This window comes from Myotis nattereri (assembly GCF_964212035.1).
Source record: "Myotis nattereri genome assembly, chromosome: 9".
Lineage (NCBI taxonomy): Eukaryota > Metazoa > Chordata > Mammalia > Chiroptera > Vespertilionidae > Myotis > Myotis nattereri.
The window spans coordinates 18,938,330-19,007,444 of NC_138084.1; the positions used below are offsets into that span (position 1 = coordinate 18,938,330).

Consider the following 69,115-nt stretch of genomic DNA (forward strand, 5'->3'; position numbering starts at 1 on the left):
AGGCTTAACAACGAGCCAAGACGCCAGACACCACGGAGTGCTTGTTGCATGATTCCATTTACGTAACGATCAAGGACACGGGAGCTAATGGATGGTCAGAACGGTGGCTCCTGGGGGTGGGGCGCAGAGGTGAACGAGGGAGGACCCCCTCCCCCCCACACCCCACACCCCCCGCCGGAGCTCTACTCTGTTCTATATCTGGATCCCAGCAGTGGTTACACAAATGCATCATACGCAGAACTCCACCAAGCTCTGCACTTAAAACCCATAGCCTGGACGCACTAGGTCAATAAAGACTTTTTAAAAGAATTATCCAGCGAGCCGCCCACCCCCACCCTGCCCCCGCCAGCTGGCCAAGCCCAGGGAAAAGCAAACCCTGGCTCTCCCCATCCTGGCCGGTGGGTAGGCGTGGGGGACACGGTTCCACCGCCTTTTCTGGCCCTTCCACCCCCCACTTCCTTCTCAGTTTCAGGATCCTGAAGTCAGTGCCAGAAGGGCCAGGCCCTTGGCAACTTATTCTGACTCCTCACTTTCTGGGGGAGGAAAGCAGGAAGCAGAGAGCTGCAGGGCCCTCCTGACCGCCCTGTGCAGCACATGGGCACCACTGAGGGGCCGGGTTCCTCAGACGCCCAGGGGGCAAAAGCCTCATGCTTAGTGAGGTCTTGTCCAATCAGTCCCGTCCAGAGAGGAGTTTCTGCAAAGCAGGAAGGTTTCCTACTTGATAAGTGTCTGCACTCCCCACCCCCCACCCCCCATCCCCCCAGCTGGGCAGGGCTCCCACAGAGCAGGGCAGAGGCGGGTGGGCAGGCCTGCGGTCACAGCACTCCCAGGAGTCCCGGAGCCTGGGGACAGGAGACGCTTTCACTTTCCATGGCCTCCCGAGGCCAGAGCAGGTGCCAGCACCTGGGAGTCCAACAGGTGAAGCCCCAGTCAAGCCTTTCCTGATTCGCGCGCCCCGCCCCACGGGCCCAGGCCCAGGCCCCCCTCTTCCACAGTCAACACCTGTTATGGCTGAATTGTGACCCCCCACAACCCCCCATTTCATATGTTGAAGTCCTCACCCCAATACATCAGACTGTGACTATATCTGGAGTAGGGTCTCCAAGAGGTAAGTACGTTAAAATGAGGTCACATGGGTGGGCCCTCATCCAACATGACCAGCGTCTTTATAAAGAGGCGGTTGGAGACTGGGCACAGACTTACGCAGAGGAAGGCCTGGGAAGACACAGGGGGAAGGGGGCCATAACCAGCCACAGAGAGAGGCCTCGCGGAAACACACCCTGCTGACACCTTGACCTTGGACTGCCGGCTGTTGTTTAAGGCCCAGCCTGTGGTATTTGTTGTGGCAGCAGGAGTAACCCCATCATCAGAACGTCACCCATTTTCACACCTGGCCTTGGCCCAGGCTGGCCCCTCACCGCACCTGGTGCCTTTCCCCCTACCCTCTGACGAGCTCTACCTCTGGCCTTGCTAACCGGGGATGATATTTCCCTTGAAGATCCCTGAGTGAGCTGATTGCTGTAACACTCTGACGCTGTGCCTGTGCTAATCTCTGTGATGCCACGTGTTGGCTTATGTCCTGCAGGGCCTCCCTCCCTCCCCAGACTTGGACCCAGAGGCTGCAAGTCTCTCCTGACTCATCTCCACGTCGCAGCATGAGCGACAGAGGGCCTGATAAACTGTCTGCTCCCGTGAATTCCATCGAGCAGTCTGCTGAGTGCCTCGGCTTAGCCCTGTCAGGGTCCCCGGCCCGCACACCCCCAGCTTCTCCTTCCGTGCCTCTGCCCTGCTCACTCCAGGAAAGCTAAGGAAGGCTTCAAGGTCCGAAGCATTAGCACTGCCTAAAAGACTGTGCATGCCAAGCAGAAGCCCGGGGAAGGCAACACATAAGCCGAAGGTGTGGGTAGTGAGTGATGGCTGCCAGGGGCTGAACTGGCTCCTTCTCGGGTTGGTGAGAGCTGCCCTGACCTGTCTGTGCATCTGAGGGAGGGGTGGGGGGGGTGTGCGTGTGTGTGTGTGTGTGTGTGTGTGTATGTGTGTGTGTGTGTGTTGGGACGGGCATACATGAGTGCATCTAGGGGTGGGAAGGACCCCACACTCACCTGTGTGTGTGTGCGCGCATGTGTGTGTGCGTGTGCATGTGTGTGTGTGTGTGTGTGTTGGGGCGGGGCATGCATGAGTGCATCTTGGGGTGGGAAGGACCCACACTCACCTGTGTGTGTGTGTGTACATGTGTGTGCGTGTGCGTGTGCGTGTGTGTGTTGAGACAGGCATACATGAGTGCATCTCGGGGTGGGAAGGACCCACACTCACCTGTGTGTATGTGTGTGCATGTGTGTGTGTTGGGGCGGGGCACGCATGAGTGCATCTAGGGGTGGAAGGACCCACACTCACCTGTGCAGGGCAGCGGGTGTAGAGGCCCTGGTACCCTGAAGGGAGCACAGTGTGTGGAGCTCAGACAGACTTGGGGCTTGAAGTGCAGCTCCTGTGCTGCCAGCCGATCACTGAGCCGGACACGGACGCCAGCGGGCCCGCATAGCTCCTGGCCTGCGGTGGGTGCCCTTGGCCCACGGATGCGTCCTCCTCTGCACAGCGGCCTTGCCCAGCGCTGAGCCTGCAGCACGGAAGGCATCCTCTCCAGGGCCAGGCTGGCAGGGGTTAATGAGAAAGGCTGGTTGTTCCTGAAAACAGAAGGCTGGTCGATAGGATAGCGCTACAGAGCCAGCATCGATCAGCCAGGGCAAAGGCCCTGCGGGGAGCCGCCAGCAGCTTCTCTGAAACGCCCAGAACAGAGCAATCCGGGAAGGCCCGGCCGACGGAAAGGCCCTGGGCGTGTCCGTCCGGGGGTCAACCTCCTCGGAGCACAGGGCTCCCTGCCCCACCCCAGGACGCCCGCGGATGCCACTCCAACCTCGGGTGTGAGAGCTGGAAGGCACCTGGGCTTCCTCCTCTCGGTGCTTCCTCTGAGGCCCGTGTTAGGAACTCGGCCTCTGTGAGCTGTGAGGGGAACATGTTCACGAGTCTGTGGCTGGGATTCAGCTTTTCTTTCTATTAGGAGCACAAGCATCAGCTACGGTGGAATGAGGAGTCCCTAAGGCAGTGATGGAGAACCTTTTGAGCTCGGCGTGTCAGCATTTTGAAAAATCCTAACTTAACTCTGGTGCCGTGTCACATATAGAAACTTTTTGATATTTGCAACCATAGTAAAACAAAGATTTATATTTTTGATATTTTTTTATATATTTAAATGCCATTTAACAAAGAAAAATCAACCAAAAAAATGAGTTCGCGTGTCACCTCTATCACGCGTGTCATAGGTTCGCCATCACTGCCCTAAGGCCTTGTCACTAAGAATAATGACCGGTGTCATCCTGTCTCATATGCAGGCATAGAATTCTCAAAACATGAACATGCCGACCTCAAAACGCCGTGGTGGCCAGACCTACACCGTATCTCGTTCAATGCGTTAATAAGTGAACACGTCACAGTGTGTGTGTGGGGGGGGGGAGTTCTATTTGACAAGTTATTCTACCCATCTGATTTTACCAGCCTGCCCAAAGGGTCCATGATACAAAAAGGATTAAACCTTCCTGTTCTGCTTCAGCACCCATGGCAGGTGGGGGCACTGCGGCCCAGAGCAGGCAGTGCTTTCCCTGGGTGGGGGGCTTGAGGGGGACGTGAAAAATAGCATTGTGAGCCCGGCCGGTGTGGCTCAATGGCTGAGCATCGAGCTATGAACCGGGAGATCACAGCTCAGTTCCCCATCAGGGCACATGCCCAGGTTGTGGGCTCAATACCCAGTAGGGGGCATGCAACCAGTCATGTGTCTCTCTCATTGATGTTTCTGCCCCTCTCCCTACCTCTCTCTAAAATCAATTAAACTGCATATTTTTTAAAATAGCGTAATAGTAACAATAACGATAACCCTCATTGACTGCCTACCCTGAGCCAAGCATCATTTTAAGTAATTTCACCTTCACAACAGCCCTAAGAAGAAAAGGTCACTGTCCTTATCGAACAGATAAGCTAAGGCACAGAGATGTACAGTAACTTACCCAAGGCCACACAGCTCATAAATGGAAGAGCTGATTCAAACCTCCGAGCCTACATGCTGAGCCTCCCCTCTCTCCGACTGCTCTTGACCAGTCCGGGGAAGCACGGGGAGTGCTGAGCTCTGGGATCACAGGCCGAGGTTTGAATTACGGCTCTGCTACTCGCAAGCCGTGTGACTGGGCGACGCTCTCCACTTCCACACAGCAGATTTCTCACCCACGTCACGGGGAGAGCAGCCGCATCTCCATCCTTGGTCTGCGTGGAAGACTGACACATGGGGAGCGCTCTGCACAGTGCCCGCATGGAGTGACTGCTCGATGAAACCACGGGGCAGACCTGCTGACAATGGTAATATGCGCCTGTGTGCCAAAACCTCCGGAAATTACAAAATTAAAAGTATCAAGGTTAATACCCAGATCCCAGTTCTCGGCAAGATCGATAGGTGCCAAGAATCAGCAAGCGCCCATGGAATTCTGCTCTCGTGGTCAGGGAGAGGGGGAAAGGCTGAAGCTGGAAGCAAATCTATGAAAATGCCAGTCAGCAACTTCCTTCCAAAGAGGACGGTGCGGAAGGGGAAAGAAGGAGTCAGCGTCCTTGGCCAGCTGCTCTGGGTTAAATGAACAGCGAGAAGGCATAGTGATAGCATGTACCTTTGATAAAAGAATGGCACTTTCCTTCTACCTCCTGAAAACCCATAACCCCTGTCTAATCACAAGAAAAGCATCACACTCACATTGAAGGACACTCTACAAAATACCAGATCAGTACTCCTCAAAACTGTCAAAGTCACCAAAAACAAGGAAAATGTCAGAGAAAATGTCAGCCTGGAGGAGCCGAAGGAGACATGATGACTAAATGTAACATGGAATCCTGAATGCGATCCTAGACAAGGGATGTTAGGTGAAAAAGTTGAACGAAGAAAGGTGTGACTGAAGTGTGGACTGTAATGAATATTAACGTGTGGCGCAGCCGGTGTGGCCCAGCTGCTGAGTGTAGACCTATGAACCAAGAAGCGACGGTTCGATTCCCGGTCAGGGCACATGCCTGGGTTGCAGGCTCCATCCCCAGTAGGGGGCGTGCAGGAGTAGCCGATCAATGATTCTCATCATTGGTGTTTCTTTCTCTCTCCCCCCTCCCCTTTCCTCTCTGAAATAAAGAAAAATATATTAAAAATACATATATTTAACATGTTAATATTGTGTCATGTGTTGTGACAATGTAGCATACTGTGTACGATCGTAACATTCATGGCTGTGGGCTTAGGGTAACGTTCCCAACTATTTTTACAACTTTTCTGTACATCTAAATCTCTTCTAAAATAAAAATAAAAAGTATTCTTTAAAAGAATGTTACAGTATATCTGAATGGTGGTTACAGGCAATTTCTTTTTTTTCTGTAAGAGAACATATATTGGGTAAATTACAGAGGTAGATGTGATTCCTAGAAGAAATGGGCTTAGGAAACAAGTTATGAAGGTAAAGGTAGGGCCCTTGGAGCTTGGGAGTGGGGAAGCCAATGGTAACACGGTGGGGGGGTGGCAGGTGGGAGGTGGGGGTTGGGGAGTGGAGGGAAAGGCACGGGTGTGCTCCCTGGAGGGACAGGTGGCAATTTCTTTTCTTACTTTTACTTCCCTGTGTTTTCTAAATGGTCTATGATGAATGTGTTTTGCTTTTGTCTCAGAAGAAATTTCAACAAACTTTGTTTTTAAAAAAAGAAATGCATGAATGGGGTGTCTGGCCCTTTGGAGACAGAGTGCTTATAAATAAAAGTGTAATTGGCGTCGTTCCTTGGGCAGCGGTTAAACCCAACTTTATCATTCTGCTCCCAGGAGGCTCCCGCCACCAGGGCCTGGCACTGTCCCAGGAGTGGGTGGTGTGCTCTGAACCTGCCAGCTCTCTTCCCGGTGGTGGTGCGGGGCTCTCCTGGCTGGCAGGGCAGGGGCGGGAGCCAGGGCAGCTGCTGCAGGGCCAAAGGGCTTGTCCCAGGTGAGGACTCACCGCTGACTCAGCCAGGCTGGAGGCAAATCAGCCCCTGGAAAATCCTGTTCCTCAGCTTCCAGGCCACTGTCGGCCTGCTTCGGCCAGTGGCCTAGGAGTCAAGAAAACCGAACATGGTCCTCTGTTCCCACCACACCAACAAAGGAAAGACCAGACCAGGCCAGACAGGGCCACTTGCTGTGTCCCAGGTAAGGTCGTTCACCATCATTTAGACTCAAAGGGTTCGTTAAAGCAAATAGTGGTGCCCCACCCCTCCCCACCCCCCATCTGCAGTTTCCCCTTCCATAGCAACGATGGTCTGAAAAGAATAAATGGAAAATTCCGTAAGTAAACAATTGATAAGCTTTCCATTGCACGCCATTCTGAGCAGCGTGGTGAAATCACGCACCGTCCTGCCTCATCTCAGGTGCCACGTGACTCACCCCTGCAGACAGTGTCTCCTCGGTCTGTGCTCCCCGCTCCCTCGTTAGTCACCGAGCCGCCATCCCGGTTGTCACGTGGACTGTCCCGGTAGCGCCTGTGCTCCAGTCACCCTGATTTACTTAATAATCAGCCCGGATGCAAGAGTGGTGATCTGGCAATTTGGGTTTGCCAGAGAGGCCATACTGCTTCCTTAAAGCGAAAGCACCAGCTGCCCGCACACAACTTGTATTACAGCATATTGTTACACTTGTTTTACTTTGTTGTTACTGTTGTTACTCTTACTGCGCCTCATTTGTGAATTGAACTTTTTCACAGGTATGTATGTATAGGAAAGAAACATAGCACATATACACAAGGTTTGGTACTACCTGTGGTTTCGGGCATTCACTGGGGTCTTGGAATGTATCCCCGGTGGGTAAGTGGGGACTACTGTACTCTCACTACTCTGAGAGCTGAGGCTCAGAGAGGGTCCCTGAGGGTCACTCCTACACCAGAGCCTGTCTCTAACGCTTTCAGGGACGCTTTCAGGGACGGGCTGTGAACTTGGCAGATGGCTGGACCACCATTGGGGAACAGGATGCTGGAGAGAGTGCCAACGGTGGGCAGCAAACCGTCAGACTTCCCACAACACCCCACCACTACCACCCAAATACCTAGGGCCACGGGCAAGGGCCAGCTTGCTATCAGGCTCAACCCACCCCAAACACCACTGCCAGCTTGGGATCGCAGGGAACGGGGGACTGCTCCCTGGGCTCCCCCGATCAGTTTCCACGGCTTCCTCCTTTATCCGGTACCCAGCTCACACCCGCACGGCCTCGGTGAGGGCATCAGAAGCAAGGAACAGGGGAGAGACCGTGGAGTCATTTCTAATTGTAATGGGATTGAGCATTGCCAACAGGAACCCGGGGAAGGGACCCCTCAGCTTTCTAACACGTAGGACAGGTCTGATTCCTTTATGAACAAGTTGAGTTGTCTCCCAAGTGGCCTGTGCACGTTTTCTAATCACTCTCCTGAGCTCGTTTAACTCTTCAGAGACGGCTTTCAGAGCCACCTCTGACCAAAATTGATTAGTTTGCTTGACTGCCCCCAGTACTCCCCAATACAGGCATCCAAGGGACTTTCCTGTTTCCAAATCCAAGTTCAGGTTCAAAAAACCAAAACCTGCCCCTCTGAGGTCACTCCCAAGAACCCAGGCAGTCTGAGAAATGGCTGCATGGTGAGAATCATACGACTTTCCCGGTTTGCTGGTATCCACCTGCTTTGTGTTGCTCTCCCCTCTCCCTGCCTCCCATTCCTCAGACAGAAGGAGAGTGGGACACCCCCACCCACTCACCAGATCCGGCTCTGCTTTCCCTGGAAGTGGGCCCGTCTCTTCTCCCTCCCAGCAGAGCCCAGGCGCTGGGACCAGCCCAGGCTCCATTTGCCCCACTAATGAGTCTTAAGTGTTTGGCTTGAGTTCCTGCCAGTGCTACGCCTACAGGGGAGGGTGGTGGGAGAGAGCAGAACAAAGCTCATGCCAGCTCAACTCTGCTGGGCCCTGGGAAGGCTGGCACAGGGGCTGCATGGCGGACCCACCGAGATGCAGTCAGGCACCCATTTGAAGCCCCCTGCCTCTTTACCCTCCACTTCAGAGGTTTTTCCAAAATGCAGGTTCCTGGCTCACCTACGGCATTGGAATTGTGGGGTGGGCCCAGGAATGTGCATTTTAATAAACACCCCAGTACTGTGATGCACAGTGAAGGGTAAGAACCCAGAATTACAGAGAGTTAGGCTTTGAGACAGTAGGATGCCGAGAGCCAGGCGCTTGGGTGGGGAAGGCCAGAATCGAAGACACATCCTAGAATGCATGGGCTGAAAGGCTAGAAGGACCCTTTATAGAAACCAACCCACTGGTGAGAAGGGTGAATTGTCACCAATATCCAGTTTTCTTTCTCTCTCTCTTTCTGGCCACAGAGTTAAACCACATTTTCCGTGACCCCTGTAATTAGCAGGGGTCATGAATTGAATTCTGGCCAGTGGAATGTGGGTCTCCTACAGCATGCTCTCTCCATCGGATGCTGTGCAGGACTCCAAGGCCTCTGCAGATATCTGACTGAGCCACAACAGGGAAGGAGTCTGGGCTCAGAATGACTTTAAGGCAGTGTCCCCCCCATCAATCTTCCTGGACTGAGCAGTTTATTTATGGAAAATAAACCTTTGTATGTTAAGCTACTGAGATTTGGGGGTTGTTTGAATCAGCAATCAGCCTTTTAGAACCAATACACCCATCTCAGGTACACCAAGCCCAGGCGTGCAAGGGTAGTGACACTCAATGGCAGAGTGAGCTCCTGGTGGGTCAGGGCTAGAACCAGCATTTCCCACCTACAGCCTTGGATAGGGTGACGGGGCACCATGACCACACACCACAACTGGGCAGCACCAATTCCAAAAAAACTTTATTGTTTCAGTGGCAAAATGTTATTGGTCTCTATGGGGCACCTGGCAGGGCAGAGGGAGACCTGGGGTGGGGCTGGGTTCCATCCATTACAAAATCAAAGGCTTTTATAAAAAATGTTATAAATTGGTATCAAAACAAAACCCAAGGGAGGCTGGAGAAGGAAGCAGAGAGGGAGGTGGGTACACGGAGGGAGGACCAGAACCTTGGACCACTAATGACGGAATCCAGGCCGGGAGGGAAGGTGTGGAGGGAAGTTGGGAAGGTGATACAAAGTGCATAAATGTGCCTCCCCAGACGCTCCTCAGACAGAGGCAGAGGGGGACAGAGGCTACAGCCTGGGACATGGGGGAGAAGGGGCTCCAGCCATCTCCTCGCCAGGGACCCCACAGGAACGGGCATTGCTTGAGACTGCCAGATGGGAAGGACCTGCACCGGGAGGGAAGAGAAGAGCTCATGGGAGCCGACTGTGGCGGGTAGAGGAGATGCTTCAGCTTCCTTCCCTGCCCATCGCGCTCTCCCCACACAGTCCTCCCCACACAGACTAGTTGTAAGGAAGGTCCCTGGTGAGTGCCCTGGGGCCCCAGACCAGAAGGGCTGCGGAGCACATCAGGACAGCCACAGGACCCGGGGACCATCGTTGGCCCAGGGAGGAAGGCTGGGACAGAAGCCCTCCTTGTCCATCCAAGGCCAGATGACAACACTTTGTTCTTTGGGCAAAGCTGAGGGGAAGCCAAGGGACCCCCCAAGTCTCTGGAACTTGGTTCCATCTGCCTGTTTTTAGCCTGGCAGAGAAAGGGGAATGGAGAGCAAAGGGGAACCTCCCACATCCTCCAGGGCATCCCCTGCTCACCCTTGAACCCCATTCCCTAACTCCAGCCAGGCCCGAGCCCAGGGACCTGCCCTCACCTCAGTGACTTCTCAGACCTTCTTCTTCTTCAGCTTCAGGGCTTGTAGCCAACTGGGCGATGAACCTTCTGACCTAGATGGCAGAAGGCAAAGGTCACAAAGCAACCGGAGGAAAGCTGAACAGAATGGGGAGAGGCAGGAATGAAAACCCCCACCCCAGTGAGAAGAGGCAGCCCAGGGCTGGCTGCAGACAGGAACTCTGCCACCCTCTTAATACAGTTAATTTGGGGCATGTCGACCTCCGCCCCGAGCTTTGGTTTTCCTCTACATAAAGTGAGGTTTCAGTCAATGCCCCGAGCTCAGGTCACCCACCCTGAGGATTTCTCTGGCTTCGGAGGTAAGGCGAGGGGCTTCCCCAGCCCTGGGACCTTGCAGGACTTGGAGCGCTGGAACGCAGACTCCTTCTGGCTCGACTTGCTGTCCACCAGCTCCCCCTCCTCAGCCGAGCGGTTCCGGGGGCGCAGCTTGGCCTGAGAGACAAGTCCAGTGCAGACAGATGTCAGTGGGACAGGCACGAGCACTGGGAGAAGGGCAGGCAGTCCCCACAGTCAGGCTCAAACCCCTCTGCAGTCCTTTTACCAGATGGGTGGGAAGTCACTTGACAAACTTCCCTGAGCTGAGCTCTGCCTTCCACAGCAGCCCCCCAAAGAGATATGTTGAGTTCTAGCGAACTCAGCTGGACAAAGCCAGTGGTGACGTCCAGCTTTTGCTCTTTGTTCCCTCCGCCTGCAAGGCCTCCCAGCAACTCCTATGCAAGCCAAAGCTAAAAGCGAGTGCTACAGGAGGCCTTCCCAATCTACCCTCCTACCCCCCAGCACCCCACTGTTACGAAATAACTTCCCTCTTTGAACAGGCCCAGCCCTTATCTGCACCTACCTATGACCCCTAAATTTCTCCATTCACCAGAACTATGGACATGGCTGTGTCCCCCACTACCCCATGAGGTTCTGGGACATGGAACAGCCTTGTTCCTCCTTCCATCACACTGAACAAAGAGCGAGCGCAGGGTCAGGCAGGGCCCTCCATGGAGAGCAGAATGAGAAGAGGAATGGGCAAGAGATGGGGGAACGAACAGACGATGGAGAGAAGGAAGGCTGGGTTCAAGGGGCCAGCGGCTGGATGTGTTTGCTGAGTAACTGAATGGTACCTTCAGGGCTGACGGGCTCAGGCCAGGAAAGAGGTTGACTTTCAGCCCCTTGGTGCCCAAGGACATCCGTGTCCTGCGGTTCTGAGGCTCCTCCACCACCTCCTCGTCTGAAGACGGCACCCGAGAAGCTCGTGGCTCTGCAAGGGCCCAAGGAGGGCTCAGCAGAGAGCAACCCCAGGCCCCCACCCCCCGGCTCACCCCCACATCAACACAGACATCAAAGAACTCACTGGCCCTACCCGTAGAGTCCTGGAACAGGCGTGCATCCGAGTCTGCCGCCTCCGACAGGCCCAGGGTACCGCCGGGCCGGATGGCCGGGGCCCGGTGCCCACGCTTGCGCCCCAGGCTGGCACGGCTTCGATACACGGCACTGTCGAGGATCTCGGTGTCCTGCTTGAGACAACGGCAACACCACTGCCATCGCCATCCCATGGTCCTGTCCCATCCCACGTGAACCCTTCAAAGCAGCCGCTGTGAGCAGATCCCTGTTCATGTGATTCATCCCCACCCTTCACCCCCCCACCCACTCTGCCTCCTGGATTGAGACGGCTCAGGGCTCTGAGCAGCTGGAGGAGCCCTAGGGACCAGGCTCTGGCTCCACACACACACACATACCCCCGCCCCCAATAGCCCATCCACTGCCCTGGGCTCAGCCTCCACTGACCTCGATGAAGGAGAAGTCCTGACTGGGAGAGCTGGGGGGAGGGCCTTGGGAGGGTCGCCGAGGGGGGTACATCGGACCCTGCTCGCCCAGCCCGGCCCCTGCAGGGCTCCAGGTGCCGTCCACCTCTTCTGTCCGGCTGGCTTCACCATCAGGCTGGGGCCTCCAGGAGGGCAGACGGTCCCTGAGGGGCTCCAGGGGCTCCCCTCGATCGGCACCTGCCGTGGTTTCTTCCTCTTCCAACAGGGTCCTCAGGCCTGAAGCAGAAGCTGCCGACTCCCTCCGGGCCGCTGCCTTGGAGCTGCTGACGGCCAGCATCTCCTCCAGCAGGCCCTGGGAGGCGGAGGGCGGAGAGCGGGCCAGGCAGCCGCTGCTGGGGCTGCAAAGGAGCCGGACCAGAGAACAAGGTCACTGTGCGGCCACATCTCCCTCCCACAGGTTCTGTCTCCCCTCTCCTGCCCGAAGGGCACGGTCAAGACCACACACAACACAGCACAGAAGGGATGAGCGGGCCAGTCTGGCCGGTTCAGATCCTGGGTCCTCCATTTAAGAGACTCTGCGCGAGTCCCCTCCCCTACAAAAGCTTCTGACTTTACATTGCTGTCGGGGGGATGAAACGAGAACCTGAAGCACAAGCCCGCCGCCTGGCACTCAGCGTGTGCGGATGAGCAGCAGCTATTGCTACTACTGCCTTCCACGTGGTCGGAGCTGCTTCAGTGTCCCGCCCAGGGGCGCCTGCTTGGGCACACACTTGCCTGGGGATGAGCCGCGCAGCCTCTTCAGTGCCCCTGCCCATGTCACCTCTCCCTGTGCCCGTCTCACAGAACATGCCAGGCCCTGCAGGCTGCTGTGTATCTGGACACGCTGTTCCCTCGCCCGCCACAGGGAAAGCTTCCCCCACGGCCCCTCCACTCACTCTCCCTGCAGCTTAATTCCTCCGCCGAGGCTGGCCTGCCCCCCTCCCCGAGCCGCCACCCTTCCTCGGCCCTGCAAGCCCAGGGCTCCACCTGGGCCAGCCCCTGCCTCAGAGGCTGAGGCTTTGTCCCCACTGCCAGTCTGTGAGCAACGCAAGGGCAAGGATGAGGCCGCTTTTGCCTTTGTTCCCTCCGCCCCTGGCCCAGCCTAGGCAGGAGCAGAACTAAGCAAATATTTGCTGAGTGCAGCAGCTTGCATCTCAATGCAGCTTAGGTGTCTTCTGCCTGCTGCTCCCTCAAAACACAACACAAGCACATATGCACAGCACACGTGCACTCTCACCACCTCACACAAGAGCTCGTGTGTTGTCCAGCTGCCAACCCACACACGCAGACACCCCGACCCATTCGCAGCACACCTCAGGCAGGATGGTGTGCACGTCGTCTGTCACTCCTGCCAGCAGAGCCACACCAACATGCACACACACACACCATGCACACGCACACACTCACACCATGCACACGCACACACTCACACCATGCACACTCACACCGTGCACACACTCACACCATGCACACGCACACTCACACCGTGCACACTCACATGCACACGCACACTCACACCATGCACACGCACGCACTCACACCATGCACACACACTCACACCATGCACACGCACACACTCACACCATGCACACTCACACACACCATGCACACGCATGCGCACACACCATGCACACACGCGCGCACACCATGCACACGCACACTCTCACACCATGCACAGGCATGGCAAAGGCTGGTGGGAGCCAGGTCTTGAGCTCCCCATGGACTGGAGGGGTGGAGAGTGAGGCAGGCGGTTCAGTACCAAGACCGAAGCGGGAGGGCTGGAAAGGATGTGTGTCAGTCTGTCCTTCCACAAGCTGCTGACAGATGGAAACGGAAGCAGTCTGGCGGGGAGGGAGGCGGAGGAGGCTGCAGCAGAAGTGCGGCAGCCTGGATGCGGCCAAAGCCAGCTCACCCTGCTGCTTCAAATCAGTAGGCTGGGCAGGAGGGGTGGCAACAGCACCCCGCCCAGCCTGAAGAGGCCCTGACCCAAGCTCTCCGGGGGGGCAGAGAGCAGGCTAAGGAAGAGCCGAGGGGACGTGAAACAGTGACAGTGAATGGAAAGATCCATATGCAGCCCTGGCTGGTGTGGCTCAGTTGGTTGGGCGTCGTCCTGTGCGCTGAAAGGTTGCTAGTTCAAGTCCCGGTCAGGGCATACGCCTCGGTTGCGGGCTCAATCCCCGGAAGGCAGCCAATAGATGTTTTGCTCTCACATTGCTGTTTCTCTCCTTCTCCCTTCCTCTCTCTCTCTAAAAACCAATCATTTTTTTTAAAAGGAAGACCCACATCCAGAGCGAGACCTGGCCCCACACCAGGCGGGCAGAGGGCAGCCCTGGGGGAGGCCATGGGAGGGGGGGCAGGAATGCTGGGGAATGCAGTGTGACCATCCCCCTGGCCTGTCTAAACCCCAGAGAAGGCGTGTGGCTGGCACAAGGACCTGCTCCTCATCTCCAGAGAAGCTTCCTCCCTCTTGAGCACCCAGAGACCTCTAACCTGAGCCCCTTCCTGGCAGGCAATGGAGACAGGCTGTGCTGAGCACAGCCACTCTAGGGCATATTTGGGTTCCATCCCCTACTGTGCCTGTGGCCTTGGCAGTGTTACCGACCTGATCTGAGCCTCAGTGTCTTCGTCTGTAAAATGGGGATAACAGAAGTACCTAGACTTTTCTGGGTTTGTTGGCAGAAATGTGTGTCCAGCACATAGCTAACATTTGATACATTTTTAGGATAAGCATCATCATCCTCAACACAGGTTCCTGGCCTCAGGACTTGGCTCATCTTATAACCTCTCTACCAGCGGTTCTCAACCTATGGGTCGCAACCCCTTTGGCGGTCGAATGACCCTTTCACAGGGGTCGCCTAAGACCATCGGAAAACACATATATAATTACATATTGTTTTTGTGATTAATCACTATGCTTTAATTATGTTCAATTTGTAACAATGAAAATACATCCTCATATCAGATATTTACATTACGATTCATAACAGCAGCAAAATTACAGTTATGAAGTAGCAACAAAAATAATTTTGTGGTTGGGGGTCACCACAACATGAGGAGCTGTATTAAAGGGTCGCGGCATTAGGAAGGTTGAGAGCCACTGCTCTATACCCTTTGCCCCATCGGGGTGCTGAGTCTCCTGAGGGCTGGACCCACCTGCACTCCAGGTGCACACCTGGGAATGGTATGTAGTAGATCTGCAAAAAGCGGCTTCCCAGTGTTCTAGGCTCCAAGACTCTGAGAAGGTCAGGGCTTGAGCTGGAATGATGTGTCTAAAGGGGAAGCAGCTGGTCTTGACCCAGAGACAGGAAGAGCATGCAGAGAGATGACCCCAAGGCTGGGGCCCAAGGGAACATGAAAGAGCCCACGGTCACAGGCTAAGGGTCCTTGTGCCAGCCACACTACCTCCCTGGGCCTCAGCTTACCCACCCATGAATGAGTGATCTCTGAGGGTTCTCTCAGATTCTAAGAAGAGCCCCAAATGACTGCAAGTTTCTACAGGCTCATCTTATACCCTCTATACCAGCCGTGGGCAAACTACGGCCCGCAGGCCGGATCCGGCCCATTTGAAATGAATAAAACTATTGAAAAAAAAGACTGTACCCTTTTATGTAATGATGTTTACTTTGAATTTATATTAGTTCACACAAACACTCCATCCATGCTTTTGTTCCAGCCCTCCGGTCCAGTTTAAGAACCCACTGTGGCCCTCGAGTCAAAAAGTTTGCCCACCCCTGCTCTATACCCTTTGCCCCATTGGGATGCTGAGTCTCCTGAGAGCTGGACCCACCCGCACTCCAGGTGCAAACCCAGGCATGGTATGGAGTACGTAGATCTGCAAAAAGAGCACCTGAGACTACAGGTTTCTACGGGCTCAGGGGGAGGGGCAGGAGATGACCAGGAGGCCAGAGAGGGGAGGGGGCAATGCAGCAGCTCTCGAGGGACCCAGGAGCGCCACTCCCCCAGGACAAGGTGGCCCTGGACACAGAGGAAGGGCCAAGCAGTCTCCCCACCCCCACCCTCACCCCCACGCCGGTCTTCTCATGTCACAGTTTGCCAGGCAGCATTCCACCCAATGACCACACAGGAATGGTGACAAAAAATGTCCCCAACGGCCTCACTTTATGGGTACATCCACCCAAATCTGCAATACAGGTACAACCACAGGTAGCAAGCACTTTTCCAGTGCTTACCAAGGGCCAGACACATCTACCACTTTGCCCATGTGAACGCCAATGACCCGGTGAGCCCTGGGAGTAAATCACTCCCCATTTGCAGCCGAGGAATCGGAGGCTGAGAAGGAACTCACCCACGGTCACAGAGATGGTAACAGAATCAAGACCCGAACCTGGCAGATGGGCCCAAGGACTACTCTGAACTACCCTCCAGGACTTCTCATTACCATGGGAACCTCCAATTTTTATCTTTAAAGAGTAACTTTCCAGAGCGTAGGATTTCTCTAAACCAGCTGCTCAGAACTCAAGAGGCCCTTGGCTACTAGTGAAGTTTGGGAAACACTGTGTTACAACAGTGATTTTCAACCTTTTTCACCTTATGGGACACATAAACTAATTACTAAAATTTTGCAGCACACCGGAAATATATATTTTCTGCCAATCTGGGGAAAAAAAAAAAAAAAAAAAGTATAGCCCTGGCCAGTGTTGCCCTCTGGTTAGAGAATCAGTCTGAGCACTAAAGGGTTTCGGTTTCAATTCCCGGTCAAGGGTGTGTACCTGGGTTGCAGGGCCGATCCCCAGGACAGTCGGGGTGCATGCAGGAGGCAAGCAATCTATGTGTCTCTCTCACATAGATGTTTCTCTCTCTCTCTATCTCTCTCCTCTCTTTCCCTCCCTCCCTCTCTTCTACTCTCTAAAAAAAAAAAAAAAATGAAAAAAATATCCTGGGGTGAGGATTAAAAAAACACACACACACACAAAATAGGTATAATGTTGATTCATTCACACTGGGCGGCGATTGTTGTGTTGGCTATTGTCACCTTTTATCTGACAATCTAAAGGGAAAGGCCCCAGAGTCAGGCATTTCACGTCCTAAAAATCCCTGCGGTGAGAACGGCCACAGAGAAGGTGGACCCGCTTCCTCTCTCCGGCTCTAATGGGCCGGTGCTCGCTGACACACACGCACTCACTCTGTCTCCGGGATGGCCAGAGTCCCCAGCATTTTCCAAACTTGTAACAGCCACACGTCCTGTGATGGAGACCGAAGCTCAGACAGCTGAGGACCCCGGCTTCTCTGCCACTAACCTCCTGGTCCCCAACCCAGTGCCCTCGCCAGCTCCCACCAGACCAGCCTCTCCCTCCATCCTAACCAAACGGAAAGATACTCCCTCTTTCCCTTCTTAAGAGCCACCACTGGAGGGGAAAGGTGGAGGGTGGTGGCCCCACTGCTTCCTAGTCTGGGTCCAGAACGCGGTGGCCGCACCTGACATAGAGACGCAGGAAAGACACACTGACTCTGTGACCTTAACAGCCCTATTCTCCTGCAAAGCAGAGGGGTACTAATCCCTCCTGCTTCACCTGCAGCTGTGAAGATCAATGAGGTCAGGTGTACAGCAGGGCCCTTGGGAACTGCAGAGTCCCGAGTCCCCAGAAGAGAGATCAGAGCAGCCACAGGCGCCCACATGCCCCGGCACCAGGAATGCGGAGGCTCCCCGAGTCCCGTCAGAGAGAGAGGCTCAGAGATGTCCAGGACCCGGGAGCCCCTAGGCTCCTAGTCCCGTGCACTCGCCCCATCCCTCCTCCCCACGCTCCTCCAACTCCCTCTATAGCCTCAGCCCCCTGAGCATCAGCCTGGCCCCATGCTGTCCTTTCCTCTCCCCCTCCTCCTCCTGAGTCCCTAATGCCTTCCCAACCCTTCAAACACCTCCCCCATTCCCTCTAGACCCTTCCCAGTCCCTCCTGCCCGCCTCCCACTACCATCAGCCCACACCTCCCTTCCCTTCCTACATGCTGGTGAGAAGCTCCAGGATTGGGGAAGGTCAAACATTCTCCGCAGTCAAGACAAGGAATCCAAATCTCAGTGACGGAAATGTTAACAAAGAGATGCAATGTGTTGGGGTGGGGGGTTGGGGAGCGTGGGGAGACCTGGATAAAGGAAGGTGAAGAGAGTAGCCAAAGAACACATAGGCACAGCCCATGGACACAGACAACAGAGTGGGGAAGCCAAGGGAGGGGTGGCGGAGCTGGGTGGAGATGGGCAAAGGCGGGGAGAGAGAAGGGGGACGTCTGTAAATGTCAAGAAGATAATTAAAAAGAGATGCAATGCCTTTTTGCACTCTTTCCTGATGGGAAATCACCTCAGTTGGCTTTAGAACATAAAAGTTCCTGAGACAGACGGTGGCTGGCTCACAAAACTACCAACGTGTTCCTTGACAAAGTTCTTTTTCAGCCACTCTGCAGGGAGCCCAAGGTCATGTGGCCAGGAGTCAGGCCCCAATGCCCTTTGGGTTCTTAAATCATTGCTTCTTCTGGGCCTTCAAACGGGGCAGACAAGAAGCACCACGTTCCTAACCTCCTGAGAGACAATGTGCCACTGTCCACCCCACTCCAGACCTGGAGTGGCCAAGGCCAAGAAGACAGAGTCCTTCCTATGCCCACGAAAGCACTGTGGTCCTGGCCCAGGAGCACCTGTGACGAGAGCTGAGAGGCCTGGAACAGCCACTGTGCTCAGTGGGAGTCTCCAGAGGTGGGCACGTACCATTGCCTCCAGCAGTCACACTATGACGTCACCAAGGAAGCTTAAAGCGTGGGCTGCACGAGTAGTAACACCTCCAACATCACAGTCACCATTCAGACAGGTTGCAATTTTTCAGGCATCCGGCACACATCCCCTCGCATACTGGGGTGTCCCCTTACCTGGCTCCGAAGCCGGGGGCTTCTCCCATCTCCATTCCGGGGTCTTCAGGGCAGGTCTCCAAGGAAAGCGAGGAGTCATCTTCGCCCTGGGTCTCTGGTCCACTCGTCTCGCCAACCCCCAGCTCCCTGGCCTCCATGGGGTCTGGGTCTCTGGCCTCCTGGCCAGGGCACAAGATGCCAGTGTCCCTAAGGCCGAGCTCTTGGCACTGGCTAACTTCTCCCACCCCATGCTCCCTGGCTTCACTCGGAGTCCCAGAGAGCTCCACATTCCGGAGCCCCAAGTCCTGGGTCCAGTCCATCTGCCCCACGCCGCATCCTCGTGGCTCCTGAGAACCGCCAGTCTCTGGGTCACAGGGCACCTCCAAATTCCTCAGGCCCAGACTGTCACCCCAGTCCACCTGGCCCACCCCACGCTCCCTGGAGCTGCTATCTGGCCCCACAGCCATGTTCCTGAGCCCCAGGTCCGGTGTCCAGCTTGCCTGTCCCACTCCACGCTCCCTTGATTTAAGGAAGTCTCCGGCCTCCACACCTGACCAGTTGGTCTGCCCCACACCACTCTCTCTGGCCTGGCTGTGGCCTTCTGCCTCCCCCACCCCAGCCAAATCTCTGCCCCTCACCCCGACATCAGAAGTCCAGTCCTTCTCCCCAACTCCCATCTCCCTGGGCTCCTCAGAACCCCCAGCCTCCAAACGGCTAGCCAGGTCCACATCTCTCAACCGCAGGTTATCCGACCAGCCGGTCTGTCCCACGGCATCCTCCCTGGCCTCACTCGAGATGCCAGAACCCACACGACTGGACACTTCCAAGTTCCTGAGGCCCAGCTGGTCAGTCCAGTCCACGGGCCCAGTCGAGGTCTTCTCAGGAGAGACAAAGTGGCCACCTCCCATCTTGCCAGAAGGACTCGGGCCAGCACCACTCACTCGGTCATGGCCAATGATCCCAAAATGATGGCTCCTCTTGGTAGCCTCCATGCAGAAGTCACCACTCCAGTCTCGCTGCCCTGGGCTGAAGGCCGCCTCTGGCTGGGAGACCACACCGAGGCTGAAGTCGCCAGCCCAGCCTCGCTGCCCCACTTCCCTGTCTTCCGGGTCGGCATCGCCTGGGCTCTGGTCCCCTGCCTGCTGTCTTCTGTGCAGCCCTTCAACCTCCTGGCTGGCACCGCTGTCCTGCCAGCTGCTCTGGGCTCTCGGTCCCCGTGCTCTGTCCTGGTTCTGGGGGCTGCCGGGGCTGAACAAGCCCCCCAACTCTCTCTCCTCTGGCTGGCCTGGGTCCCCGCTGGCCTCGCCCAGGCCATCTCCTCCACTCAGAGTCTTCTCAAACTCCTCATCCAGCTGCTGGGCTTCCTCAGGACTGAACGCGGTGCTCCGGGCGCTCACCCCGAAGCCTCGGTCCTGGGGGCTGAGGGCCGTGGCGCTGCCACGGCTGCTGTAGTCCCTCATCCAGGCACTCTTCCCGAAATCCAGGTCCGGCTGCTCAGCACCCTGGCTGCCAAAGATGCCAAGCGACGAATCTCTCTTCCCAAACTCCTGGTCCTGCTCGTCGGCATCCTGGCTGCTGTACTTGCCCAGGTGGTCCTTCTTCCTCACTTCCTCCACTTCCTGGCTGGCATAAGCCCCCAAAGAATCTCTCTTCCCAAACTCCCAGCCCTGAAGGCCCGCGTCCTGACTGCTGTAAGAACCCAGCACATCCCTCTTGCCGAATTCCTGGTCCTGGAGTTCCACATCCCGGCTGGAGAAAGTGCCCTGGGAATCCCTCTTTCTGAACTCCCAGTCCTGAACAGCCGGCTCCTGGCTCTGCTGAGTGCCAAGCGGGGCTGGCTTTCCAATCACCCGGTCCTGAGCTGGGAGCCCCCGGCTCCCATGCGGGCTGCCGACCTCCACCTCCTCATGGACCTCCGCCTCCTCATGGCCAACGATGCCACACCTGCTGGCCCACTCCCTGGCGCTCCCTTCCCCTGCTTCTTGCCCACTCTTGCTGGACCAGTTCCTCTCTCCAAGGCCTGGGTCCCCTCTAGGGCTTGCACCCCTAAGGCCATAGTCCTGAGAAGTGTCTTGGGACCAGCTGGAAGGGCTAAAACTGCTGGACTGTGTATCTGCTGCAATCCCAAATTCACTCTGCAGATCTTTCTGGGCCCAGCCGAGGAGTCCCTGGGAATCAGAAAAGAGAAACAAAGAAACAATACTGAGAGTCAATCCAGAATGGGAGTCAGCACTGTCTGGTGCCCGAGCGAGCGAGCGAGCTAGCGCCACACTTTGGCAACAAAAAGCCTGGGTTTGTATCCCAGCTGTGTGACCTTGAGCAAATCTGTTAACCACTCTGGGCCTCATGGTCCTCATCCTTACACAGGGATAACTCCTACTGCATAGGTGGTTAGGGAGGATTAAACAAGATCATTTAAGCCAAGTACTCTGCATAGCACTGGCTCGCAAAGAGCACTCAGCAATGGGTACTCAATCGATGACCCTGGGTCATGTTTACAGACCTTGGGCAACACTTGGCTACCAGCCAGGAGATAGGCAGCCTGGCTTGGTGGGTCTTCACAGGGTGTGGGGCACACTGTCTTTATGAAAGGACAAGACTCAAAGCCCCTTCACAACCTCCTTTCCACGGCGAGATTCCACCGCCACCCCAGCCTGTCTAGTCCTATGAGTTCCCAGCCCGCCTGCCCTCAGGAAAGCAACCACTGCCCGGCCTCCCCAGGAAGACCTCCCAGCCCTCCCTCACCCCGGCCCGGGGGAGACAGGAGGGACAGCCTGACCAGGCAAAACTCCCAGCCAGGGCTCCACACCCGAACTCCCTGACTCACTCCTGAGGGCGGGTGAGCCCTGGCCTCAGGGCTGTGCAGCCGGCCGGCCTCATCCCGCAAGGCAGCGTTGGCCAACAGCCTCTCCAAGACAGACATGGTGTGCTCCCCATCCCCAAGCCGGGCCATGGCCCCTGCCCCCAGCACCCACCCCAGGCAGCTGGGTAGGCAGGGCTGGGCACTCCCCTTCGCCCGGACCTGTCGGGCGGCAGGCGGCTCTGGCTCTGGGCTCACCCTGGCCCTACTCCCTCTAGAGCAGCTGCAGCTCTGGTGGCCCCGCCCAGAAGCCAGTTGAGTCACCCACATCCCGGGACAGACACACCTACTGCAGGAACGAGCTGGGTCTTAACTCCTTCCTGCTCCTCCTCTGCCACCAGCTCCCTCAAAAGGCCCCTGGCTCCACCTTCCTTTTCAGTCCCGCCCCTGCCAGCCCAGGCTGGGCTAGAAAAATACATTTCAAAAGCCACCTGGACTCCAGCCCTTAAAATGACAGGAAATGTGGAAGGAGAAAGGGCACTGGGCCCAAGCCCAGCCATCAACTTCGCTGGGTAATCTTGCACAAGGCTCGCCGGCTCTGGACCTCGGCTGCCTGTCTACAAGGCAGGTCTTGAGCTCAACGGCAATAACTTTGAGCCCAGCCGAGGAGTCCCTGGGAATCAAAAGGAGAGAAACAAACTCATGATGTACTAAGTACTCATGATGAGCCAGGTGCCACTGTGAGTACTTTATAGGTATCATAGCTCCTTTAGTCTTTGCAATGACCCTATTAGGTAGAGTTCATGACTGTTATTCCCATTTTACAGCTGCACAAACTGAGGCACAGGCAGGACAGTAACTTGCTCAAGGTCACACCTGGGCAAATAACAGAGCCAGATGAACCCAGGCCATCAGGTTCCAGCACCCACGCTCCAAGTGGCCACACTCCGTTGCCTTTCACAATACTAGTCCTAATAAAGGTTTGAACGCTCAGTATGTGCCAAGCTCAGGGCGTGTTCCACATCTCACTTTACCTGCAGTACAACCCTAATGTTATTATGAAAGGACTCTGACATTTAGAGGTTAGGGCACATTCCCAAAGCCACTCAGCTAGTGGATGCTGGAACTGGTACACACTCCGAACTTAAGCAGCATCCCTAGCCCCTGCCAACAGCGTTGCCAGACTGCACAGCTGTGAGGGACATGTCCATAGGTGCCTTGCTCATAGCTGTACCCCGAGCTCTAGACAAATGAAGTCCATTCAGAAAGAGCGAAGCCCGTTGAAGCCCTAGCTTCCATCCCGAGGACCCCGCCCGCCCTGTGCCCGTCCTCACCTCGGAGCAGGCACTTGGGGTCTGTGCGCCCTTCAGCTCAGGTCCAGCTCCCCGCCGTGCACTGCCAGCATTGGGGGGTGGTGAAGCCAGGAGGGCATCCAGCCAGCGGGAGTTGCTTTCAGGACCTGCAGGCTCGGGGGACGCCCTACAGGGGTCCTGAGCCTCTGTCCTGGGTTGGGTAGTCACAGCCCGGGCCAGGGTCACAGCCTCCTCCTCAGCAGGCAGTGCCTTCCCAGGGCCAGGGGTGTCAGCAAAGAGGACACAGGGCTGGTCAGGGGGTGCTGGCTGCTGCTGCCCCAGGACCGGCTCCAGGACGGGCAGGGCGGTCTCCCTGGTGGCCAGAGGGAGTGGGGACTCTTGTCCGGCCAGGGGCTCCTGCTCCTCACATCTCTCCTCTGCCTGTAGCAAGGCCGGTTCAGGTGGGCCCCCTGTTATTGGCAGAGGCTTGAGGGGATCAGCTGGGGATGGAGGCTGACTCTCCCCATCACCCTTTTGGTTTGGGGAGATACCTGAATCATCTGTCTGCACCCCAGAACCAGGCCTTCCTGGTCCCTCTGGAGCTGACCAGACCCCTCGCCCCTGCTGGAACGCTCCCTCCCCACTGGATGCAGCCAAGTCACCAGCCGCAGTGGCCCCAGCCTCCACAGCCACAGCCTCAGCCTCCGCAGCCGCAGCCTCTGCAGCTGCAGCCTCAGCCTCTGCAGCCTCAGCCTCTGCGGCCTCACTGGCTTCAGTGATGGGGGAAGGGGGTGGGGAGTCCAGCCGCCACACCCCTAGACCCGAAGGCCGAGTGGGGAAGGTCCATTCAAAGGACTGTGACAAGCTCCAGTTGGACTCTGTCCCACACCCAAAGGGACGCTCCAGGGCTGACTGGCCCCCCTGGGTTTGGAGCAGGTCAGCCAGCGAGCCCCCCAGCTTCTGTTCTTGGTCGGGCAGCCGGAGCACACCTTCAGAAAATCGGCGCTGACCCAGGCCGGTGGGGCGGAGCTCTGCGTCACCCCCGGCCACCTCCTCACCAGATGGGAACGTCCGATCAGGATCAAGCAACTCACCCCCCTCCATCGGGGGCCGGGGTGAGGTGGCTGGAAGCTGCTCTGGGCTGTGGCTCCCCGAGACCTTTTCCACGGGCGGGCTACTGGGTCTGGGGGCATCTGGGGCTCCCAAAGCAGGGAGCCCTGGGGTAGGGGCATGGCAGGCGCCCTCATCTGGCAGGACCACGACTGGGGATGCTGGGGTCGCAGGGAGGCAGGGAGAAGGCCTGGAAGCTGCGGGGCTCTGGGCCTCTGGAAGATGCGAGTGGCGGGGAGAGCGCTGGAGGGGGGAGTGAAGTTGGGGAGACCCAGGGGCTGGGCCTGAGACTTCAGCAGGGAGGCCTGGGCTGGTGAACCCTCCATTCTCTGAGGTGGGGCCTGGACTTGAGGGGACCCAGGGCTTGGAAACCTGCAAGAGAAAGGTTGAGAGCCATCACGCACCTTCAGGTAGCTGGAGGAGACCCCTGCCAACCCCATAGAGACCACGGGTCAGCTGCTTTTTCACCTCTCACTCCACAGACAGGAGAAAACTGGGGGCCTCTCAGGACAGCTGGGAAAGGCCCCAAGTATTAGGACTTCCTAAGGTTCTCAGCCCCCTCCTTGAGCCCCTCTCCCTAGAAAACACACACAGCCCTACTCACACAGTATGACCCTACCACCTCAGGTGGGTCACACACTCCCACCCACCTATCCCAACGCTCCTCAAAGGATCTCCGAAGAGTCCATGGTTCATGGTCAAGAACACTGGCTTTATAAAGGGGAAAGGACATTTGGAAATCTGACCATCGGGCATGTGGGGTTCTGCTTCAGAGCAGGACTCCAAGCCCTGGGCAGCTCCCAGGAGCCACTCAGGGATGTGGAGCTGCCCACCCTGCTCGGGGCACCCCCAGGTCCCAGCGCTGCCGACGGAAGCAGGCAGGCCCCGGGCTTCAGGCACGGAGTCACCCTCACTGCCTCTCGTCAGCTGTAGGCCCTTCCATATGGTGGCCACTCGACTTCTCTGAGCCTCAGCCTCCCCTTCTGTCCATTAGGGCTGGTGGCAACCATGTCCCCCTCACAGACTTAGGAGAGGAGTAAGTAAGATTTGCGCACGTGGCCTCTCGGGACAGGACTTATAAAGGGTGGATGCTGTGGGATGATGGGGGCCAATGCTTTCAAACTTCAGACATCTCCCATCCTCTCTCAGCGGCGACCTTGCTTCCCTGAGAATAGAGGCCACGGCATGGCAGGCCCACACCCTGCTACCTGACGGGATCCCAGTTAGTGAACTGTCCTTGCTCGGGGCTAAGGCCAGCCCCTCCCCTGTCCCCTGCCTCACTGATTTTTTCCTCGGCTCCTGGATCATTTCCATCAGCCCAAACTGCTCTGACTTCTTCCACCCTAAAAAGAAAAACACTCTTGCCCTCACCTCTCTCTCTAGCTACCGCTCACTTTCCTGAACACTTTGTCTACGTTTACTGTCGCCCCAAACAGGCTGCTTCCTGCACCCTGCCACCTAACTGCTCTTGGTCAAGGTCACGATGTTTCCTTGTAGCTAAGTCCCACTCTCAGTGCACCTTCCTTGACCTGCGGGCAGCATGCCGGATGACCCACCCTCCTCTCCCCTCCCACAGCCCTCCTCTCCCCTCCCTCCACCCTCCTCTCCCCTCCCTCCTCCCGCCTTCTTCCTCCCATCATGGAAGCTGGCTTCCTACAGCCTCCAGGACTCCACCCTCGCCAGCTCTCCTCCCACCTGGCGGCTGCTCCATCCTCTCCTCCATCCTCTCCTCAGCTGGGCTGGGCTGGGCTGGTCTGTGCCTGAGTCCTCTTCCCTCCAGAGGCTCACCCACTCCCCTGGTGATCTCAGCCGGTCTTAACTACGAGTTCCTGGAGCTCCAGACTCAAATTGCCCACTGCCCACTCAACATTTCCACGTGGATGTCGAAAAAACATCTCAAACTCAACTAATCCAGAAGCAAACTCCTCCCATCTCCTCCCATCCCACTTCACCCTTCAAGTCCCCTCTCACTAAATGGTAACCTGGTCCTTCCGGTTGCTAAGGCCAAAAGCCCTGGCGTCATCCTTGACTCTTGTGTGCACGCTCTCTCTATCTGCCGTCAACCTATCTGCAAACCCTGTGCCCAAACTGACTTTCAAATTCCACCCAGAGTGACCACTTCTCACCATCTTACCACAGGCTACCTCCAGGGTCCATCACCTCACCCCTGGATTACTCAAACAGCCCCCAGCTGGCCCCTGCTGCTGCTCTTAGCTCCCTGCAACCAAGCGGGCACGGTGACTCTTTACAACTCTCCTCCAAACCCCTCACTCAGGCCAAGGTCCTCCCAGTGGCCTGCGAGGTTCCAGGCGATCAGTCATCACCTCTCAATCCTCACTGCCACCCCGCTGCTCCCCTCTCCCTGCGACCCGGACAGCCTGGCTTCCTTGCCAGGAAGGTACTGAGTCCTTCCAGGAGAGCGCTGGAGTCAGACAATTCAGAGCCTGCCTCAGCCCCTGGGTAAGTTACTTAACCTCGGCGAGCCTCTCACCTGTGACTAACAGGGCCCACTAGCTGCAGTGATCACAAGGATTAAGCCAGTCAACATTCCTGGCACATGCCCAGCACACAGTAGGTGCGTGACTGACGGCAGTTACGATGGATAATTATTCTTATAACGAGCAGCCTCATGGCCTGAACCACACTGGATCAAGAGCACTGGCCTGGGAGTCAAGAAACCTGAGTCCCGGGGCCAGCCCCTGGGCAAATCACCTCCTCCATGACCCTCAGTGCCCCATCGGAACCAGAAAGAGGCAGAGCAGATGACCTCAGGTGACCCTTCAGCTTTAAATTACTATGAGTCCAAGTCATAACGGAGGGTAACTCACGTCGGTAGGTGGCTCAGAGATGGCCGGCTGAGCCAGGTCCCCATTGAAGGCCCGGTCCAAAGCAGGGTTCCTGGGAGGGAGAAAGACAGGAAATGTAGGCACAGTATTAAGAAGCCAGTGACAGATGAAAAAGGGGGCAGAGCTATGTTAAGAGTCTGCCTAAGTGACTTTAGCAGCACCCAAAGTTAACCGCCCCAGGCATTTCCTCCTGAGCCCTGCCTGGGACCACAGGGGACAGAGAAGCTATCCAGCTTCCATGGTGAAAATGGCCCAGGAGATAGTGCCTATTCCCTACCTCTATACCCAGGGTTAAACTCCCCTAATCCCTTTAGAAAAACCATCCTGGAAGCCCACACTCCCCAGTGATTCCCTAAAAGATCACCCTCCTTCCCGTAGCCCCTAAGGGGTTAATGTTCTCCCCCGGCCAGGGAGAGTACAGCTGGCCTGGCTGCCCTGCCAATACTTCTAGAAGGAGCGAGCACAGGGGGAGGGAGGGGGGCAGAGTGATTTTCCAAGGTTGAAGTTGTTCCTCTGAAGCTCTGCTTGAAGCCAGGGAGGGGAGGTTAGAGGGCTGAACCCAGCCTAGGAGCCCTGGCCGGGGGGCAGAGAAGGGTTAATCCAGAGCCCTGCCCTCCAGGTACTTTCAGGTGAGAAAAGGGCTGGGCTGGAGGGCAGGGTATCGCAGAAGCCTCCAGCTTTGGGCTCAGCCCCAACCACAGCAGCCCTGCCCTTCACAGCAGCAGGAAGGGGAGGGGAGCCTCTGGGCCCCTCAGAGCCACCAAGGGCCCAGGGGGTCAACAGTGCCTCAAGCAGGCGCTCCCTGTCCTGGGGATGGCACTTGAGATCCCTCGGCCTCTTCCTCCAAGCCCCTGTGCCCACCACCCCAAGAGGCACCTCCTGGCCAGCCTCCTCTGCACTGGCAGAACTCTGGAGAAGGGTCTTACACTCAACAGTCTCCAGCCCGGCCGTAATCTCTGCTCAGTGACACTAGCTGGCCTGGTATCAAGGTGTGTTCACATCTTATCTCTCCCATCAGACTCCTGCAGGCAGACCGTGCCCTTCTCATCATACACCAGCACCTCCTGGCACACTGCTCCGTGCACAGTAGGAGCCAGCAGCTAAGAGCACGTGTGCTTTGGAAATAGACATGAATTCAAATCTCAGCTCTGTCTTAGTTGCTGAGGAACCATGGGAAGTCACTTTTGAATCTCAGTTGCCTCATCTCTAACATTAATATTCCCTTCACTAAACCGAATGGCTGTGGATTAAATGAGGCAAAGTTCAGCTCTTGGCATTAAAAAGAAACTTCCATACTGTGCATCTGAACTCTCCATAAATGCCCATCAACTCTAAAGAAAATTATAACTGTAAGGAGAATCTAGTCATAACACCGTCTGCTGGGAAAGCTTTGTAACTTAGACCGGGGCCTGCCTGCACTCACAGCACACAACGGACCTAACAGTGAAGGTCACAGTCCCAGATGGGGCCACCTACTTCATCCTCCAGAACCCAACGGCCTCCCGCCCCTCACCTCTCCTCGGGGGTCTGGCTGTGCTCTTCAGGGCACTCTGTGGGAGACTTCGCAGACCCCTCCTGGGACCATTCCCTGGAGAGGGTCCCACCATCCTCATCCACAGGACCAGTAGCCACACCATAGGTCCTGGGGCCGTATTTTGAGCTACCATCGTGGTTAAAGGTGAGGCGGGAGCCCCAGAGGCGGTCAGAGCTGGTGGGGACCTCCTTCCGCGGCTGCTCCATCTTGGCCAGAATCTCTTCCACTGTGGTGGCTGCAAAGCGCTCAGAGGCTGGACGGAAGGGGGCAGGGGCCTTCCGCACACCCCCTGGGGCAGCACATCGAGCTGGGGGTGTCAATGGAGGCATCTCTTCTTTCCCAGCCTCCTCTTTCCCAGCCTCTTGGGTGGCTTCTCCTCCAGCAGACGTCTCGGCCGGCGGTCTTGGTGCAAAGGGAAGGGGACGCCTGCTGCCACCGTAGGGCTGGGGTCCTGCCAGCATGTTCATCTTCCGGGCAGAAGGCAGCTCAGCCAGAGGACCCCGGGGTGGCCGCGGCCCAACAGACACCAGCAGGCTGGGCTTGGCAGGCAGGGCTGGCTTGGCAGGCAGGGCCCGGGGTTTGGGCTTGACAGGAGGTTTGGCCCGAGGGTCACCTACCAAAAGGAAAGGGTTGGTTGGGGAGGCTGTCAGAAGAACCAGGATGTAGACTTCTTCATCTCCTCCCTATTAACTCAAAATGTTTGCAACCTTCAAGGCACAAGCCAAACGTCACCTCTTCCATGAAGCCTTCCTTGGTTTACCATACCTATCCCAGAAGCACCTTCTGTCTCCAAATTCTCAAAATGTTTATTCAATCCCTCCTGTACGCTAAAGCTATTTAAGGGTCCAGCTGACACCTATTTGTCCCTGTACCCTACTCTGCATCTAACAGGTTATTACTAAATGAATGAATGAATGAACAAATGAGCCAATAAACGAATGCTACCTACCCATAATCGAGCCCTCAGCCCAACATTTCTCCAATCTAGTCCTGTCCTCTTACATGACACTCTACCATCCTGCCATCCACAGCAAACCTTTTATCCCAGCTGAGCCTCCCTACTCTGCCTCCTGGCTGTCCCTCCCCCAGGACACACCCAGGCCACCTCCCCAGGTGTGTGATGAGGAATGCAAACTTATTATTGACCTAACCCACACAGAAGTAAATCTGCTGCAGGAAAAGAAAACAAGATTAGGAACCTACCTTCTATATAAGGCATTCCAAAGCCAAATAAAAGACCTTGGGATTACTCATTGCCGTGGCCCTCCTAACAGAAACCTCTATCATCCACTCATTCGGCTCAGCCTAAGAAAAGAGTCTAGACAGGAGCCAGGAGGCCTGGGTTCAAATCCCTATAGGTACACGTCACTTCTCATCGAGGCCCCCGCCTCCTCCTCGCAAAACACTCTCATTACCCACATTATTTTGAAGGTTAGCTTGTTCTTATCTGCTATAGATCTAAGACCTCTAACTGTTCTAAAGGGTCTTACCAGGAACTGAGAACCTTCCCAACTCATCCTGCCCTCCTCCCTCTCACCTCAACAGCATCATCACTCCCCCCCACCCCTTCCAAGACAGAATGCGGGTTCAGCCTCCACCCCTCTCACTGCCCTCCCGGCCACCCGGCTCCACCCTGCACCCACAGGCACCTACCTGGCTCAGAGCCAGCAGATACCAGCTCCTCCTCCATCTCCCGGGGTGGTGGGGAAGCCATGGCTGTGCCTTCCCTGAGAACAGACACTTTCATCACATTCGGCAGAACCTGCATGAGAATTGAGAAGCGGAGGGTGTGAGTAGGGGAAGCCGAAGACCCGGGAAATACGAGGGAGAAGGCGAGAGGGTTGGGCGTTGGCAGTTGGCTTGGCCAAGGGAAGCCTGCTACTTCTAGCAGAGGCAGAGTGTGGGACAGGAAGAGGGAACTTCAGAGCAGGTGGGAGGTCAAGGGAGGCTCCCAGCAGTCCATCCTCAACTCTTCCCAGATCATTCCCTAACTCTGGTCTCCTCGCCACAAAGTCCTGGAGCTTCAGGGAGCTACCTACTCTTCCCTCCCCTGCTGAGCTCTCCAAGACACCCCACTTACTGTTCCCAGGGCCCCCCTCGGGTGCAGCAGCCTGCTCGAGGTATCTACTCAGGGGCAGAGCGAGAGGGCCCCAGAGTCTGAAGCCTCTTCGTGAATCACTTCATGGGAGACGGGAAAAACCCGCTCCTCCCCGACCTGGGGCTCCACCCCACAGCCTGCCTTCCCTTTCCCGCTCACCCTCCTTCCCTCCCTCCCTCCTGCAGCTGGGAGTGGTTCCCTCTCCCCCCTTCCACCTCCTCCGTCCACATCCCTGCCCCAATCCCGCCTCCCTCAGAGCTGCCTCAACCAAACACGGAAAAATAAGGAATAAGAAGTAAACATCTGGAATACATTTTTTTCTTTAATTTCTCAATTGCTTTGGCTTCAGCACGGAATTTGATGAGGTAAAAGCCAGGGCCTAGTCCTGTTGCCATAGCAATGGCCTCCCACTGGATTTCCAGAGCCGTGCCAAGAGGAAGGAGGAGCCGGCCCAGGCTGGGCTGGGAGAATGGGACAGGGCTTGAGAACATCCGGTGGCGGGGTGGCCTGGGGGAGAGGGGGGGAAGACTCCTGGGGTTTCCCCTTCTAGGACAGTCAGGGTAGGACAGCCACAGCCTAAGCACTGGTGATACTTGGGTGGCCCTCGCTGGCCTAGGATTGGCCTGAGGGGTTTTGAGGGACAGAAAATTTTAAACCCAGTGACACAGCCCTATAGAAGTCCCTGGTGTCCCTCCTCTAAGCCTGAACCAGGAGGGAGATTGGGGTCTGACTCAGTGCTGGGTGGGTCTACCCGCTTCTAGCTGTGTGCCCTCAGGCACATGCTTACTTCTCTAAGCCTCGGTTTCCCCAGGTGAAAAGTGGAGTCAGTGTGACTGTTGGGAGACTTACGGGGGGAAAAGATGCATGCAGACTGCTTAGCATAATGTCTAGCACATAATACGTGCCCAATAAATGTTGGCCATTATGAATACAGTTCCACCAATGAGCTAACATCCTTGGTCACCACCTCCTCCTCTCCCCAGACCATGCCTTCACTCCCACAGCGCCCAGTCATGTCACCTGCTCCTCAGACACTCCACCACCTCCTCAGTTCTCATCCTGGCTCCCGAAGCACCATCCCACCCACAACACCCCCCACCCCCACCCCAGGCTCTCCAGCCTGGGGGACAGCATGCTTCTCCCTCCAGTTCCAAAGGAAGGGGGATGTTTCCTAACACGTGGTACGCACAGAGCCCCTGATGAAAAATCTAACCCCTCCAACCGGCAATGGGCACAGCCTTCCTCAGTCACCCACTCCTAGTCTGGGAAGATAGCGCCAAATCCAAAGAAGGGCTCTCTAACGCCCAACATTTGCAAAACCCACCCATCCCTCACCTTTGACCCTGCCCCAGCTTGTTTCAAAGATGGGAGGGAGCAGAGAGAAGAGGGTAGAGAAACCCAAGACTGTCCATTCCCTTGGTCAGCCAACTTGCAGGGCGCACTGCTCACTATGGGTGGGTGAATAGCTGTGCAGAGCCGGGCCAAGTGTGCATGGGGGAGGGGCCCATGATAGGGGAAATAAAATTAAAACACAAGACTGTTTCCTTGTCCTTGAACATTATTACATGGAACATGGTGTGGGTGATTAGAAATGGAGACAAACTGGCCCAGCACCGAAAAACGCTTTCACCTGGGGGCCTGAGGGACACCTCTGCAGTATGAGGGCGCAGCAATGAAGCGGGGCTCGGCTTCCCCAGCCGAGGGGCTCCCACCGCAGCTCACAGGCCCCCGTCAGGAAACCCAGGTGCCAGAGCCCTGGCTGCAGAATCACAGCGGCACTGAGCACTCCCCACCCCAGGAATCGGGGGCTGCAAGGGTTGGGGAGAGGTCGGGCAGTTCCAGCCGGGGCAGGGGCCCAAAGGGACTTCGGCGCAAGCGGGGTCGCCCCTCTGGACCCTAGGATCTCTGCCCGGACCCGGACCCAGAGAGGTCGGCAGGGATGGCACATGAACTGCTGGAGGAGGGAGGGCCAACGGAAGACGGAACAGCCAGGGTGAGGGGCCGTCTGGAGAGGCCCAGTGGGAAAGCTGGGGACAGAGGGGACGGCAGCAGCCGAGGAGGAGGAGGAGAGGCGGGGAGAGGAGGGGGGCGGAGGGGGCGGGGGCGGCGGCAGCAGAAGCGGAAGACCAGAGCGCGGGATGCGAAGCAGCCGGCGAAAAGACGAGGGACCGAGGGCACAGACTGGGTGGGGGCGGTCTGGGGGGCTGGGGGCGTGCCGAGGGGTCCGGGGCAGGGGGCTGGCGCGGATCTGGGAGCAGGGGGAGGGAGGGTCCCTCTCACAGCTCCGCCCACCCCCCCGGCCCCGCCTCAAGTCCTCGCCCCTTCCCCCCTTTCTTCTGGCTCAGCCAGCACGAGCTGCAGGCCGTGCACCCCCGCCCCCGCGCACACGGGCCCGCTCTCACGTGCCCTTCGCTTCCTCCGCGCCCCTGGCCCCTGCAAACTTTCCTGCTCACGGCCCCCCGCCCCAGCTCCACCTCAACCTAAGATCCTGGCTGGAAAGCGCCCACTCCTTCCATGCCTCTCCCCCGCCCCCAAGCCGGGACCCCGCCCCCTCCTTCGCCCTCCCGCCTGCCCCCGCGCACTCACGCGCTCCCCCGGGATCCGGCTCCGCTCGGCTCGGGCTCGGCGCCCCGACGCCACTCTCCGCCACCGCCGCCGCTGCAGCCGCCGTCACCGCCAACCCAGCCAGAACCAGCCGCCGCGGGGCCCCGCCCCCGGCCCCGCCCAGGACCACGCCCCCGAGCGCCTCATGAATATCCATGAGCCAATGGAAACCCGGAGTGGAAAGCCCGTGCCGAGCTCGCCTGACCGTATGCAAACAGGCGCGGCCCCGGCACTCAATTATTCATGAGGCTCGCAAATGAGGGACCCGCCCCAGGATCCGACCCGGTGAAACTGACGCAATTCAGCCGCTAATAGTGTTGGGGCAAAATGGCCACCGAGACGACGGCCCAGAGAGGAAACCTAAGGCGACGGCGCCATCCTCAGGCCCCGCGGCCCGAACTGATTGCGGCACCATAGAGTCACGGCGGGAAAGAAGGGAACCGCGGGCCGCGGGAGACTTCCTGTGGCGACACCTGGGAGCCGATGCCACGTGGCCATCCCACGTGTGCCAGTTCAGATTGAGAGCCGCCGTGCGGAAGACTGTAGCTCTGTTTTCCTCTCCGATCCTCCTCACTCACCTCCTGTTATGCCCGCACCCTAGATACAAACTCTTCCTGACTTCATGATTTGGTGCACCCCTTTTCCTGCCAAGCTCCACCGCATTCCACTCCTCTCCTGCACCCGCATCGGACTGTAACCCCACCCCCACCCGTCTATCCAACCGTCCAGCTCAGGTTTCCTTCTCCTGGTGGCAGCGGCCAGTCGATCCTGATTCCATTAACCGAGGCCTGGAAGACCCTTGCCTCTCGGTGATTGAGGATGGAGCCAGCAGCCGCCCCCCCGCAGCTTGGCTAATGGAGTGGAACTGTGAGAGCGGCTTCCTAATCAGATCAGCTCTCATTTCTACACTCTCCGGTGGCCCGTCCCGGCAGAGGAGGGTGAAAACCAATGCTCGTCCAGCCGGGAACAGAACAGGATGTACCTGAAAACTGGATTCCCGCGGCCAGCAGGCCCTGCCCATCAGAGCGGATGGTAAACATCACCAAGAACAGGGAGAGCAATACAGCAGGGCTACAGAGAGGGCAGAGGACATGGTTTCCAAAGTCAGTTCCCTTTATTAAATGATCTTTTTTTCCACAGACCAGAAATACAAAATAAAAGTAGAAATAGGCCCCAGTTAGGAGCTACAGGCCTGAGCTCACATGACCCCTGTGGCAGCAACTTGAACAGGACAAGCAGCTATATCCCTCAGGTCGGGAAAGGAGGACAAGGGTTTGAACCCAGCACTGCCCTGCCTCTCCCCCAGTCTCTCCCCAAACTATGAAGAGCCATCCTTGTGAAGCAGCAGGGGAGTAAGACACCCCCGCTGTCCCAGTGAAGTGCATCCCCCCAGGAGAGCTTGTTCCGATGGCAGAATCCAAAGGCTACATTTCGTATGAGAAACTGGTACAAAAACATGGGTGGGGAGGTCGGGGGGTGACAGGACAAGCCCAAGGAGAGAGAATTTTCCTCCTCTCTACTCATCGGATCCCGAGGCAGAGTCTTCTGAGCTGGCGGGCGTGCTGGCTAGTTCCTCTTCTTCAGAGTCCTGAAAAACCAAATGTCTCTTTAGGGGAAAGGTAGAATCCCAGTTGCCCTCCTGGCACTGTTCAGTGGTGAAGGACCCCAGTTCCCTATCCCCATCCCTAAACTCCAACACCAGCCTTCAGAACCCCAGAATTCCACCTATCCACTCCCTCCCAGGACTCTTATGGACCAGCCACAAACCTCAGCCCAGAAACATCTGCCACCTCCCCCCCCAAACTCAGATGCCCCTCACCCAGCCGGGCCCCCAGCCCCCAAACTCCTGCCGCACCTCACTCCGCCTTCTCTTCTTTTTGCTCTTGTTCTCTCCTGAAGAGCTCTCGTCACTGGACACAAACTCTTTGCTCTTGAAGCTCTCACTGAGCTGCCTTGATGATGACTTGGATGATGAGCCCTTGGAGGGTGTTGACTTCTTTTCCATCTTTACCTTTACTTTCTTCTTCTTCTTTGACTTGTCCCTACATTAGCAAGAGGGCAAAGGGGCTAGGCCTTCAGGTTCATCAAGGCCTTTAACAGGGCCTCTCTAGGTCCCAGCCATACTGCACTATAAACGTCAACAGCCAGCCATGTCAGCCCCAAGGGCCCCAAGGAAAAGCAGAAGACGTAGGGGTCATAACCTGGACACAGGCGAAACTTATTTATACTTATCTGACATCTCTTGCTTTATCTTTAAAAATTAATTACATGAATGATAAAATAATATGTATTTAAATATCCCATACCTTCATATAAAATTGACCCTCTAGGAAAATGGGCCATATTTATCCAGCACATTACCCATACTTGGGCAACTGCCCACCCAGATTTGAGAAGCACTGCCATACTGCAGTCAGAGGTATCTCTCTTACCTTTAACACCCTAATTCTCAACTTGGACCTGCAAAAGTATTTGCCAAAAAAAGCAGTTACTGGGCCATTCTGTTCCCAACACTCACCTCTTAGAAGACTCACCCCTGCCCCCTTCATATTCTTTCATGGCTTTTTCATATTCCCTCCTGGCATCCTCAGCTTTGCGATCCCACTCCTGACACACACACACACCATGGGAGGGGGATAGAGAGAGAACAGAGAATGAGATCCCTTCCCTGATGCAGGCAAAACCCATACAGAAAAGCTCTACCAACGGCCCCTTGCCCCCTTTCTCAATTACAAGATTCACCACCCCTCATCTCTGCAGCTACTCACCTCTTTCTTCTCTTTGGACATTGCCTTCCAGATCTCGCCTGCCTTCTTGGAAAGATCAGTGATACTGATGCCGGGATGGTCTGACTTGATCTTCTCTCGGCTGGCATTGAGCCACAGCATGTAGGCAGACATGGGCCTCTTGGGGGCATTGGGGTCTTTGCCCTTCTTCACCTGCACAACCACCCAATGCCTTCAGCCACCTATATCCCACAGACCCCCACATTCTCCCAAAGCAATTATGTGGATTACCTACCTGGGGACAAAATGGAGAAAGGACTAAACAGCATCAAACTGCACTGAGAGCTCCCTAAGGACAGGGACCATGAGAGCTCTGCACCCCAGTGCCCAGCTCATTAGGGGCCCCTTTCTTTGCTCTCCTGGAACAAAGCCTGTTTCCTATTCAGATATCCCAGAAGCTAATTATGTCAAGGACCAGAGAAGAACATTTCCAAGATACTCCTCGAGGCCGAAATCACTGGCTACAAAAAGCAACCCCAGGAGAACTAATCGAGAGGCCCCACTGGTGGTGACAGAAGTCAGACAATGGCCACCCAGCACCCTCCCATTCAGAAGAGAGGCCGCACCTCCATAGGCTTCTTGCGGCTCTTGCGATCCTTGGCCATCTTGGCCTTTTTAAGCTGTTTCCTTTTCTTCTCATCCCGGTCACTGTCACCTTCGTTACTGGAGGAGCTGGCAGAGGCATTGCTGTCAAACCTGCCAAGGAGAGTGGGGCCGAGACTCAGGGAGGGAGGACGGACCCCCATGGCCCCAGGTCAGGAAGAAAATAAGTCCAAAGACACCTGCTGAGAAAGGCGAATAGGAGGACCACACAGCCTCCACCACCATCTCTAACTCTGCTTCCGCCCCTTCGCTGAGGTGGCTTCCACCGCCACCTCTCCAGACCCAGCCACAGCAATGGGCTCGCTAGCTGGTGACTCAATCAAAGGAAAGCAAATGGGCTTCAGCTGCTCTCCTTGGTCACAGCCTAACCCAGGTCCCACTCCATCCCCAAGCTCCTGAGGACAGGAATTCTGTCTCATCAACATGCCCCAAGTCCACTTCACCACTTCCTTTGAGTTACTCATCTTAATCTACCCTGTACTCTTTCTAGTAAAGAGATAATTACTAGAAAAAGTGGGGGAAACCCGCTCTGGCCTAACCCAGTACATACCCATGTAATTAACGGTCCTATCTGATACACACAGAATGCCACAGAAGAGACAACCACGGATACCGGCATAATGCTCAAGTTTTCAAGGCATTTTCATGAGCCTTTTCTCAAAGACTCACTATGAACAAGCATGTGGCAAGCACAGGTAGTGGACTCCTGTAGACTTTCTTTTCTATTTCTCCCCAATATTCATTCCAATTCTTCTGGTTAAGAGTCTCCATTTTCTGTGGGGAACCACTGTGTCGCCATTCAGGAAAGGCTCACCCATCCGCAGGCACTTAGGGTGGGTGCATGGCCTAGTTCTGGCCCATCAGAGCACATGCTCATAACTCAGGTTCAGAAGGGCCACGTAACCACCTGCTCACTGCTGCCTGAGAGCAGAGGTACTCCTGGTGTTAAACCAGTTGCACTAAGCCTCTGAGGCTTCTGAGGGTCACTTGGCACTGCATGGGGCAAACAAACCTACTAAAATAAGCAAATCAGCCCTGGCTGGTTTGGCTCACTGGATAGAGAGAGCATTGGCCTGCAGGCTGAAGGGTCCTGGGTTCAATTCCGGTCAAGGGCACATGCCCGGGTTGTGGGCTCAATCCCCAGTAAAGGTCATGCAGGAGGCAGCTGATCAATGATTCTTTCTCATTGTTGATGTTTCTCTCTCTCTCCCTCCCTCTCTGAAATCAATAAAAATATGGAAATCAGAAGGAACAGAAACACATTCTCCATGGCTTCTGAGCACCTTGATCCAGGTGCCTGAAGCCAATCTTATCCCTTGGCCTCTCCAATTACAAGAACTCACAAAATTCCCTTTTATGCTATAGTCGGTTTGTGATATATTTCTGACACTGGCAATCAAAAGTCTTGATCAATATGGGGGCGCTACTGCCGTTTCACAGATGGAAAAGCTGAGATTCAATGACCTAAGGACTCTGAGCTGGTAAGTGGGAGCACTGGCTGAATCTCAGCCCAGCCTCTCCCACTACCCTTTTCTGGATTCACAACGTGCCTTGCACTGACACTTGATGATTTTATTTTATTTCTTTCTTTTTTTAATATATTTTTATTGATTTCAGAGAGGAAGGGAGAGGGAGAGAGAGAGAGAAACATCAATGAGAAGAGAGAATCATTGATCGGTTGCCTTCTGCATGCCCCCTACTGGTGATCAAGCCCGCAACCTGGACATATGCCCCTGACTGGAATTGAACCCAGGACCTTTCAGTCCGCAGGCCAAAGCTCTATCCACTGGGCCAAACCAGTTAGAGTTATACACTTGACGATTTTCAAAGCATCATCTCCACCTATCACCTCATTGAAGGTCCTTTTCTACCCTGGATCAGTAGCTTATGCTGGGGACGCAAGAAATGGCCAGATATCTCTGGTCCCTTTAAGCTCACAAGCCACCCCCATGGGGTGGACCCAAAACTCACTCCTCTGCCACGTCCTCCTCCTCTTCACCTGGGTTGAAAGACTCATCTGAAAAGGAACACAGGATTCATCAGTTCTGCCCCATGGAAATCCCCTCCCCTGACCCAGACACCTGGCTCTGGCTGGAAGAGTCTGACAGCCCCACGCCCCAGCACTGCCCAAGCTAGCCCACCGGTTTCTTCTCCCGAGTCATCACTGCTGTCGTTGGCATTCTCTTCCCGGATCTTGCCCTCCTCCTTCATCCGCTCCAAGTAGGCATCATGCTGATCTTCATCAGAGTCAGCATAGTCGTCGTAGCTTGGGTTCATGCCCTAGGCAGGGAAGAGATGGGAGTAAGGGCCACTGGGCCAGGTGCCAGAACCCCGGCACACTCAAAAGCACGCCCCCATGCCTGTAAGACCAGAGCAACAGCCCCCAGCTGGGGCTGAATTGTCCACACACAGCCAGCGTGCAGGGCCTATGCCCCGAAAACTTCCTGCCAACTGGGTTAGTCCAAGCTCCTCCCTCTCCCAGCCCCACTGGGGGCTCCTGGGGGCGGCAGAGACTGATCTAAGGTCATGCGAGGAAACCTGCATCAGGAGGGGAAGGGTCACACGCACCTCTTTCTTCTATAAGGGTAAGAAGAGAAGGGAGAGTGAAAAAACGCCGGAGGAGTCCCTGCCCCTCCCCCCACCACAGAAAGAATGGGAGAGGCTCAGCCTTTCCACACACAGCGGTACCTCTTTCAATCCTCGGTTTTTGATGTTGAGTTTTTTTGCATTGACAAAATCAAACAGCTTCCCATACTCCTCCCTGTGGGGGGAGATGCAGTTACCAGACAGGCAGGGCCAACGAGAGGAGGACAGCCATGGACCAGGACAGACGATGGGGCCTGGAGCTCTTGACCACGCTATCCAACCCAACAGCTCAGAGACACGCGGAGGACAGCAGGAAAGAGTCTGACACTGGTCTTAAAAGAGGAACCTGTACAGCCCTCAAGAGCTCTGAGAAAGAAAAGGTGGGGAGGGGTGCACCGAGTAGGGGGAGGAGGCGAGGGGAGGGGATGTCATCTTTTGACCGGATTGTATTTCGTACTTCACCGTTGTTATGAGGATTAAGTGTGAAACAGCGAGCACTCGATAAACATTAGCTGCTGTGTTCTGGGCACCGAGCTTATTCCAGGAAAGGGAAAGATAGCATTTCCGTCATGGGGGGAGTGGAGGAGGAGAGGGCTAGTACTGAACAAGAGCTTCAGTAATATGGAAAACAATATTGTTAAGAACAGAAAAAAAAAAAAACACACAATGCAGAGGCTTCCAAAGGCTGAGCACTTCAAAGAGAAGAACCAAATCCCAAGGAAGCAAAAGAAAAATTCTGCTCAACACAAGAAGTCAGGGACGAGTCACAGGCCAGGGGGGTCCCAGGCCTCCCAGTCAAGACTGGGTAAGGACCAGGATACCCAGGAAGGGACTGGCAGAGGCTCTCACCTCTCAATGCTACTGAAGGTATACTGAGTGCCCTGCTTGGTCTCAATTTCAAAGTCAAAGGACCGTGTGGTGGTGGTGCCACGGGCAAAGTTGACGAAGGAGATCTCATCAAAGCGGATGTGCACGGGTGGCTTGTGCACGTAGATGAAGCCCCGCTCCAGCGGGTACAGCAGTCCTGAGCTCGCCTTGTAGGAGCAGGTGATGCACTGGGCCCCGGAGTGCCTGGTGGAGGGCACAGGGAGCCCAGTCAGTGCCTGAGGCAGCAGGTGGCACAGAGCCACAGAGAACATCTCTCGGGAGTATATCTGCTCAGGCCCTCAAGTGAGTGAACCTCACTAAGCTGCTCTAATGAAGGTGACTGACACCATCAAGATACAACCCAACCAGGCCTCTGAGAAGCCGTGCTCCCATCCCAGGGGGGCTTACCCAGGAGACCTGGCACAGCCCATCCCCGCAGCCCAGGACCCGGGCCTGCACGCTCACCCTTGGAAGTTGCCCGGCACTGTGATCTTGCGGTTCACCAGTGCCTTCATGACCCGGCTGACCATCTCATAGAGGGATCCCGACATGTTCTTGGTGAGCCGCCCCTCAAAGCGCTTCTCGACCTCTTCTCTGCAAACAGGGGAAGATGAGATCACGAGCACAGCTGCCTCCTAGTGCACACCGACCTCCTACAGGCAGGGGCAGGCATGAGGGAGCACTCACTCATTCATGTTGAGAGTCAAGGAGATGTCCTCATCCTTGGAGAAGAGGAGGATCAGGAAGTGGTAACGGGTCTGGCCTTGCTTGATGGGGGGATCCAGGCTGATCTGGTAAGGAAGAGCCAACAAGCTTAGCACTAGTCGAAGCCCCAGGAGAACTCGCTGATGAACTAAACCCCAGTGAAATCCACCTGCCAGGCTCGGGAGAACCCAGGCCAACCCACTCCCAGTGACTTCTGCTCACCACAAAGAACATCTGGCGCTGGTCCTTGTGGGGTAGCAAAAAGAGGCGCAGCACCGTGGTGTAGGGGATCTTGTAGTCGAAGGTCTTGCCGTGCAGATGCAGAAAGGTGGGGTAGATCCTAATGTCGTACCGTCCCCGGGGAGTCAGACACTGCAGCTCCCGGAAGATACAGATGGCGTCTCCAGTGGCCTGGATCACATCCGCCTTAGACAGCACGTTCTGGGCAAAGGCCTGCGAAAGGACACACTGGTAATGGAGCAGCAGGACCTGTTCCCAGGCCAGCCAGGCCCGCTTGGCACCATCTGCCCCCAAAGTGACCAGGGGAGGCCTCACCTCAACAGGGTCCACGCCATCCTCTTGGGTGGGGGGCACGTAGAAGCGCACCTCCATGAGCGAGACCTCTGCATCGTCGTTCTGGTGGAACTCCAGTGTCACCTCGTTCTTGCCTGTGGTGCACTGGGACACGTTGCTGAGGGGTATCTCGAAGACCGGCTGGTCGCCAATGTCAAAGGAAAGCAGCTGCCCTGTGGGGAAAGGGCGATCAAGCCACAGCTCCTCCCCTCGAGTCTACCTAAACCACGTTCCCACCAGACACAAGTTCCCTGGGGACAGGGCTACCCTGTTCACACTGCACCCACAAGACCAGGCACGGTGGTCCTTGATAAATACATGATGAATTACAAACTGAGAGGAAATCAGAGACAGTGACAGAAAGAAACAAGTTAAAGGCTGCCACCCTCATCCTACCTTCTCCCCAAACCTCAACCTGGCCCAGGACTCACCACCAAACTTCACCGTTCCCCAGTTCCAGCCCTTCACACATAGGTCCTTCTCCACTAGCTCAAGGCGATAGTGAGTTTTGAAGAAATCAGCGAGTTTCTCAAACTCCTGTGGGTGGAGCGGAGAGAACAATCCCAGTAACACTGATGGCTTTAACACAAGCTTGAACATTCTGCAATTATCTATTTCTGAGAAATTGCCCCAATATACCTTTTATCAGAAATCCATGCTGATTTAGAATCTCAGCTATAAAACACTGTAAGAGGTTGTTTCTGGGGACTGGATCTCTGGGAGGGGAAGAGTAGAGTAAGGAACTGACCGCTCGTGGTTATGGGCCTCACAGTGCTATCTTGGTGCAGATATTGCTTTAATGAAAGTGAACATTAGAAGGAAGTGGACATTAAAATGAAGTAAAGTCTTCAACTCAGGCAGTTCAACGTGGAAAAACAAAGCCTGAACTAACGCATCAAACTAAGACTCTGCACCTGAATAAAGGCAACAGCAGAAACCAAAAAAATAAATAAATAAAAACGGCAGAAAATCTTCTGGAAGTCAAGGCACAACGACACTCCGGGCTCTGACACCCAAAGCTGAACACTCATTGCCTGGTGGCCTCCATCAATGGCCCTGCTCGACGGAGCTCAAACCAGCAACTGCGTGGTGACCCCAGGAAGGAGACCCAACTCTCTCCAGAAGATTCAAATGAAACCAGACGGCACCATAAAAGGGGGTTTACGGCAAGAGGACACCTCACCGATTCTCGGAAGCCGTCATACTTGTAGACGTGGCCGTTCTTTGTGAGCAGTTTAAGTCCATGGCCCAGAGCCACACGGCGCCAGATGCCTTCCGTCAACTCCCCAGCCTGGATGTTGTCCACTTTGCCCGTCTTACTGTTCTTGAAGATGATGCCCTGGCGGCTCAACCTCAGCCGCCCATCGTTCTGTTGGAAAAAGGGGTCCGAATGCATCATTCTAGGCTGGCCAGGGACCGATCCAGACGCAACAGCTGAAGTGCTGGGGGCCAGCAAAAAAGGGACAAGTGGCCAGGAAGCCCGGATCCTAATCCTGGCTCTGGCATCCAGAACCCGCGCAGGTCCTCCGTTTCGGGATTCTGGATTGAACCGCAGGCGCGGACCCTTCAAACTCTGAGACCCTGTAACTCTCGTACTTTCTCACTGTCGCCTTTTGTTGGGGCAACACCAAGTACAGGACACTCTGACTCCTTTTCCAAAGTAGCAACACGGTCCAAGCAAGCTCTTGTGAATGGACGGAAAGTCTACTGCGCTCCGGCTTCCCCACCTCCCTCAAAAGCGCGAGCCCTTCTTACCATGGAGCCTTTCACCTCCTGGTAGATGTCGTTGAACTCCAGTGTTTCTGCCATGCTCACTGCCCCTTGTGGCCTCAACCGGGAGCAGGGCCCCAAATCCTGGATGGGTGTGCAGACACTCCCTCAGCAGGTTGGAAATCTGAATTCACGAGGGAGACACCTGAGCATGAAAGACAACACCTCACACTGCCCACGGATCGGGCCAGGTGGCAGCCCATGGCTGTGCCTGCGAGCCTTCAGGTGGGCTCCGCAGCCCTCGGGGGGCCAGACCCAGCCCCGACCAGGGAACTGGGCCTGGCGTAGCACTTACACCCCAACCGGACACAGGCTCTGGGCGCTCCACCGGGCGCCATGGCAACGAGCAGCCCATGGTACCCCCGGGCCAGCCCGGGGCCCGCACTTCGCCCGCGCCCTAACCCAGCTCAGGGTGCAGGGGTCCCCTCCCAGCAACTGCATGCGCTCCCACCGCGTCGCGGGCCCAGCCCCGGGTCCCCCCCGCCCCATAAAGTGGATTCGCCCGCTGCCCGCGGATTCGAACGCGGAACGGCCCATCTGGAGTGTTCCGCGGGGGAGCAGGACTCGACCCTCCCTGGGGCACGGGGACGGCGACCACCCACCTCCTCTAGCAGCAGCCTCGCGACGGCCCCGGTGCGGGCGGTGGGCGCGCTGAGGGACGCGGGGGAGGGGGCGGGGGCACGGGGTGATGGGGGGGTACACTGGGGAAGCTTTTCCCGCGTGCGCCGCCCAGCGTCCCGCCACCGGAAGCTGTCTCCGAACCATAGAGAGGACGAGCTGGCTAGAGAGGCGCGAGCCCGGCCGGCCTGCGAGGCGGTCACCTAGAGCGTCGGCGGGGCTGGAGGACCTGAGCGCAGCGGGGCGGCGAGGAAGTCCCAACTGCGTGGCGTCGGACTAGGAAATGGGAACGCGTGAGGCTCTTTAAAAACTACAGGCACTGCTTCAGCGAAGGACCAGCTTCCTAAAGAGAAAAAGTGTAGTTTTCCTTTAGCGGGCTTTCCACAGATGCGTGTGTTAGGTGGACGTTGACCCTCTCTTCTGCACAATCGTGGTTTTTGTGGAGTGGAGGGAAGTCTGTGGGCCAAGAAGAAAAATACTTTGACTTGTGGAGAGAAGTGACGCCTCCCACCGGCGGCGAAGAGAACGCGGGTGTTGGTGTCGCCGTGACGGCCCTGCCCTCCCCGGGATCACATGGGATTGGATCCTTTTGGAGATGAGTTCACTGTCCGCGCCCAAAAGCCTCACTTCTCTAACCACAATGTATGGATCGCCCGGAAGAGGCTGGTGTCAAGTTCAAGTGCTGGCGTCAGAGGCACCTTGGAGCCAAAACTGATGCGAAACCGCATCAGCCTGAGAGTGCCGGAGCCATGCCCCCCCTGTAGTCCTAGGATGCATCTTGGAAATCAGAGCGGGCCAGACCTGGAAGGCACGTCTGACTTTGTCTGCTCCAACCTCCTTTTGCAGGTGGCAAGGCTGAGGCCCGAAGAGGAGCCGACCAGGGTCTCAGGGAGTTGGGAGCAAAGCCAGAGCCTAGAACCCAAACCCAGTCCAGTTCTCTTCTGTCATAAGCATATGACTGTACATCCAGCATGACTGGTAATGTGTCCGCATGAAGACAGGGGACAGAATATTCAAACTCAAGATGTCTCTGACAATCCGTCTTAAAGCAGTTAGACCAGCTTGGTGGCTCAATCCCAGGGTGCGAGACCGAGGGTATGCACCACTGCTCCCTGAACTCGTGGCTTTGCCCTCTGGGGAATGGCCTTTGCAGCACGAGCAACGTTGTTCAACTGGATTCCATAAATCCATTCTGAGCTCTAGCTGGTTTGGCTTGGTGGGTAGAGTGTCGGCCTGCGGACTGAAGGGTCCCAGGTTGGATTCCAGTCAAGGGCACATGCCCGGATTGCAGGCTCCATCCTCAGTAGGGGGCGTGCAGGAGGCAGCCGATCAATGATTCTTTCTCATCACTGATGTTTCTCTCTCTCTCTCTCTCTCTCTCTCTCTCTCTCTCTCTCTCTCTCTCCCCTTTCCTCTCTAAAAACAATAAAAATATATTTTTAAAAATTTTCATCATGTATGTTTCTATCTCTCCCTCTCTGAAATCAATAAAAATATATTTATAAATAAATAAATACATATTGAGCGCCAACAGAGTTCTAAGATTTAAGGAAACTAGTGAACAAGATGGAAACTGCACCAGCCTTCCAGGAGCATACAATCTAACAAATGATTCAGATAAGTAAACTGACAGTAAAACAAAAACATAAAAACAATAACAACAAAAAAACACTTGATAATGCTACTCTACAGGTAGAGCTTCAGCCACTGCCAACTTGAGTTAGAAACGTGAACTGCGATTCCTTACTCCCTCCCGGGAGAACAAGAGAGCTGTTTGAGAGACCCCTCCCCTGACCCATTCTATTAAAGGCAACTATGGAAGGGGGGGGGGGGGGGTCTGGCTGCAGAACTGAGTGGCTTAGGAAGACTGGAGTGAAGGGGGTGCTCCTAGAGGGCGGCTATTAGGTGGCTGGGGGATGGGTCATTGTGAGGGGCTTTCAGGAGAGCATAAAGCAGCTGGTGAGCTGGGCTGAGGATGCAGCATAGAGAACGGAATGGTAGCCAGAGTGCAGATGAAGCATGAGTCCCAGAGGGCCCTCTCCAGCTGGATCGCAGGCAATCAGGAGCCAGGGATTGGAGACCCCACCCCTGCTGTGACATCACAGGGGAGTGGGGTGGAGACGAACAAAAAGGGGTCCCCCGCCCTGGCCTTGGACTCTTGGCAGCCCAGAACATCAAGAGCAGAGAGAGCCTGGGCTCTGGGCTAGGGTTGCCTGACTTAAAGGAGCAGGCTCCCCATTCCACAAGCCCCTCTAAACTGCCCCCTCCAGCCCTCCTTGATCCCCGTCTCCCGGTCTGAGGACCTCTGCCTCTGAAGTCACCACTGGGTCCCTCTGAGCGGTCCATGCGCACGCTCTCAGGATGAACTGCATGTCAGATTTCTTCACCTACGAGACCACCAAGTCTGTGGTTGTGAAGAGCTGGACCATTGGGATCATCAACCGGGCAGTTCAGCTTCTCATCATCTCCTACTTTGTGGGGTGAGTCTGAGGCCCTTCAGGGCCCAGGAGGGGAGGGCTGCCCAGTGTCCCGGCCCCCTTCTCCCCTCAGTGGTGCTGTCCAGCTTCCCCAGCTTCCTTCTCCTCTCTTGGGGAAACAGTCTGTTTGGTGGGGGTGTGTCTCAAGGACCGGCCTCTGCCGCCCTCATCGGGTATCTGGTCCCAAGATGGGTTTTCCCTCCAGTGAATCCTCCACAGCTGGAGAGTGGTCTGTAGGCACACACCCCGAGGGGAGTCCTTGCCCTGGCACCACCCTCCACCAGGAGAGGTCCCAGGGGACCATCTCCCCTCTCCCTTCTCTCATCCCCACCCTCAACCAGAGAGCAGGCAGACCAGACCCCCTGACACATCTTCCCACTGACCTCAGTCAGCTCTTTGGGGCCGCAAGAAGACAAGGGGGGCAGAAGGGGACAGAAGACACTGAAATGAGGGAGATGGCGACAGCGTGGTTTCGAGGTGGGAAGGAGAGAACTGCACCCACTTTAGAATGAGGGCTCCCCTCTGGGCATTGGGGGTAGAGGCTGTAGAAAGGGGGAGAGGAGCCCTTGCTCTTGGAGGGTCAGACAAAGCAGGGGGATCTTTCCCTGAGGAGAGAGGGGGGAACATGGGCATCAATGACATTCCAGGGAAGAGAATTTCAGGAGAAAAGTGACTTTTCTGAATATGGTGTCGTGTCCCTCCTCACGAAGCCAGAAATACTCCGCGTTGTCAGAAACTGTAAATTCCCTACTTCTACCCGACTTTGTTCTGTATAACCCATCCTGGAAGATACTTAAGAGCCAGTGAGGTCTAAACACCCCTCTCAGCCCCCACTTCTTTGAGGCACCCCCCCCATTCACACACACCCAGACATGCACACTCACACACACAGAGACAGACACCAGACGTACTCACTCATACACACACAGACACACTCACACAGAGACATACACACCCACACACATAAGCACACACACACACACGCACAAAAGGCCGAGGAGCACAGGATGGCCAGAGAAGAAACACGTTTCTCACGGTCCTTCGCACACGCTGGCGGGCCCCAGGAAATACAGGTCAGGACTTCGAGGGTTTACTTTCCTGGTGTGCAGGTCTCTAGTTCATGCTGATCTTTGAGACAATGGGTCTGTGTGTGAGAGACAGCCAGCCACCGAGGGCTGCCGTGAGTCCGTTCAAGCGAGTGGAAGGAGACATCCTGGGTGCATGCGGCTGGAGCTGCGGGTGAGGGGCCTCCTTGCTGAAGGTCGCAGCCGTGGGAGGGTGTGCGTGGACAGGTGGGAAGACAGGGACTAAGGGATTTGGGCTCCGTGCGCTTGGTGAGAGCCAGGAAGCCCCGGTCTTGCAGATGTTGTAGACAAGGCTGCGCACAGGGACACTAGCGAAGGGACTCAAGCTCTGGGCTCGGACTGAGTGCCCTTGACGCTCCCTTCCACGTCTGAGGTTTTGTGAGATGTTTGCAAATGTTTCACATCGGCATCTCCGGAGACCGGCTCAAAGTTGGTTCCTAAAGGTTCGTGTTCACATGCACGTGTGATGCTGTGACTGTTTACACGCAGCCACACGATGGGATGATGGTGGTCCAGGCAGGTGCCCAAAGCTGCCTCAGCACATTGCCAGCCTGGCCCGGCTCTGTTGGCTCCTGGCAGGAGGTGGTGGGTAGAGGCAGCCAGCTCCTGGACCAGCCTGCTCAGCACCCCACTGCCCCGTCTGTCCCTCACCATGGTCTGATGCGCCGACCACCCCTGGTGCTGGAGCCTGGCCTGTTGGTGCCAGCACGAGATGGCGTCTTGGTATCCAACCCCATTCATCTCCCAGCCTGACAGCTCCCCCCAGAGCAGCTCCTTCCATTTGCATCGTCGGGTGCACTCCGCAGCCCAGCTCTCCCCCCTCCCAATCCCCGCCTGAGCCCCATCTCTGTGCACATGAGCCCATGCACCATTAGGATTTCCTGATTCCATTAATTTAGCACAAAGTGGTTGAGCGTCTCTTCATGCCAGGCATTGTGCACCGAGGCTGGAACAGTGGGCCAAAACAGACAACGGTCCTCACCCTCATGGAGCCTACAGTGCAAGAGATGGGCACTAATCAAATAATCTCTGCAAATACAAAATTTCAGCGGGGGTTCAGGGTTGAAAGAAGAGACACAGTGCTAGGACAGCAGCTAGTGTGCAGGCATTGGACTTGGTCAGGGAGCTAAGGAAGGTTCTCTGCAGATGCGGCATTCAAGCCAGACCTGAAGGACGAGTTGGAGCAACCCAGGGAAGGGAGAGAGCTCAAGGCAGAGACGCCCAGCTCTACAAAGGGAACGGACCTGGCTAATGGGGAGAAGAAAAGAAGGTCTCTGTGGCTGGAGCAGAAGGAGCAAGGGGAGGGGGGTGTAAGGTGGAGGCAGGATTCCAAGTGGACCCCAGACCTCAGACACCTCCGGTCTTTCCTTTTTACAGAAGAGGAATGGAAGGAAAGCTACTGAAACATTCTAGGGTGTGTGTGTGTGTGTGTGTGTGTGTGTGTGTGTGATTGAGAGAGATTGAGAGCGACAGACAGACATGATGAAATATGAATTGAGAAGACCACTCTGGTGGCTGATATGCCAAGGGATTGGAATAGGTAGGAGTGGATGCAGGAAAACGTGTTAACAGGTGGGCAATGGAGAGAGATGACTATGACTTGGGCTCAATAGAATTTGAAAGGATTTGTAACGCTGTGATGTTAATGCTTAATACTCACTTCTTCCACTGTATGCCCATCGGGTAGACCAGATGCACAACCTTGCCTAGGACCTATGACATGAGTCAACCATTTCTCCTAAGCACTCATGGCACCGCACCCCCTAATCGTCTCCACGCGTGCTCTCACCCCCGCCCCTGGCCTCAGTCTGTGATTGACACCACTTCATCACTGGTTTCTCTACCCAGTGCAGGTGCACAGAGAGGCCAGGACCTGCCTGGTGTTTCTCCCACTGTCTTTCCTAGGCCCAGGTGATAATCCAGTCTCCTCTATGGGGTGGGACTTCCTAAGATCCAATCTCTTTTCTGGATCCCATGAAGACCTGAGGAGGGAATAGGAGATCCCTGGGGCCCGAGTTCCCATAAACACTGGCCAGTGCCTGGCCTGAGGTTGGTTTTCAAAAACTAGCAGTGAGGGGAATCCCAGCCCTTTGATGCTCCCGCCGCCGTCGGAAGGACCTGTGGTGGCTGACGGTACCTCTGGCCCCATTGCAGGCCTGCTCTCCCTGTCCTGTTCCTCTCCACCCCTACTCCCCCCCACCCCTCCACCTCCCCCCTCCACCCCTCCACCTCCCCACCCACCCCTCCACCTCCCCACCCCAAGGCCTGACCCACAAGCTCACTATTTGCACAGCCAACCTCTTTGCTTCATTCCAAATGAAGAGTCTGATCTGCCTCATTTCAAATCTTATGTAGAAGCACAGCACATAAAGCCGTTAAAATGGGGAGGCGCTCTAGTTAAGAAAAGGGCTGGAATTCCACCTCCTTGGCCCCCACCCCATCCCCTCACCCAAGGAAGCACCAGAGGCACCTTGTTGAGTAGGTGACAAGCACTAGGTGACAATACTGTGGGAAGACCTGCTGGGACCCCATCGTACAGGTTTAGAGAGAGCAGTGGTTTTCATGTGTCCCCTCTTGCCCCATTGCACCCTTATGATGGGGAGACTGGGGGACATGGAACACCTGGTTGGAAGCCTCCCTCTGATGCCAGAGGTGGGGTGCAGACAGCTCACTTCGCGTCTCCGAGTCTCCGTCGCTGTACCTGGAAAATGGGTTCAGGAATGCCTCTCCTGGGAGCAGTGGCGAGGGGAGGGAACCCGTGTCCGTTCGTCGCCTGAGTTGGGTGACTCAGTAGCAGATGATAACTGTCATTATTGCACAGACCCCACCATCACACCTCCCCCTTCCCCTCAGCCCAGCTCCAGGCTCCCGGAGAGACCCCGTCCTCCATCCTCCGGCACACACAGCACACCCTCCTCACACCCACTCCCTGGCTCCACCCTGCACACCCCACCTGCCAAGGAGCTGCCACCCGCCTTCCGCTCTATAAATAATAAACCAGGAATACAAGAAAAAATAAGTCAGAGCCGCGGAGTCAATGCCAGGAACGAAAGGCTCGGTCCTGCCCCATCGCCTGAGCCCTGGCCTCCAGGGACCCACGCAGCCCTCCGTTCTGGAAATGAAGCATCCCCGCATTCGAGCTGCCCCGCTGACGCCCAGGCCCCACGGGGCCACTGAAATTCTTCTGCCTGTTATTTAACTCGCAGAGAGAAACCTGCTGTGGCCACTCCTCCCCACTGGGCACAAGAAGGAGCCCTGGGGAAGGAGGGGCCGGGGAAGGAGAGAGATTGGTCAGTTGCTCCTCCCAGCCTCTGGAGATGGGCTACGCTGTGAGATGCTTTCCCCTGACAAGGACCAGGATCTAGGTCAGGGGCCAGCTGTGGCCAGGTCCTGACCCCGGACACAGCTGGAGGCCCTGTGGTGAGGCCATTGTGAGCAGCCCGCCGGGGCTGGAACCCACATACAGGTTCCCGTATTTGTGGCGTGATGGTAATAAGGAAGCCGTGTGGTGGGCTGGCGGTAAGGCCTCGGTGAGTCCTGCACGGACGGCACATAGGGTGCTGGGCTGATGACGTGGTATTGGCCATCTGAACTCGGCTTCTCGTTGGCAAATGTTCCCAAACTTTAAAACCGGGGGTGGAAGGCAGGGTGCGTGTCAGGAAACCATTTCATTCGATCGTGCTCAGCGATGTCTCCATCCCATGGCCAAGCACTGAGGTTGGGGGGGGGACGGGGAGAGCGGGAGGGGTGAGCACACAGTAGTACCACCGCTGTCGGCTGGGAGCAGAGAGCTGGGGCCCGAGACTTCCCTCCTCCGCTCTGCAGGGACCCCAGCCACGAGCAAGGGTGCTCATTTTGGGTACGTTTCTGGAAGGTGCTCCAGCCCACCCCACCCCACCCTTGCTGAGGCACAAGACAGCGGATGAGATTTCTACGTGAGCCACACTCCCTTGTGAGATCTTGATGAACACCCACTTCCCTTCCAAGAGGAAAAAGATAAAAGTGCCAAGGAAGCTCAGCTTACGGCTCCCTGGGCTTCCGCAGGGTCGTGGTGTTCACAGGGCGTCCTACAGGCAGGCGGACAGCTCTCAACAGGCGTTCATCAGGATGGGCCGCGATAAGGCCGTGACCATGAGACAGGTGACAGGTTGGGCGCCACCTGCCAGCGCTGGCTGGGCCCCCAGCCTTCCTCTCCTGCTGAAGAGAGTGCACAGGATTCAGGCCGCTGAGACAGGCCTGGCATGGGGGTTCCTCTGAACCCACTCACCAACAGCTGAACAAGCAGCCACTCGCAAATGTCAGCCATGTTCAAACAGGCATGGTGGGCAGGTGCCCAACCCACAAGTGACTCACCCCCTGGCATCTCCCAGCATCGGGGCATTCCAGAGGCCACCCAATCCAACCGCCCCCCCCCCTCCCCAGGGAGGTGGGCATCGAGACTCCTCAGGCCTGTGGCGCTCACCGCCTCCCACCCCAGCCCCCACCCACTCTCGGGGTGAGAAAGCTCCTGGGCTTGAAGTCCTCACCCCTCCTCGTTATAAAGTCCTCGGGTCATCCCACGTGCTGCCCTCCGCACTTCCCAGCCCCCAGATTGGTCTTCTCTGCCCTACACCGTCTCCTGCTCCTTCCGCTCATCCTCGTCTTGTGCCACCTGGTGAGCATGAGAAAGGACCCTAATCCGGCGTTCCAAAAGCACGCCCCTGGATTCCACAAGACGTCACCACGTTTCTCCGAAACTGAGAGTGTGCGGCATTTCCCAAGCTCATGGGGTGAGGTTTTCTCACCTGTGCAATGGGCCCGGGAACAGCATCTGCCTCCCAGCGCGCCTCCTGCTGGAAGCGTGGTGAGTGAGGCCGAGTGGCTTGAGCCCTGAGGGCGGTGGGGGGTGATTACTAACGGAAAGGCGGGCACCTCACAGAAACGCAGAAGGAAGACTGGTCTGCAGGCCCTTCTTGCTGCTGGGGAGGCTGCAAGAGTCTGAGGAGACAGGTGGGAATGGAAGAAGGCAAGGGTCCCTCCCTGATCCCATAGTGGCTGGAAGCAGCAAAAAGAAGGCAATGCAGGTAAATGCCCACTAGGTGACAGCACAATCCAAGGAATAAGATGAGAGGCTCCTCCCTCCCAGCCCAACTCCGTCCACCAGCCAGGTAAAGGCTCAGCCGCTGCCCCTCCCTCCCTCCTCCCGCCTCACCTGAGGCTCGCACAGATGGAGACTCTGCCAGGTGCCCAGTTCCCAAGCATCTGCATCGACTTGTTCATTAACACCTGCTGTGTGCGGGCACTTAGGATGCAGCCATGCACAAAGCCTCGATGCAGGAGTCGGGGGGCGAGGAGCCTCTGCGCCTCCTGTCTCAGGTTCCTGCCCGGGAGGAGGCCTCTGTCACCTGCAGGAACGATAATGCGTTCTCCGCGGGGTGATAGCACCCTCAAGGGGTGAGGATTGGTTTCTGAAGAATAAAAGAGTCTCTTTTTGTGTGTAAAGTGCAAATATACATATAGTATGTAAATTGATATGACGAGTATTAAAATTTCATGGAGGGAGGACGATTATGGGGAAAAGTGTAAAAATGCTCCTTCAGCAGGAAATGGGGGAAGGATGGAGAACAGTGGTCTAAGCCAAGCCAGAGCTCACTGTGAAACCCCCCTCCCCTGCCCCCGCCCCCCCCCCACACACACACACACATGCCTCCCCTGCCAGGCCCCCGTGGTCCATGTCGGCAGGAAGGCGCCCCTGCAGCCTCTGTCTGATGAGCCTACACCCTTCTCTCTTGCTCTCCACCCCGCTCTCTGCCCAGGTGGGTTTTCTTGCACGAGAAGGCGTACCAGGTGCGGGACACATCCATTGAGTCCTCCGTGGTAACCAAGGTGAAGGGCTTTGGACGCTACGCCAACAGAGTCATGGATGTGTCTGACTATGTGACACCACCCCAGGTATGACCCCCCCCCCCCTACGGTAGGTGGCTGTGTCGACGCCCAGACCTGGGCAGGTTGGCAGAGAGACCCTGTGCATCAGTGACCCAGAGCAGTGGCTGGGGGAGGGGGGTTACCCTCCTGAGTCAGCACCGGGCATCCTCTTGTTCTGCCACAACCTGTCCTGTGATCAGGACCACACACAGAGGGAGCGTGAGGGGCCAGGGGGTATTGGAAGAGCCTGGTTTTGGAGCCCATGTCTGCCTTTATTGACCTGTGACCTTGGCCCAATCAGCAAGAGCCCCGGTTTCCCCCTATGTAGAGTGGGGATAACAAGAGTCCCCGCCTCACGAACTGGCACTGTTGCATTTTCCTCTCCTCCTTCTCCCAAGGGCACCTCTGTCTTTGTCATCATCACCAAGATGATCGTCACTGAAAACCAGATGCAAGGGTTCTGCCCAGAGGTGAGGCGGGGGAGGGAGGTTGGGTGAAGCTGGTCAAGGAAGAAGCCGCTGGAGGGGAGTGGTGGCAGGGAGGGGCGTGGGTGTAAGCAGAGGTCCTAGGTCCAGCCTAGGACCTCCACCCGCCCCCCCCCCCGAGGCCCCCAGCTGTGGGGAGGCAGTGGGCACCAAGGGGCTCACCCAGGCCAGCCCGGGGCCCTTCACCCACCCGTGGACCTGTCTCCCCTCAGAGCGAGGACAAGTACCGCTGTGTATCAGACAGCCAGTGCGGGCCCGAGCGCTTCCCGAGTGGGGGTGAGTGGAGCCCCTTCCCCACCCCCTCACAACCCCAATGGTAGGGGACCCCAGAGGAGTTCCCAGTCCAGGGATGGGGGTGACAGCCGTGCCATGAGGTGGTGAGTGATGTCAAGGAGGAGCCAGGGGAAGGAAGAGATGGGTCCCAAATGGCTTCCTAGAGGCGGTGACATTTGAGAAGGACGCTGTGGGACGGAAGGATTTGGCAGGACAGAGGGGCTTTGAAGGGGGCATCCTCGGCAGAAAGAACAGTCAGCAAAGCCTCGGAGGCAAGGAGCAGCCTGCTGTGGCTGGGGGCCTGGGACCTGTGAGAGGAGAGGTCACCTCCCAAGGCTTGCCTAGGGCTGGGAGGGTCAGGGAGAGCTCTGCGGGGCCAACGTGCCACCGGGGACCTCCCTTGCCCTGCCTGTCCTTTCTGTCCGCCTGCAGGATCCCTGTGTGTGTGTGTGTGTGTGTGTGTGTGTGTGTGTGTGTGTATTTGGGGGCCGTCTCTGATGAGGAGGGGTGGAGTGAGGGAAAGGCATGGCAAAGGGCCAGACAAGCACACAGCACTGTCCCCACCCTCCCAGGGATCCTCACCGGCCGCTGCGTGAATTACAGCTCCGAGCTCCGCACCTGTGAGATCCAGGGCTGGTGCCCTGCCGAGGTGGACACAGTGGAAAGGTGAGGGCCTGTGGGAAGAGAGCCCCCACCCAGGCTCCCCTGGGCTACCGTGGGCCCCCCCCCCCCCGGCACCTCTGAGCTTGCAGGGGGTCTTGTGGACCAGCTTCCTCCCAGCTCAGCTCACCTGCCACTCCCATCCTCTGACCCTCAGACCGGAGAGGCCCGGGCCACGTGCCCGTTGGGCGATGTCCACCAGGGAGGGTGGCCCCCGGCGGGGGCTCCCTGCTCCCCTGCCCCTTCCTTCTGTGCTCACACAGGCCTGTCATGATGGAAGCGGAGAACTTCACTATTTTCATCAAGAACAGCATCCGTTTCCCCCTCTTCAACTTTGAGAAGTGAGTCCTCGCTCCTCCCTGAAGCCGAGAGGCAGTGTGCCCACCCCTCGTTCTCAGAGGGGAGGCGATGCCGGTCACCACGGGGTTCTCCCCACTCTCTCCCGGACTCCCCGGGGTCCTGACCCCCATCTCCCAGCCAGGTCTCCCCGCCAGCCCTGACCACTGAGTCTCAGGTGGACTCGGGCCAGTGTCTCTGCCAGCCCCCGACCCCCACCCCGGCCTGGGAGAGGGACATTAGACACGAGCACTCACGACCCTGAGATGGGAGAGAGGGTGACAGGAGGACGATGCCGGGACAGCAGTGAGGCCCCCTGCCTGGGCGCGCGGAAGGGCCCTGGGGCTCGGGCAGGCGGGAGAGAACCTTGTGGAGGGAGGCCTGTCTCCACCTTGACCCTGGGCCTGGCCTCTCTCCTTCCCTCCTCCCTTCCCAGGGGAAACCTCCTGCCCAATCTGACCGCCGCCGACATGAAGACCTGCCGCTTCCACCCTGACCAGGCCCCCTTCTGCCCCATCCTGCGGGTGGGGGATGTGGTCAAGTTTGCGGGGCAGGATTTTGCCAAACTGGCCAGCACGGTGAGGACCTGCCCCCCATTCCGCGGACCTGGGGACCCTTGGGCGGGCGGGGATGCTGGGCCAGCGGAGCAGCGGCGAGGCAGCGCCCCCTGGTGGAAGCATCCCAGTCCTGCCACCTGTCCTGGGCGGTCTTGCCCCCTCACCCTTGCCCGCAAGGCCCGTTTCCCATTCCCTTCTTCACACGTCACCTGCACACAGCGAGGCCTGGGGCTCCGGACATGGCATCGGTGCCACTTGCTCCCGTGCTGTAGGTGAGGGGCTGACGACACCAAAAGCAGGATTTAGCGCCCCCGGGGCTCACCCTGCGCCACGTACTTCCCTCCTCAGCAACAGCGTATGACACCTCCCTCTTCTTTCTCGCTCCTGCGCCCTCCACCTGAGCATGCAGAGCACTCACGTGTCTTATTGGGGTGCTCCCCACCCCCGCCCCGATGACGAGGGCACCGGAGGGCTGCGGGAGGCTCACGCCTGCCCCCTTTCTGCAGGGCGGGGTTCTGGGCATTAAGATCGGCTGGGTGTGCGACCTGGACAAGGCCTGGGAGCAGTGCATCCCCAAATACTCCTTCACCCGGCTGGACAGCGTTTCTGAGAAGAGCAGCGTCTCCCCGGGCTACAACTTCAGGTAATCAGGGGCATCAGGGCCAAGAGGCAGGGGCCGTTCTAAAAACTGCATCCGGCCCTGACCGGTTTGGCTCAGTGGATAGAGCCTCGGCCTGCGGACTCAAGGGTCCCAGGTTCGATTCCGGTCAAGGGCATGTGCCTTGGTTGCGGGCACATCCCCAGTGGGGGGTGTGCAGGGGGCAGCTGATCGATGTTGCTCTCTCATTGATGTTTCAAACTCCCTATTCCTCTCCCTTCTCCTCTGTAAAAAAAAAAAAAAGAAAAGAAAAGAAAAGAAATCGGTGAAATATGTTTAAAAAAAAAAACTGCATCTGAAGAAACAACGCGTATTGGCAGGAAAAGGGCCCATGTTCCCCCATCAGGTTTCTGTTCAAAATGAGGCAGGACTTTCCAAACGGGCAGCTGTCGGAGACAGGCCATCCGGTGAGATCATGGCTCCGGCCGCAGGGAGGATTCGTGCCGGCGGTGGGCGGTGAGGCCAGATGGCCAGGGTCTCCTGAAGTGTTGGGTTCTGTGATGCTGAGTTCGTTTTTCCGCTCTGGCTCTGAGGCCGGAAGGTGCCGAGGCCACGCCTGGGCAGCCCACCCCTTCTTCTGCGCCTACATTTCCTAAGGGTTCTCGCTCCACAGAGCAAGGGCAACAGCTGGTACCATCTTCCCAGATGGGAATTCTGTATTTCTGTCCAGAACCAGGAAATGCCACTGGAGTCACAAGTAGCAATCACAGTGGGCATTCGCTCTTCAGGGCCTTTCGAACAGGAACTCAGGCCAGTCTCTAGCATCTCATTGACATCCCGAAGGCCTTGAGACACAAGAGGCCCCCTCCCCCCTCCCACTTTGCAGACAGGGAACGAGAAGAACCCGGGAGAAGCTACTGGGAACCAGCTGAAAACCCTTAAGCAAGCCCTTGACCTTCTCCCCCTCCCCCTCCTTTCCCATCCGTGAAAGGGCAATGGTGTTATTATCTCCAGGATCCTATCAGCCAGTGTCCGAAAAGCTTTAGCTCTCTGTTCTGTTTTTCCCTTAATTTCTGAAGATCCTGACGTTTCTGGCAGGGCCCTCAGGACTCTGTGTTATACACCGAACAGGCTAATTAGCTAAGTAGGCAGTGATCGGGGGAAAATCCCTATAAGAACATACTACATCTATATGTTCAAGGAATTGCTACTCAAATCTCCTTTGTTGTAGTGGTATTTCACAATATAATGACATACATAAGCCCCCCAAAAATCATTTCACCTTTTTTTTTTTTAACCTTTATCTGTGGCTTGAAAAGGTAATTATCCATTCCATTAAGCTTTATCTGTAATCGTTTAACATATGCATGTGTAATCTCTGGAAAGAAGAACGTTTTTTAAAAAAAATTGAAAGTGCTTTCATAATCAACTCCCAACTTTAAAAAATCATAGGAAACAACACATATTTTAAAGTAGTTTAAAAATACTGTTTGGCTCCCTCGCAGAAATTGGCATATTTATTCAGTCGGGTACATCACACTGAAATCAATACAAAGGATTTCATATGATAGCTTAAAATAGAAACATATTAATAAAATTCTCATGATCTAAACTGCAAGTTTTCATCTTCGTAACTTCCCCCTGGCCATTGGGAATTCTTCAATCCTGCAAATAACTTACTTGGCAGGAAAGCTTATGAAGGGAGTAACTATTGGGAAGACCCTGGCTAGAGGTGTCACACAGCTTTAGAGCAATGTCTTTCATTTAAAGAATTGGTTTGGATGGAGTTCGTTGTCTCCAATGTAGTGTACCGTGGTACACACACACACGCACACACACACACACACACACTCACGAATGCACGCACACCTCGCCTAGGCACAGCAGGATGTGAGGCAGACGGGTCCTACGTAAGCTTGTCTTTGGAGAGACAGGTCAGAGATCTCTAAGGATCCTGAGAACATAAATCCCTGGGGGCCTAGGGGTACCGTCTGAGGGGTGTGGCCTCCACACCAAAGACCTCCAGCCAGAATATGAGGGGGCGAAGCTGCCCAATTTGATCCTGTGGTTTAAAAGACTTCCCAGAGGAATAGCGCTGGTGTGGGGAGTATCTGATGGCCTTAGCAATCAGAGGGCTCTGCCCAAGCTCCCTGAAGTCACTCCCTTGGGTGTCTACCCACTCACCTTCATGCTGTCTTCGAGCTACATGGACACCCAAGGCTAAGCTAGGAGCCCACATAGGGCCTCCTTTCTGAATCCTGAGAGGGAGGAAAAGGGCCACAGGCAGGGTCAGCATGGGCACAGGGCAGTTCCTGGGATGGGTACAAAGTATGCTGCTCCTGAGAACCCCACACGCTCCCTGTGGGTAGGAATGATCCTGGGCACCGTGTGCAAAGTGTGCCCTTTGGTTCGTTGTTCCCCACCCCCACTCTCCACAGGGAGGCGCTACAATCCCCCACTTCATAAGCGAGAAAAGTGAGGCATGCAGACTTAACTATGTTTCCCAGTGTCACAGAGCCAGTAAGCGTGGGAGCCTGCCTGCAGACATTTTCTTGAATGATGTCCACCCCAACCAGGAAGGCTATTCACATGGCTAATCCTCAGAAACGTACGCCTATGTGCTCGTGGGCGAGCAACTAGCTTCTGGGGGGCCACAGGACTTATCCTGGCCTTTTGTCTCCCAAACACATTCCTTTGCCCCTCTGACAGGGGCCAGGTTTTTTCCAGCGTCTTGCCGTCCTGTCCTACAGTTTGTTGCCTTTTGCTCTGGAGGGAATGGAATCCTTCAGCCAAGATTCAGCCTTGTTTAATATGCAGACTCAGACATCCAGAGGCAGCTAGAGACTCGCATTTCCATCACTAATTACTTCTGCAGCTCCTTTCCAAACCCCACCCCCATTTTTGGAGGCTCTTCGCCTGCAGAATCCGAGATTTAGAGAAGCTCTAGCTGTTGAGAACCCCTTGGAGACACCTAGACGGAGGGGCGGTCATTCTACAGATGAGGAAGTAGAAACTTCAAAGGGGCAGTGATGTGCCCAAGGTCACGGGTGCATCTTAGAGTAGCCTGAGAGGCCGTTTGCTCCCGGTGCCTACATCCGTCTCTCGGCAAAGCAGCCCTAGACAAGGGACCACTTCACAAGATGGCCTGTCCGTCATCGGATGGCCTCCCATTCTTGTCAAGATGACCTTGTATTGAGCCAAAATGTGTCTCCCTTCAACCCCCACCCAAAGTACCTGGCGCTGTCCATCGAAGCTTACCTTCGTTTATGTGATCTGAAGGTTTCCGTCTGTCCCTACCGCCCTAAAATTTGCTGGAAAGATTTTATTTTACTCCGAAGTCTATTCTGCATGGCTAAAGACTCCAGGGGCTGCTTTAGCTTATTTGTGGGTGTGGTTTTTTTTTTTAACTTGGTATTTTTAAGAAGCCTCTTTCCAAGTACCTTGAGAGTGTGCAGTTGGTGCGTTCGTCTGGCTTAGCAGTGGGCAAAGGGAAGCATTTTTGAAAATAAGAACTGGCCAGAGTCGCCAGTTCAATGGTGCGAGGGTGACAGGCACCCCAGTGTTAGTGTTCCTGCAGGGGTCAGTTCCTGCCACACAGAGGGGGCCCCCAGTTTACCAGAGCACTCCACTCCCCAGCGCTGGGCACTGGCACTGCCGTGTGTGAATATTGCGTGTGAGTTTGTGAGTGAGGGTGAGTGTCTGTGGGTGAGTGAGTGTGAGTGTGGGTTTGTGTCTGTGAGTGACTGAATGTGTGCGTGCGTGTGTGCGTGTGCCTGAGTGTGTCAGTGAATGGATGTGTGTGGGTGTGAGTGTATAGGCAGAGATGGTACAAAGGCAAATTAAAAATACTGTATCAGTCAGGGTCCCAGCAGGAAACAGATGGCACATGCAAATTGGGTAATTTGAGGAGAGTTTAATACAGGGAGTGCTGCTGGGAGGGTGCAGGGATACCACCAAGGACCCTGCAGTGCCTGGGGCCCGGTCTGAAGGGGCGAGGGCAGGAAGCTCTTCCTGGAACCCGGAGACAGAGATAGGACACAGCAGCCTGAGGAGAACTATGACCCAGCCATGCCCCCTCAGCAGCCAGAAGCCAGGCAGCAGGCCAAGGCAGCCCAGGGCAGGGTGGGGAGGGAAGGGAGGAGCACTGGTGTCCAGTACCAGGCCTACCCACTTTCCTGTGTGAAATCACAGCCCTTTGTTAACTGTTGGAGGTTGCTAACTCTATTACACCCCTGAGGAAAGCAGCACTCAACGTTGATTGTCCAAGGAAAATGCATGTATACGTCGCCTTGAGCAACGTTGCAGGCACTTTCTTTGGTTAAAGGATACTTTATTTCTACAAATAGGATGTAAATGCATCCTCAGAGTGAGAACCCTAAGACAAATGGTAGATCCAGTAATGGCCTGGAAACTGGCTTCACTCCTGGCTGCTCCCTTGCAGGAAATCAGCATCCCACACAGTGTGGTCCGTTTCCTTCTCTGCATATTTATTTAATATTTATTTATGTGGCATAGAATTCCGAGACTTTGAAGACCTCTGAAAGCCTATCCCTGGACCTCAGGTTAAGGGCCCCTCGCGCCCTTTCACACCTATTTTTGACAGGATTGACAGCTCATCGCCCACCCCGCCCCGCACCCCTCATTAGGCAGAGAGAGATTTGGAAACTTGCCCAAGACTACAGAGCCCAATTAAGAGGTTCATCAGGACTCCGACCCAGGAACCTGTCCTATAGCCATTGCTTCTAGCAAACCTCCCGCCATCATATCACTAGCAAAGGAAAAAAAAGGAGGCAGCTCGAGCACATAAACCCAGGAGTGGCTGCTGGGATGAGGAGAGAGAAGCAAAACGGTGCGCTCAGCAATGTCGGACTCCTGGTGCTCCTGCGGGTCCCTGGGACAGCGTTGCTCCTAAAAGGCGCCGCCGTCTTGGCTCTCCTCCCCTGGCGTCTGCTGGCGCTCAGCTGCTCGCTGCGCCTCGTGCTGGAGGAGTTTGTGGTGAGTGTTCCATGTTGGAAATGTACCCGCAGCAGCTTTCACGAAGCTGAGATTTGGCAGCTGAGCTGCTTCCACGCGGAAGCGTGTCGATCGCGAGGTCTTAGGCCAATCGACAGAGACTGGATCGAAGCATGTCCTTGGCTTTGATCATCCCTCCCTCAATCTGGGTTCTTCTCCTCCCGGGAGCCATGGAGATGCGTTAGAGCAGACACCTCCCTCATCACCACAGAAGCACCCGAAGGCCCTCTTGCCTGGGGCGTGTTTTCGTCAATTCTCCATGATCTGTTTTCCTCTTTGCTTTCTTTAGGGTACAGTGGGGTGGGAGGGTGGGGGTAATTAGCATGAGCCTGAATTTATACAGCCCTTTATACCTTTACTAGAGGCCCAGTGCATGAAATTCATGCAGGGGCCTGGGGGGGGGGGGGGTTGTCCCCTCAGCCCAGCCTGCACCCTCTCCAATCTGGGACCCCTTGGGGGATGTACGACTGCCGGGATCGGGCCTAAACCGGCAGTCAGACATCCCTCTCACAATCCTGGACCTCTGGTTCTTAATTGCTCACCTGCCTGCCTACCTGGTCACCTTTCGCTGTCTCTGTGTGCCAGCCTGATTGCCCCTAAATGCCCCCCTGCCAGCCTGGTCACCCCCTAAGTGCCCCCTGCTGCTGGCCAGATTGCCCCCAACTGCCCCCTCCCTGCTGGCCTGGTCGCTCCCAACTGCCCCCCCCCCCCCGCCAGCCTGGTTGCCCCCAACTGCTCCCCCTGCCACCCTGATCGCCCCCCACAGCCTGCTATTCAGTCATTTGGTTATCCCTTCCTAACCCCCCTGCTGGCCTGGTCATAGGCAGCCATCTTGTGAGGGTATGAGGGTTAATTTGCATTTTACGTCTTTATTATATAGGATGACTATTGAGTCCTCACAAGGACCAACATTATTGGGAGAAAATATTGGCTAGCACTCCCTGAGTGCTTATCAGTGAGCCCAGGACTTAGCAAGTGCTCTTGGTGGATTATTAATTGAGTGAAGAGGGAAAATTTCATAGCTGGAAATCGGAAGCTCAGAGGCTTTATTTATGCACCCAAGGCCACACAGCAAATAATGCTGGAGCCGGAATCCAAATCCCGGAGGCCAGGCTCCAGGGCCTGGGTCACAACCACAAATATCCTGCTAGGATGGGTGTGGTTGCCCCCATTTTACAGATGAGGAAACTGAGGCCAAAAAGATTACTCACTGGAGCAGACAGCTAGTAACCTGGCTCTCAGGTACATCTTCCAGCCCTGCTTCCATTGACCTTTCCCTGCCTTGTGAAAGATAAATGAATGATAATACGTGTTTTTAAAAAAGGATCAACAACAAACCATTTTCAGAATGTCTGTCTTTGAGGTTGATTAGGGTCTTAGAATATGAGTAAATAAATATGGCTTGGGCCCTTCTCTACCAGGAGGAGTCCCAGCTTGCTCAGGGATGCTGCCCAACCCCCATGCAATGAGTCTGCCAAGGAGATATTTTCCCATCAGTAGAAAATCAACTGTAAAAGTATATTTCGGCTGGCAGAATGATTCCCCACCAGGCAAAAAGCTTTGCTGAGAACACCACCTCCTTCGCTTAGAAACCCAAATTCCAGGCCCAAGTTTTCCCTCGCAAGTCCAACCCGGATCCTCCAAGCGTGTTGCTGTTTTCCCTGCTGCTGTAACAGTTACGTGTCCCTGCTTTGGGAAGGAATTGCCACCACTCTATGGGATCGTTCCTAAACAGATGTCTGAGAGTTTCCGAGGGATTTGTACATCGTGACAAAAACCCTTCTCCATTCAGCAAACGTGTAGGGCTGCCGCCTGCTGCAAATGTCAGCTCAGCGTGGGGAAGCGCTTCTAACGGTGGGAACTACCCAAAGCTGAAAGTGGGCTGCTCATACAGGTAGTGAGTTCCCTGTCGCTGGAGGTAATCAGGCAATGCAGGAAGCAGCAGGGGGTGGGCAGGGGCTTAGGATTCCAGGGGCCCGAGTTCTGATCCCTGCTGTGCTTCTCTCAGGCCTGGAAAGTCTGACTGTTGCCTGCTGACCATTAGATAATGTACTAAAAGCTCAGTGCCCCCCAGCTCAGCCCTCCCCCAGCCACACTGAACCACCCTTCAGCTAGTGCCATCTTCTTTCTCCCTTTCACATTTGGGGAAAGCAAGAAGCAGAGGTGAAGTGATTTGCCCCAGGTTATGTAAAGGAGTTCAGTGGCAAAACCTGGATCCAAGGCCAGGCTGCCTCATTTCAAAGCCGTAAGCCACCAGCTCCCCCACTGAATTGTTGGGGCCCAAATGAAATGATGGGTGTGGAAGCCTCTAGCCGCTTAGCAGGAGTAAGGGCTCCACATACAGCTGTTCCTGTGTTTTCCCCAGTCCCTCTCCACAAGGCTGGTTCCCCATGGCGGGAACCAGTAGCACCTACTTTCCCATGCAGCCAGCTGCCGGATCCAGATGTTTTCTGTTTGGGAGAGAACAGCCTGTGGTTCGCTCCTGTAGACTAGTTCCACCTGAAGAGCAGGGAGAATCTGGGGCAGCCAGAGGCAGGGGGAGGAAACCCGGAGGCCGATCTGGGAGGTGTCTGGAATCTCTGAAAACATTTATTCCTCCAGCAAGCATTCCCTGCGCTGGGCCCTTGGGCAAAGAGGGGCCCTGGGAGCTGGCTCACAGTCAAAAGTCCAAATTATCACCTTCAGTCTGGTGTGGCGGGGACCATAGGAGAGGCCCGGATCCTCAGATCCTCCCCAACAGGAAAGGTAGCCCAGAGGCATTTCACAGCCTCGGTGCTGGGAAACCAGAAACCAGAAACCGGCTCTCTGGAGAAAGGAAGAAAGCATTTTGCTCTGTGGTGTGTTTGCCGATTTCTGTGGTGTAAATATTCCGCTGTGGACAGTTTCAAGCTGCAAGTGTGAAATCACTGCACGTGGAACTGGGAAGAGACACACCACCTCTTCCACGCATCTCCATCCTCCCAGACCAGGGCACTTCCTGCTTCCCCTTTTCACTGTGCCTTCCCCTGAGAGGGCCTGAGTTTCTTACCTTTAACTCTCCACCCTCAAGCCTCAGCTTTAGAGTTATTTCACATGAAGGCTTCCCTGACCCACCAGCCTCGGTCAAATGCCTGCCTGGGCTGTGCTCTGAGAAAGGTGCTCCTCTCCTTCCCAGCCCTGAAGTCTAATTTGAGCTACTCATGGATGGTGCGATTAATATTTCTCTCCCTCTCATGAGAGCAGAGCTTGGCCTGTGTATTCGCAGTGCCTGGCACAGTGCCTGGCATACAGTGGCTGTGCTTGAAATATTTGTTTAAATCTTGAAAGAATCAAGTCACTGACAGGACCCGGACGGATGAATAGGAGTTTGCAAGGCGGAAGAGGAAGGAGGGGAGCCGCATGGGCAAAGGCCCAGAAGTCTGTGTCTAGGAAGCAGGTGCAGGAGATAGAGGAAGGCAGGTCGTGTGGCTGGCACTGGAGGGGCAGGGCAGGGCATTCTGCAGAGGAGGCTAGGGGAGTGGACTGGGCCAGGTTGGGAGGGGCCCTGTACTCCAAACCAAGGTGCTGAACAGTGGTGTCCTTCTCACTGACTCCATCCCTCAACCAAGAAAACCAAAGCTGGAGAGGTAGGAATAGGAATCAGAGGATTTAGGAGAAATCTGGGCCCGGGCAGGTGTAGCTCAGCCTTTCGCCTTTTCAGGTGAGGCGTTGGGGGGTCCTCCTCCTGACACGTCATGGCTCTCCTTCCTTCCTGTTCTACTCCCAGCCAGGGATTCTGGGTGGAGAGCCCCACCCTGCAGGTGCAAAAGGGGGCCCTCAGCTAGAGAATGAAAAGAAATGAGCCAGGACTGGACAGAAATCGGGCATCAAAAAGAACCGTCTGAAATGCAGGCTAAGAGTCTGGGCGGTTGAACAGGACCTCCTGAGTTCGAATCCCAGCTCCGCTCACTTGACTATTGCTGTTGTGACCTTAGACAAGTTGCTTAACCTCTCTGATCCTGGCGACTCCTCTGTAAATGGGAATCGAAATGGCACTAAGTTCCTTGGTGTTGCTATGAGTATTAAATGAGTTAGTTACTTGGCATTAAGCACATAGCACAATGCCAGGCACATAGTAAGCACCCAATCGATATATACGTTGTCTGTTATTGTTGCTAATACTATTATCGCAGGGAGGCAGGAGGTGTGATAGTTAAGGAAATTGTAGATGTTACGAGTCCACTTTATCTTGATCTTAGGACCTGCTTTAAGCACTTACTAGATCTTGCTTTAATTACTCTATCTGAACGCTGTCTCGTCTGGCCTTCCTCACTCACTTCTCAGTTGAAAGAAAAAGCTCAGGAGGTTGAGTGACTTGCGTGGAGTCAAAAGCTAGTTCAAGACACCGTGGGGCCGCACCCAGACCTCCTAGGACTTTCTTAGCCTCATAGGACTGTAGCATCATTGGAATTCTCTCTATCTTGAATGACTCCCCAGTTTTAACTCATCCTCTAACTCAGGCTTCCTGGCTATAAAATCACAGGAGTTTGCAAGCAGTTAGATATTGCTCATCGCGGTAACAAACAAACCATCTCAGTGGCTAGTATGTACTGCTGGCACAGTACACCAGGGACCAGTGGGGGCGGAGCGCTCAGGAGCCTTCAGGGGTCTGGGCTCCTGCCACCTGTTGACTCAGTGGTCCCTACACCCTGACTTCTCCCCTGGCTCTTGAGCAATTAGCCACGAGGAAAGGGAGGATGGGGAGGGTTCGCTCTGATACCTGTGGGCCCAGAGGTTACATACCGCACCTCCCTTCACATTCTTTGGCAAGAACTCTCTGAGGTGGGGCCCCAGCTAGATGCGAGGGGCTAGAACACGTGGCCCAGCCGCATGCCAAGAGGGAAGGTATCCCAGCCCTGTGATCGCCCAGTCTCTGCCCCATGGTTGGGCCACATTCTGTGACCCCCACTGGCCGCTCTGGAGTGCAGAAGTCAGGACTCCTGGGCCCTTCTCTCTGTGGCCGGTCCCCTGCCTCCGGCTGGTCCCCTCCCTCCTTCCTGGCTCGAGGTTCCCTCTCCCTCCCGCCCCAGAAGAGAGCGGGCCCTGCCAAGCCTCCTCCGAGGATGGGTGGTGGATGAGATAATGATCTTATCATGCGTACTGCCTCTTGGAAGGCAGGGGCTGGCGAACAGCCAAGTCGCTTTGGTTCTTCTCCCTGTTCCCTCCACATTCCTTCCCAAGATAAATTTAGCCAGCCCTCGCTTGGAGAGGCAGTGCCCAGGATGCCGGCTTTCTGCTCTCCCAGGCGATGGCAGAGCATCTTTCATGGCTGCAGCCTATGGCCAGGAATGCAGACCTCGGGACAGGATGCAGTCCCGGCCTCCGCCCTGCCCCAGACCTCAGCCACTCGCCCTCCCACCCCTGCCCAGTGCCCACGGGCTTCCGCTGCCACAGCCCAGACAGCGGGGACTCTTCCCCACACGTGTTCTTCGTCCAGGCCTGGATTCTCCAGCGGAGGGAGGCAGGGCACAGAGCGCAGAAGGACTCGGAAGTCTGGCACCAAGGCCGCCCCTGGGCGTCAGAGGCAGGACGGTTCAGGTTAAGAGCAGGGCCTTTGCCCAGCCAGTGTGGCTCAATGGTTGCGTGTTGGCCTATGAAGCAGGAGGTCACGGTTTGATTCCCCATCAGGGTACATGCCCAGGTTGCAGGCTCTCATCATTGATGTTTCTTTCTTTCTCTCCCTTCCTCTCTGAAATCAATAAAAATTAAAAATAAAAGAGCAGGGCCTTTGGAGCTGTCAGTGTTGCCACTCACCAGTCTCCTCATCTGTAAAATGGGACACCGGAGTCTGCTCCCTGACACTGAGGTCCACTCATAGGTTTGCACCCTTTTGGTGCTCTGTCCATGGCGGGTGTGGAGGTGGTGAGGGTCCCTACTTAGGCTCAGGCCAACCTGAAAGCCAGTGAGGGCTTCCCACAGCCTTCCGTCCGGGCCTGACGCTGTTTTTGCAAACTTCCTTAAAATCTCCTGCGAGGCCTCCTTGGAGAATCATGTTCTTGGACCTCCTCATCTTTCTAGAAACGACTTCCTCTCTGGGGTCCATCCCCTTCTCCTGCTGGTGCAACTTGAATTCAGACCATGTAGTTGGTCTGTGACGCCTTCTGCCACCACCCCCAGACCCTAATTGATCCTGTTCATGAAGATGGTCCAGCCCCTCTCCTCCAAGCCTTTGTGTCTTAGGATTAGGAAGTCGTGAAGTGGCAGAGCCTGGCTTCGAACCCAGTCCGGCTGAGAAACCTGCAGAGAGGGGAGAAGGCCGGGCCCTGGGCCACCCAAGCAGACAGAACTGAGGAAGCATGGAGTCCTGGCTCAAACGCTCGCACACGTCAGAATTATTGAGGGAAGTTATTTAAAAGGAAGAGTCCTGCCCTAACCGGTTTGGCTCAGTGGATAGAGCATCGGCCTGCGGACTGAAGGGTCCCAGGTTCGATTCCGGTCAAAGGCATGTACCTTGGTTGCGGGCACATCCCCAGTAGCGGGTGTGCAGGAGGCAGCTGATGGATGTTTCTCTCTCATCGATGTTTCTAACTCTCTATCCCTCTCCCTTCCTCTCTGTAAAAAATCAATAAAATATATTTTAAAAAATAAAAATAAAAGGAAGGGTCCTGAGCCCCACCCACAGGGATGCTGATTCCTGGGTTCAGGGTGGGGCCTGAGAAGCTGTCTTTTTAACCAGCCCCCCAAGATGCTGCCTGCAAAGGGGGTTGGCTAACCTGGGGGCGGAGACTCAGACACAGGTTGGGCCATGGCAGGTGTCCCACCAAACCATCTGTAAGGGCTGCGCAGGAAGTGACGGTCGTAGGCTCCCGAGGACCCCGTAGGTTCAGGCAGGAGCCCACAGTGGGACCCGCCTTTGCCTCTGACCCCCAGGTTTGCCAAGTACTACAAGTTGGAGAATGGTAGCGAGTACCGCACGCTCCTAAAGGCTTTTGGCATCCGCTTCGACGTGCTGGTGTACGGGAACGTGAGTCCTTGGGCTGGGCAGGTGGGTGGACAGGGGAGGAAATTCAGACCAACCCTGGGCCCGGAGAAGACTCCTGGGCAGGGGTGAGGGGCAGGGTCCTGCTGCTGACCAGCTCTGAGACCCTCAACTGCTCACACCTTCTGTCTCCATACCTGCACCATGAAGGGGTGGGGCCTGCTGCTCCAAGGTCTCTCTGGCCTCACCCCTGCCCTGCTGGACTCCGCCCACTCACCTTGGTCTTTGTGCACACAGGCAGGCAAGTTCAACATCATACCCACCATCATCAGCTCCGTGGCAGCCTTCACCTCCGTGGGAGTGGTGAGTTCAGCCCCGCCAGGCTCTGTTTGGTGGCCGGTCAGGGTGAGGCCCCTGCTGGCAGGTGTGGACAGGGAACTGAACCCAGGTAAGCCCTGCTTCAGCTTAGACTGAAAAGCCCAGCCTCTTGCCAGATGCTTCCGTCTCCTGCACCACCTCCCTGCTCAGCTAGGCCCTGCTTTGTCACCTGTAGTCATGGGGAGCGCACTGCCTCCTCAGCAGCCTCCCATCTGCAGGAGGCTGGCCTGGTACAAGTTCCTGGGCCTCCCCATGCAGATGGGGGCGGAGACACAGACACAGCCCCACCCCCAGGCCAGTGCTGCCCTGGCCGGCAGCTCAAGGCCTGCCCTCCTTTCCTCCCCCAGGGGACTGTCCTCTGTGACATCATCCTGCTCAACTTCCTCAAGGGGGCCGACCAATACAAAGCCAAGAAATTTGAGGAGGTGAGTGGGGTCCAGGAGAGGCAGCGAGACAGGGCATGGGGGCCACTGGGCTCCAGGGACTCTCAGCGGCTCACCTTCCAGGGGCTTCTGAAGGGGCTTCTGAAGGGAAGTTCATTGGGCCTCGGTGCATACTGGGGGTCCAGACCTGAGGGGTTTGGCCAAGAGCGGGCTCTGTGAGAACCACGGGGGCTCTGTGGGTGGTTGCTGTTGCTGTCCCAGCTGCTCATCGTCCCCTCTCCATTTCTGGGGCAGGGAAATCCTGCTATGGGCTGGCTCTGGGTTCTGTCTGCCCTTGAGATGCATGGATGGAGTCCTGGGATCACACAGGCGCACTGTAGCTCCCCAAAGACCAGGCTGCGCGCCCCAACTGCTGAGTCTGTCCCGTGGGGTCCTTGCCCATAGTCAGAGCACCCTCATGCCAGCCTTCTGCCTGCAGGTGAACGAGACGACACTGAAGGTCGCTGCCTCGGCCAACCCAGTGTTCCCCAGCGACCAGACCCCGGAGGAGAAGCAGTCCACTGATTCAGGGGCCTTCTCCATCGGCCACTAGGGCCTCCACCCAGGGCCCCACACTCACTGCTGGGCTCCAGGCCTCCCAACAGAGGACCCCACCGGGCAAGGAGGATGGGAGAGGGAGGGCTCTCCTTTCTGCTGCTCACCCCATGAGGCCACAGCTGGAAGGCGACTGGGTCTCCCAGTGCCC

The 69,115-nt window shown here is 56.0% G+C and overlaps 3 protein-coding genes across 5 annotated transcripts; 1 reads left to right on the top strand and 2 right to left on the bottom strand.

The window, feature by feature from the left end:
* Positions 1 to 8,890: 8,890 nt before the first annotated feature.
* Positions 8,891 to 29,821, bottom strand: TNKS1BP1 (tankyrase 1 binding protein 1; the record flags this gene model as incomplete). The annotated part of the gene is made up of 11 exons (XM_081100065.1): positions 8,891 to 9,336; positions 9,817 to 9,889; positions 10,129 to 10,286; positions 10,964 to 11,100; positions 11,203 to 11,353; positions 11,628 to 12,003; positions 18,514 to 20,660; positions 22,627 to 24,066; positions 26,523 to 26,592; positions 28,054 to 28,687; positions 29,728 to 29,821. The coding sequence occupies 10 exons, from the start codon at positions 29,819 to 29,821 to the stop codon at positions 9,829 to 9,831; spliced, it is 5,268 nt and encodes a 1,755-aa protein (XP_080956191.1). The 3' UTR covers positions 8,891 to 9,336; positions 9,817 to 9,828.
* A 4,050-nt stretch (positions 29,822 to 33,871) lies between these two features.
* On the bottom strand, positions 33,872 to 43,424 carry SSRP1 (structure specific recognition protein 1). Of its 3 annotated transcripts, none has more exons than XR_013996453.1 (17): positions 43,269 to 43,424; positions 42,652 to 42,790; positions 42,080 to 42,265; positions 41,328 to 41,433; positions 40,879 to 41,069; positions 40,546 to 40,776; positions 40,306 to 40,409; positions 40,084 to 40,212; positions 39,601 to 39,822; positions 38,854 to 38,926; positions 38,307 to 38,445; positions 38,137 to 38,182; positions 36,129 to 36,258; positions 35,545 to 35,715; positions 35,311 to 35,383; positions 34,632 to 34,818; positions 33,872 to 34,364 (listed from the first exon to the last, which is right to left on the bottom strand). XR_013996453.1 is itself a non-coding variant. In XM_081099939.1 (17 exons), the coding sequence occupies exons 2-17, from the start codon at positions 42,703 to 42,705 to the stop codon at positions 34,293 to 34,295; spliced, it is 2,130 nt and encodes a 709-aa protein (XP_080956065.1). In that variant the 5' UTR covers positions 42,706 to 42,790; positions 43,269 to 43,424; the 3' UTR covers positions 33,872 to 34,292. The 3 variants fall into 3 exon arrangements, 2 of the variants coding, with proteins under 2 accessions (XP_080956065.1, XP_080956066.1); XM_081099939.1 differs by having other exon boundaries at positions 35,295 to 35,383; XM_081099940.1 differs by having other exon boundaries at positions 35,295 to 35,383; positions 42,652 to 42,750; positions 43,269 to 43,423.
* A 2,221-nt stretch (positions 43,425 to 45,645) lies between these two features.
* P2RX3 (purinergic receptor P2X 3) lies at positions 45,646 to 68,962 on the top strand (the record flags this gene model as incomplete). The annotated part of the gene is made up of 12 exons (XM_081099965.1): positions 45,646 to 45,764; positions 52,642 to 52,777; positions 53,149 to 53,220; positions 53,448 to 53,511; positions 54,081 to 54,174; positions 54,432 to 54,509; positions 54,941 to 55,082; positions 55,568 to 55,704; positions 67,561 to 67,654; positions 67,907 to 67,972; positions 68,335 to 68,412; positions 68,849 to 68,962. 12 exons carry the CDS (start codon positions 45,646 to 45,648, stop codon positions 68,960 to 68,962), a joined length of 1,194 nt encoding a protein of 397 aa, XP_080956091.1.
* Positions 68,963 to 69,115: the final 153 nt, after the last annotated feature.

What these genes read in the sequence shown, in the direction of transcription:
- SSRP1 (XM_081099939.1), bottom strand. Translation starts at nt 42,705, where the DNA reads ATGGCAGAAACACTGGAGTTCAACGACATCTACCAGGAGGTGAAAGGC. An exon ending in AAAACCGAGGATTGAAAGAG is followed by an intron (nt 38,446 to 38,853) that starts GTACCGCTGTGT and finishes TTCCCTGCCTAG; the next exon opens with GGCATGAACCCAAGCTACGA. An exon ending in GAGGAGGACGTGGCAGAGGA is followed by an intron (nt 36,259 to 38,136) that starts GTGAGTTTTGGG and finishes TCTCCTTGGCAG; the next exon opens with GTTTGACAGCAATGCCTCTG.